This window comes from Artibeus jamaicensis, unplaced genomic scaffold (assembly GCF_021234435.1).
Source record: "Artibeus jamaicensis isolate MK-2021 breed Jamaican fruit bat unplaced genomic scaffold, CSHL_Jam_final scaffold_833, whole genome shotgun sequence".
Classification (NCBI taxonomy): Eukaryota; Metazoa; Chordata; class Mammalia; order Chiroptera; family Phyllostomidae; genus Artibeus; species Artibeus jamaicensis.
The window spans coordinates 15,756,153-15,828,022 of record NW_026522056.1 but is presented as its reverse complement, the minus strand read 5'-3'; the positions used below and the strand labels follow the sequence as shown (position 1 = coordinate 15,828,022).

At 44.3% G+C, this 71,870-nt stretch overlaps 1 protein-coding gene across 1 annotated transcript; it reads left to right on the top strand.

Annotated features, from left to right (window-relative positions):
* The first annotated feature begins 46,236 nt into the window (after positions 1–46,236).
* LONRF1 (LON peptidase N-terminal domain and ring finger 1) lies at positions 46,237–70,903 on the top strand. The gene is made up of 12 exons (XM_037128866.2): positions 46,237–47,111; positions 54,194–54,312; positions 55,254–55,376; positions 58,172–58,321; positions 58,849–59,089; positions 59,187–59,286; positions 60,593–60,707; positions 63,756–63,877; positions 65,940–66,098; positions 66,215–66,377; positions 67,762–67,914; positions 70,609–70,903. Exons 1-12 carry the CDS (start codon positions 46,394–46,396, stop codon positions 70,765–70,767), a joined length of 2,322 nt encoding a protein of 773 aa, XP_036984761.1. The 5' UTR covers positions 46,237–46,393; the 3' UTR covers positions 70,768–70,903.
* The last annotated feature ends 967 nt before the right edge of the window (positions 70,904–71,870 follow it).

The window sequence follows — 71,870 nt, the reverse complement described above, 5'->3', positions numbered from 1 at the left end:
AGAGGATCATCTGCTCGTGCCGTCTGAAAACACCTCTGTTTCAAAGGGTGTCCCTGTACTGACCAGGGTGATGATCTCCAGTGAGCTCCAATTATGCCTTTAGGTAGAAAAGTGGGAGGCAGGGAGAATTAGGTTCTGTCCTCATTGCCCGCCAAGCTACCACTGTCCCCCTCCATGTCTATTCATGGACCGGCGAGGGTCCTGGCACGCCTACCTTATTTCGGCCAGCCACAGAGGAAATGTCAGTATTCATTTCTAGGGCCATTATTACTTCTCAGTAAGATTTTGTACCGAGTGGTTTCACCATTTTTGAAGACTGGATGGTTTCGCCATTTTTGAAGAGGCATCCCTTGGCCCAGCCCCTCACCTGCACCGGCGGGGATCTCATTGTCCCCGACCCTGGAGGAGTGGCTCGCTTGCTCAGCAATGAGTCAGGCTTGCATTCAGCTCACTGTCAGCTGTGCGCTCGTGACTTTCAGCTGACTCCCTTTTTAAAACCCTAGTTCTTCAGCAGCGAGTCTCCTCTTCTGTCCAGGCTGTGGTGTGGCAAATTACCAGAGACTGGGGAGCTTACAAACAACCAGAACTTATTTCTCACAGTTCTGAAGGCTAGGAAGTCTAAGATCCAGGGACCGGCGTGGTCGTGTTCTGGCAAGAGCCCTGTTCTCGCTTCAGGGCGTCCCCTTCTCCCTGCGATCTCACATGGGCTAGGGAGCTTCGTGGGGTCTCTTTGGTAAGAACACTAATCCCACTCATGGGAGCCTCACCCTCATGACCTAGCACCCCCCAGAGACCCTACCTTCTAATGCCACCACCGGGCAGGGTGTGGGGGAACACTTCAACATGAGGCATTGGGGAGGACTCAAGCATTCAGATTATAGGGTGTGCTGTCGTGTCAGACTTTATTTCTTCTCTGGTGCTGTCATCTCTCCAGTGGCCGAATTTCCCTGTTGTTGTCTTCATTTTCTTCTCACTTACAGCAACCCTTCCACTGTCAATGCCACTGCCCACCCACTCGGGCTATTTGTGAAGATCTGACCCACTCATGGTTGGCCAGTTACTATTACTGGAGAAACGCTGGTTCTTCTCACTGATGCAGTAAAATATTACAGGTCAGCAAGCCTATTAGTATGCAGGCAGTTTGTTAGTAAGTGGGAGAGCAAAAAAAAAAGCAAGGGTGGCCAAAGGCCCAGGGGGCCAGCGCCCAGGTAGCCAGAGGCTGGATGGCCATAAAAGGGTGGCCAGCCCCCCACCCACTGGGCAGGGGCTGAGTCCCACCCCCCAACTACCATGTGGCAAGACAGCCATGAGCCAAGAGAAGAAGCCAAGGGCCAGAGTCCTTTGTTCTGAGGATGTACAGGATTGGTGCGGTGGGGGTGAAGAAGTTCCATTTTGATTGGTGGGTAAAGGTGGTGCCAACCTTCCACGGAGATGTGACCATCTAAACGTAGGTTTGGGTCGGGGTCTGTTTAGCCCAAATCCTTATCTCACTCTAGACTCATTTTGTTCATTTTGGACGTGACAGAAGGCAGGCAGTTCACCAAAGTTGTTTTATGGGCTTTTTTCTCTGGGCACTCTGACCCCTCCCCTTCTCCTTTCCAAGCCTTGGAATGAGCACCCAGTCTCAAGGTGTTCCTTTTCCCAGTCAGTGGAGATGATACACACAGACTTTCAAGGGCCCCCCTCCTCCTGTGCTATCATAGTTTACTTGTTGTTCGGGACCCCTGGCAACCTTATCAGATCAGGCTCAGGACAACTAGGTCACGGACAAGGCTTCCTTCCTTTGCTTTTGGCCTCCTGTACTAAGTTCTTTGTTAGTTTTCAATGGCGAGGTCCTGCCTTCATTTCCCCTTTGGCCACTCATTCCCAGGAGCTACCTAAGTGTTAAAAGGTGTTGCCTGGCAACCGGGGCTCTATAGTTGCTGGTCAGCACCAGTAGAATAGCCTCAGGATTCTTCCCATGCTTTCTCCTGCAACATCACCATGAGCTTTGACTTTGTGTATCAGCTGGTATTCTCTTCCGGACTAAGGCTTGTTTTGAGTTCCCTTTAATCTCACATTTCTGGGTACCCCTTGTTCTGACATAGCTGACCCTTGACCTTACTTGCTTGTTCAGAAATCTGGCTTTCTGTTGACACTGTGGCTCTAACTGGGAACCTATTCTCCTCTTTTCCCATGTTGGCTCATTTCAATGCCATCTACACTCTGGTTCAAGAAGATTGAAAATGACAATGGAAAAGAACACTTAAAATTTGTTAATTGGGGTTTTCTGTAGAACAGTGATGTTAATTGTATTGTGCTTTTCTGCCTTCTCTAAAATTAATATTACTTTTTATGAATTTACTTGAATACTATTTTATGTTTGGTTTTCATAACACATTTTCAAGCAGTTAATATGTTTGCATAATGACACTGATAGATAAAGCTTGAGAAATGATACATTATTCGCTTACCGCTGAGTTCTGTGTTGAATCCCGATTCCTTAGTTAGCTAATGGTCTATCATGAGAACTCAGGATCTGAACCGAGTCATGCCAGGTTCATCCATCCAGTGTTCATCTAGGAATAGGTGCCTCGAGCAGCGTGCCGTGGGAACACGCAGCTACTCTTTCTAACAAGCTTAGGAAGAGTCACTACCCCAGAGCCCTAGGAGCCATCTATGGCCCTATTAGTCATAAGTCCCCACGCCTTTTATGACTCCATTTGAGTTTCCTAAAAGAACCAATTCTATCATGGACATCAGCCACTCTCTTTGGCTGTGTCAAGTAGAAAACCAGATAAAGAGAATGATGTAGTGAGGGGAAACTTTATTATTGATGCTAACACAATGTGCTGAAGGTATGGTCTGATGTAGACAAACAAACATAGATAATTTTAAAGTGTTTTTTATATGTCTGGTATATTTAGTGTAATGTAGTAGAAAGTATCTAGAGTTCAAAGTCAGGCAGATATTGGTTTAAATTTCTGCACTATCCTTTACTATCTTCATGGCCTCTCTGAACCTGCTTCATTTGTTTAAAAAATCAATATCTATTTTGAAAGTCTGTTGTTAGAATTAAAATATTAATAAATGTACTCAGGATTGAGAAGGTATTTCATACAGTTGACCCTTGAACAACAAAGGGGTTATGAGTGCTGACCCCTTCCCACATGGTCAAAATGTTGTGTATACCTTTTGTCTCCCCAAAACCTTCTCTGCTAATAGCCTGTTATTGACCAAAAGCCTTACTGATAACATAAACATTTGATTAACACACATTTTGTGATATACGTATTGCCTACTATATTCTTAAAGTAAGCTATAGAAAAGAGAACATAATTAAGAAAATCATAAGGAAGGGAAAATACATTTATTGGGGGGAAAAAAAGCACATATAATTGGATCCAGGCAGTTCAAACTTGTGTTATTCAAGAGTCAACTGTATATCGGTATGGTAATAGTAGTAATACTAATTTGGTATATCTCACTTAGAAATACTCTCTCAATAAAGAAAATAAAGAAGGCAGAAATGAAAGAACTCGAGTATTGTTGGGTCTGGGCAATGCACAGCAGAGTTCTCAAAGAGAATGTGGCCCAGACCTGTGCTCTCGACTACAGTAGCCACTAGCTAGCCATGTGTGGTAACTTATATTTAAATTTTTTATTAAAAGTTCAGTTCCTCAGCTGCACTAGCCACAGTTTAAATGCTCAGTGGCTTGTGGCTACCATATTGTATAGAGCAGATTGAAGACTTCTTCATCATTGCAGAGAGCTCTGTCGTCAGTACTAGGGCAGACCCAGAGCCTCTCCGTGGCCTTCATTACCTGTGTCAGAAGCCACTGTTAGGGTTAGGCCGCCCTTCAGAGAGCTGGAAACTAGACGGTCCTGTCTGCAGTTCCCCTCCCCGCTGCGTCTGTTGGCTTCACAGTCTCTGCTCCCTTACCAAAGGCACACTTTCCCACTCTCACGCCACCTACCAGAGGACTGCCTCTCTTCAAGGCATCTGTTCGTTAAACCCAGTTCAGATCTTAATCTTCGGGAGTGTAATATATATTATTTTACAGGAATAAGCCAGTTTTCAAATTCAAAACAATGATCGAAATGTCTCTCGTGATAGAATTTCAGGAGGAAAATTGGGGGTGCGGGACAAACTTTACACTGTAAAAACCGTGGTGGCCCCCGAGTTTTCTATGTCCTCAGCTGGTTCTATTCTGTCTGCACTGACTGGTTAAATTAAACATGAAGTATCTCTTAGAGGGATCAAATTTTTAGGACAAACATGGCATTGTATTCAAGTTATACATTGAGAAATTTTAAAAATCAATTCCATATATGCTGTGTGCCCCATAATGCTAATGAGGCCCATAGACAGAGAGTATGAAATGGTTAAACAACAAAAGTATGAAGTTTTATTGCACAGTTTTTTTCTTTTACTATAAAAGAAATTTTCCCATTGTGTGGCAAGCATTTAACAAGGATGCTTGGAGGAAAGCCACCTCTTTAAACATAGCCGGTGAAGGCTGTATCTAAAACCAGCACTTTGAACACGTATAATACAAGAGGCTATTTTCTACCTTTAACATGTGAGACTGACAAACTCAGCACAAAACAACCCGAGACTAGGATCACACAGAAGTTATATAAAAGGAACAATAGAACCGGGAGGCTCAATGTAAGGTGCAAATTCTGACCGTACTAAAACAGAAACAACTGTTACTAGTCACATCAAAGAAGTCAGGAAGTGAAGACTTTTGGGGGAAAAAAAGAATATAAATCAATATTAGAATTCTCACTGTATATTAAATATTAATTAAATGTTTGACTAAACTCTATACTTAAGTGTATATAGTTTGTAGTATATAGTGTAAATCAGTCTTTTTCTATTAGTCATTTGTTGTTTTTTTCTGGAACCTCAGTTAAAATTTATCTATTCAGAGATGAATATCTTATATTCATCATTCCTGTTCATAGGTAGGTAGATATTTGGATTGGCTGAACTCAATTTATACTAGAATTTGAGATTTTGTGCTCGAAGTGACAGGTGAGAAAAAGGGCATCCTACCCTCATATGCCTTAACAGGGCTTGTTCCTGAAGTTAGCAGTCTAGAAAAGATAGACTCACCAAAAAAAATGTATTCCAATTTGCCATAAGGGAGGTAACTATCACTTTAAAGCAGCGGTCCCCAACCTATTTGGCACCAGGGACCTGTCTCGTGGAAGACAATTTTCCCACGGGGGTGGGTGGGGGACAGGAGTTGGACCTCAGGAGGTAGCGTGAAGGAGCGTTGCTGGCTTTACTCTCCCACATGTGTTCACCTCCTGCAGTGAGGCCAGTTCTTAAGAGACCAGTACTCATCTGAGGCCTCGGGGTCCGGGACCCCTGCTCTAAAGCAAATCTGTGTTTATGAAAAGCTAGTTTGTCAAGCTGCTAATCCACTAAAGGCCATTTCAGCAAAAATCAATTCACTGTGATCAACTGTTCCATTGCTGAGGATCCTTTAATTTTTTAATTTTAGCTTCTCCTCGGTGTCACAGCAATCACGGATTGCTTAGCATCATGGATTTCTAAGCCCTGCTCAGGTGATTGTGAATCTCAAGTGTGTTTCCAGTTTCAGATACAAGAACACTTCTGTCCTGTGGAATGGGAGACAGTGAGCCTTACTTCAGTGATACTTAATGTTCTTCGCTATTTTTGAGGACTTCTGTCCTCTCCCAGTTCTTCCCACTGCATTTGCTTCTGCCTCCCAAGGCAGAAGACATCTGGTTTAAGACACTCCTCTCAGCGTTCCCTTGGTCTGTTGGTTAGGTGATCATGCAATTAATTGGCTTTTAGCAACTGAATCATCCAGGGAAGCACCCACTAATTAAGTGGTCATTTAAGAAACTGAACCGAGTCAGCTTCAGATCTTTCTCCTCTCAAAGGTGATGAACTCCCGGGAGCCACCACCAAGGATAATTTAGATAAAAATCTATAACATGCTCTGACCTGAATGTTGTTTTTCTTTGCTGCTCAAATTAATGTTTCCTAATTTTTCAGTCATCCTTATATCAACTTCATGATTTTTTGAAATATCCTCATAGTCCCTATATTATTGTTTATTTAATATTTTTATTTCAACTGACTCACTTTTAATTAATTAATTTACTTCTTAAAAATGCCATACTATCTTACAGGGCATATATCCCTGTAAATTCACTCATTTGGACATGACCGTTTTTTGGGGGGTGTTTTTAAGAACACATACTGTCTTTAAGTGCAGATGAAAAAACATAACTATGTGCATAAAAATGTTCATCTCTGACCTACCTAAACTCATCTCGCATATCATTATAGAATATGATGGGGTTTAGGACAGGACACCCCAAATATGCCACATTGCATATTGATTATTTTGAGTTAAAGTTACTTGAAAAATAGCCAGTGCAAAAAGGACACTCCAACCCTCATTTCTTTTTTTTTAGAAGCAGGAAATAAATCTCCCATAAAGAGACATACCTATGCCCCAGAGAAGGAATTCAAGGCTGAGAAGACTGTGTAGTAAACAAAGTCTGTTTACATTCCTCACTAACGAGAAGTACGGAAGCCTAAGTTTCTTTGTCTTGAGGATTCCTCATGGATTAATGGGGGTTTCTTTTTGGCCTGAAAACTCTAAAAGCTGCCTGGTTTGCCCACTTCTTAGTACCATATCTATAAGACCTCCGTACACACAAAATTAATTATTTTCTCCTGCTAATCTGCCTAGTGTGACTTAAATTCTTCAACCAGCCAGAAGAACCTGGAAAGGTGGAAGGAAAATTTCTTCCCTTCCCAACACGTGAATACATCCTTTGGGAGAACAGTTTAAATAAAGGAATAAAGGACACGATAATGTAACATTCTGTTTAGCAGCTGCTTCATACATAGCAACATCCCACTGGACCAATAGTTCTCTCCATGGCTGTACCCTGGCTCCACCCCAGGCCTAGTGATGAAGCTTCTCCCAGGGGAGTGGGACATGGGCATGACATTTGATAAAAGCTTCTGGCTGATTCTTAGTGCAGACAGGGTTGAGAGCCATTGCTTTGGCCTTTATCATCCTGATTCATCCCCAGGATGATAAGGAAGAGTTTGTTCAACGCCACATTCCCTGCCACTAAAACAATAGCCAACAGATGCAGTCTTGAATTCATTAATAATCTAAAAAGGGTTCCAGCGAGCAGCTAGGACCACCACCTGGGCAGCAAAAAGATCATTTATAATTTTTCTGCATTCGAGTAAACCACTAAGACCAAGACCAACAACTATCCTAGAAGGCTGTGTCCTGAATGATAAGACTAAAAATTCCCTTGAATTTATCTTCTGTTTTTATTTTTTCTCCATGTTCCTTTTTTCCTACCCCTTGTTCTTGTGGTCCAAGCAGTATCTCCAAGACCTAATTCATCTCGGATTCTGATTTTCTCTTTGTCCTGGAGTGGAGTCACTCAACCCTGAATAAGAAAAACAAAATTCCCGAACCAGTTCACAGCACTTGCTAGCCTTCTGTGCTAGAGTTGTGCCCTACAAAGGGCCTGGTGAATAATAACAGCTTGTTTTAAAAATGACTTCAGTCATTGTACATGTTTCTACGAAAGATTAAAGGAGTAGCATGAATCATTTTAAGCGTTCTCTCCCTTTCCCTTCCAGGCTAAGCATACATGAACAAACACAATATGAGCTTTCACTGTGTTGGCAAGGATGTTTAGAAATGTGTGTGTGTGCGTGTGTTTACACAAGCGATTTAAAAATAACCCAAGTGAACTAAGTAAAGTAAGCATATGGCATGCTTACCAGGAATATTAGGAAGCACAGGCCCTTCAATATCTGAATTAGCTCTGGCATCATTTCAGGAAAGAACTGGCTCATATTTCTTGCATAAGACTTATTATGTAAGAGGCTGGATGTGGCGCCTGCTCTGTTTGAGCATGGGGAAAAGGGAAAGGATGCTACATTGTCGTTACTTACTGAGCTGTCTTGACTTCAATGGATTCTTTGCTTATAGAACTAAACCATCTTTAACTCTTAAAAAGAAGAAGCCTAGTTTCTCTAGTCTTTGTCACACATGCAGAAGTGGATGTAACCCAGGAGAACTGAGCTATGGTACAGACAGTAAGTAATTTAGAAACTGGGTAACTAAATATTTAAATAAGTTTACATAGCAACAATAACAGGAATAGCAGTTTCACGGTGAAACTTGAAACTCCAAAGCCATATTCCAAACACAACTATTGCATATCACTGAGAAAATAATTAGGTTTTCCCACATATCATAAATTAGCTCCTCAAAATTTTGAGCTTATAATTCATTGTCATAATCATTGTCCTCTGAAGAAGAGTTAGATCAAAACTGATTTCCAGATACTTCAACCAAAATGCAAGTGAAAGTCATAACTCAGATAGCCTTCTGCTCTGCTTGGTTCTCATTTCTAACAAGCATATGTTTTCTCACGGAGACGTGTGGTGTAGAAAAAAGAACGTGTCCGTCGAACCGGTTTAGGTACAAATGCAAGTATCATCACTTGCTCCATGACCCAGGAAAATTGCTTCATTGCTCTGAGATTATTAGCTCAATTGTAAAGGAAGAATAATCTACCTCTTAGAGTTGTTGGAGGGATTTAGATGAAAATTACCAACTTGCATTGAGTGCTTATGTAATATTTTAATTTATATGAAGAAATATGTACTTGGTCTTCTGTCCCATCCCTGGAGGATTTTAGGAACTCTTAAAATCCTTGGAATTTCCTAAGTGATATGAGGGGTAAATCACAAGTCCTTTCCACCACACCCGAATTTGCATTAACGAGGTGACTTTTGGAAAGTCCTGAAAGATGGGTGCTGTTTGCCAGGGGAATCAACCACCTGATTAATTGGTTGAAACTTTCAGCCCTATCCCTGACTTCCTGAGCAGAGGGAGGGCACTAGAGGTTGAATCCATCAACAATGGCCAATGACCTCATCAACCATCCAGCATCATAACGCTGCCATGCAAACCCAAAAGACCGGATTTGGACGCTTCCAGGCTGGTGAACAGTGGAGGTGCAGGGAGGGTGTGCACCCCCAGAGGGCATGGAAGCTCTGCACACCTGCCCAAGTATTGTATCTTGCCCTGTGCATCTCTCCCATCTGGCTGTTCCTGAGTTGTACCTTCTTATAATAAATGAGCAGCCTAGTGAGTGTATAGTTTTTCTGAGTTCTGTGAGCCACTCTGGCAAATTAATCAAACCCAAGGAGGGGGGAAGCGTGGAAACCTCTGGTTTATAGCCAGGTAGTTAGTCAGAGGCATAGGTGACCACCTGGACTTACGGTCAGTGTCTCGAGTGGTCAGGGAGCGGAGACAGCTTTGTAGGACTGCGTCCTTAACCTGTGGGATCTGACAGTAACTCCAGTAGAGAGGGGTCAGAACTAAACTGTAGGACCCTCCTGCTAATGAAGCAGAACTGAAGCAGAATGTGGGAAACCCGTCCCCCGCATTGGGCGACCAGCACACAGAAGTACAGGGTAAAAGCACAGGGCAGAGGAGGAACGCAGGAGTGTCTTTCCCAGGTTCCTGGGTAACTGGCGTGTTCTCAGTACTTTATCTAGAAAAAACATGGTATACTCCTCGTAGCAATCCTATGAACTAGGTATTATTATTATCCCTCCTTTCTTGATGAGCAAACAGAGACCCAAGTCACCCATCATGTAAGTGGGGTAACAGGACGGTGTGAAGTTGTGACCCCAGAACGTGCAAGTGGGTGACATGACAAATACGTTAGCGCTGAGCCGACCACAGGGTTCATATTAAGTTCTCCCGATTGCTAATCACACCTGCTTCTCCTCTTTCCAGGGAACAAATTTTGCAAAGAGGTGATACATGTGCTATGCATCTGTCGTGTCCCCACTGAGCCAAGATGTAGCATCTGCCACCCACTGTGAGATGCGCTTCTGAGTGATCCCAGCCAGGCCCCGACGCTGAGAGTCACCACAGGCCTCGTCGGGTCCTGTGACCCGCTTCCATTAGAAGGACAGCAGTGCCAGGGGGTGGATCGTCCATACACTGTATTTTGAAAAGCTTGAGGTAAAAGGAATTAAAAGCAGATTTACTGGCCCACTGAACACTGGAATAATTGAAATAAGCCTAAACTATCTGCATAGAGAAAACTTGGGCTCAGAGTGGTTATCATGGAAACGAAAGTCTGCACATGTGTTTGGCTTATGTGCGTGAAGACATCAAGTCATGGATGTTTTAGGATGAGCCATTGTCGGAACCATAAAACTTCTTTAGGAGCATTATGTAATGAGATGGATAACGTGCATAAACTCACCAGAGTGCCATGCCCCAAGCAAACGTGAGGTAATCTGGAATTGCTTTATTACATTCTGTCTCAGGAACTCATGGCTGGAACGGGGAATGTGCTTCTCCCCAAGTATTCCTGGATGCGAAGTAGGTTTAAAGCGAACAGCACTGATTTCAGTGTCTCACTCAGCATCAGAAATAAAAAGCTGTGGCCTTGGTCGGGTAGCTCAGTGGGTAGCATCATCCCAATATACCAAGGGTGTGTGGGTTCAATCCTTGGTCGGGGCACACATAAGAATCAACCAATGAATGCATAACTAAGTAGATCAACCAATCGATCCCTCTCTCTGTCTGTCTCTCTCTGTGTCTAACATCAATAAAAAATAAGTAAAAGTAAAGCAAAATGAAAAGCTGCTCAGTGTACCTGGTGTGATTGAGGCTCCTACTTGCTTCCCTCATGGCACTGGCTGCTCTCCCTGCATCTTCTTCTGGTGAGAATCATAGTTCGGGCTCTTAATGGTTCGTGAATCAGCTACTTTGGTGGAACTGACTCATCCTTATAAGTAGTTATCATGGCTATGTACCTTCCGTATAGACATTTGCCCAAGTATAGTGAACCATGTACAATTCAAAACTACTGGAGCCAAAACTGTTATAGCTCTGCTGGAAGATTAGCAAAGTAAATGTTACTCAGCCTCCCTGGGAAGTAGTTCTGCCACCGTTCATTTCTTTAGATCTCAGTGGCTTGAAAGTGACATTTATGATGTATCCACTGCTCAGTTCAGTCTGGGTATATGGAGTATTTTTATATTTATTTTAGTATTACCTCTCTTTCAGAATGCTCAAACACATCATTTGGTAATACGTGCTCTGACTTAACTAGGTCACACAAAACAGTCTTATATCCCAAGAGGCTGAAATCGTGTGTCCACATGTATGTAGTGGGATCCCTACTCACCCCTCGGTTCTCCCTGGTGCCCACTAGGCCACAGTGAACAGCTGAGGTGCAGCAGGAGGGACAGCAGCAGTGACAACCAGAATATTAAATATTAGTGAAGGCCACTTCCCATCATGTTTCTAGATGAAACAGACATAGAAGCCTTCCGGGGAACCTTGTCATCTACCCGTAGAGTGCTATGTACCCCACTTAGGACACCCCCACTTCCTCCAATCATAATTAAAGAGTTATAGATGCTGAAAGCCAAGCTCCTCCAGAGTCATCATTTCAAGATTGTTGTGTACAAAGCAAGGGTCCTTGAACGTTTTTCACGGAGCTGTTTTCTCCAGCCTCCCCAGCAAGCTGGCCCTGGAAGTTGCAATTTAATGCAAGATTGCTTTTCAGCCACTGCTCTCCAGCACTGCTCCGCAGTCTGGCTGCACCGGAATGTGGACCTGGCTCGGGCCATCTGGGAGTTCGTGGCGTGCCTGTGATGGATGGACCGAGGCTGGCCTGTAATAGCAATACGTTCAGTTTGCCAAATGCCATCACCTCCAGTCCCCAGGGAGCGAGCAGTAGGGTGTGTGGCCGCAAAAAACAGTGGCACTTGTAGGGCAGATCTGTTTTTAAACACAAGCATTGGCCATCTCGTGTCATGTGTGACATTGATCTGAGTAAGATATTTAGATAATTTAAAATCTGTTTTGCAACGAGAATAGAGACATTAAAAATCACTGTCATGTTTATGCAAAAAAAAATAATTTTGTTACAGTAAGAGCTTCTTATTGCATGGCTTTGAAAACAGTGGGGTGCCCTGGCTGGTGCGGCTCAGGGGATTGAGCTCTGGCCTGTGAACTGAAAAGTCACCAATTGGATTCCCAGTCAGGGCACATGCCTGGGTTGTAGGCCAGGTCCCCAGCTGGGGTGTGGGAGAGGCAACCGATCAATGTTTCTCTCCCTCTTTTTCTCCCTTCCTTCTCCTCTCTCTAAAAATAAATAAATAAATTTAAAAGAAAAAGGAAAGGAGTGGGCTTCTTTGAAGCTGGCTGTAAGGATTGGTTGATGTGAGGACTGTACCAGGTTGATGCTAGAATCCACCAGCCTCCTCTCTGACCCGAAACACTGTGGAGACGGTTGACAGCCTAAGAGCAGACCGGAAGGATGATCTGTGAACACAAGCACACGATCGGACGTGACTGTTTCTTCAGATGTGTCCTGAGACAGGCGTGTATCCATAGGAATAGAGAATAAGGAGAAATGCGATTTTCCTTGCCTGTGGATAAAGGTAACGCTAAGCGGTTCGATCCTACGTGCAGCTGGATGTTGCATTTCCGGTTTCAGGCCCTCAATCAGCCTGGTTCTCTGCGTCGTGACAAGTACCCCGCTAGGCCGCTTTTTCTTGTTTTGCAAACTCTTCTGCCTACTTGTCAGGCAAATCATCTTGCAGCTCTTTGGAATTAAGCTCTCTAGTTAAATTCAGCAGCCAGCAGAAAATCCCTTCCATTGTGCATAATTTGTGTTTGAGGAGACAGGCAAAGTAATGAACATACCGCAGTCTTTTAACAAGTCAGGGATGGATTTTTCCTGGTCAGGACTGAGTTTCTATACTCCCGTCAACCATGGGGAGACGCTAGTATTAGAGAGGCTTTTGTATGTCTTGGGGGTTTTCAAACACGCAAAGTTGAAAATACGAGAAAGTCTGTACACCTGAGTCATAAATTCAATATCAATATCATTAACATTTTACTATTTTTCTATGTATTTACACACACACACACACATTTTTTAGCATGCATTGATGATCCTTGCATAACTGATTACTGTTATTTCAATGGTGGTGGCTATATGGTGATATTTAGCCTATCATTTCTTTAACATACATGAGCTGGCATTCTCCTGAAAATAAAATCTTTCTTTCACTCAACATCTTGTAATGACTATAATTCCTCTCCAGAAGACTGTGTAAATGCTTAAGTTTTTCTCTTTAAAAATGTTCAGATTAAGCCATTGGCATAACGGTAACCTCCAATTGTAGTAATTCTTTCTCTCCGTTTTCTTGCTTCCTTCCTTCCCTCCTTCCTTCCTTCTGGTATAATTGTGGAGTCATGGACTATTTATTCACTGGGTTATAGTTACAGCTGTCTTCCTGAACTGATTCAGATAGCCCAAAATCTGGCCATGTGAAGGCCCTTCAAAGTGTGCCCTTTCTTATTCGTTTTACTTGTTATTTTGAAATAATTTCAAGCGTACAAAAATGTTGCAAGAATCACACAAAAAAGCTTTCTCAATTTGTCACTCAGCCATTAACATTTTACAACATTCTCTCTCTTTGCTGTCTCATTCTCGAGCCGCACAGGAGTGAATCACAGCCACGATGCCCCATTTACTACAAACACTTGAGTGTGCATTTTCCCGAAACAAGGAGGTCTGCTACGTAACCAAGGGCCAGAAATCAACGATGACACAATATTGCCATGACCTCCCCCCCCAACTGCTTCAGTCAGCACCTCACTCCCAAAGGAATGCAGTGCCCAGCTCTTGGGCGAAAGAAGGCCATTTGGAATGTTGTAATAGGAACCTAAAAATGAAGTCTCTGTGTCCGAGGTAGTGTTTGCACCCTAGTAACTGTCTCTAGAACTGGAACATTGTTTCACGAAATGCCCCGGGGAGGAAGATCAGTGAGAGAAATTAGCCATAAATCCAGTTCATTATTTTTTGTCTTTCTTCGGCAAAATACATTCTTTTTCTATATAAGGACATAAGTAACTACAGATAGTTACTCTGAAGAGCAAGAACTAAAAAGAAGACTCCCAGCATGTGTAAAGCCTTGCTGACCTTAAAATTGCTTTCGTGTACCGGTTGACCTTCAGAGGGGCAAACTGAGTGAGAACTCACAGGTGTTCAGATGTGATGACCAGGCTCCAGGTCTCGGTCTGCGCATGGCGCAGTTCACGTCCCACGACCACGGGAGTCTGGGTGTTACGGAGCTCAAGACTCTCAGGGGCTTCTAAAGATATGAATATTGTGAAAAAATATAAATATTGAGGCTTGCTTTTTCTCTCCTCCATATTAATAGCACTTTTATTATTTTGTTTTCTACCTACCACATGCTGCTTAAAAGTAATGTTTATTTTCCATGTAGTTTCTAAAAATAATATTTTTTAAAGACAAGACTCAGCCTACACTAGAAGGTAGTTTAATTGCTTATAAACATATTCTTGTAAAATTCTTAAATTATAACTGATGAATATAGGTGTGTGTGCATACACATATATTATACTTTTATGTAAAACTGTACAATGTGTGGAATATTATGGTGACTGCTTTCAAATTAAAATACTCCACTCATGGATAAAAAGTCACATGTGACATCCTAGGGCTATCGTACCTAAAACCCTTCACATCATTTGTTGTTTCTGTCATTGGTGTGGAACGGACATGCACACAGCGCTTAAGGTTTAGGGATTTGTGGGTTTTGTGGCCTTCTGCTTTTACTGGCTGTAGCGAGGTTATCCCAGAACCTTGGACATCCTTCCTACCTCTCTTTTCTTCATGTGTTTACCCAAAGATCATGAATAGAATGGCGTCCGCCTCAGTGTGCATTCAGGTGAGGTGAAGCTTCCAGGATGGATCAGCCCCAAGCCTCCAACGCCTCCACCTCCAATCAGGATGAAAGAAGCCAGCTGTCTCTTGGTGGCTTGCCCGCTGCACTGCTTTAAATGCGACTTTGATCTTAGCCCTCTCCTGGTCCGCAGGTCATTCATATTTTACGCCCTTTCCCCAACCTCAGGCCTGCCAGCTGTTTTCTCTTTATCTGAGGTGTAAGGTGAGCCAAACTATCTTTCGTTTTATAAATAGTTAAAAATATGTTTTAAATACATACACACACACACACAGCTGACAGTACCTTTAATACAGAGTACAAATATTTGCTCAGTCTATGTTTACGTACATATTGCCTTGCCGTATAACTTATTTGCACACTAGGACTGAGGAAGTCAGTTGAAGTCTCTGTTTAAAAATCCCTGTTAATTTTTTGTCCTGTAAATCCTATTCTTCATTGCTAGAGTGAAATGACAGCTCACATGTCATGAAACGCATTTCTTTTGATAGTAGACATTTGGATCACAACTGTTTGCAATCCTTCGTTAGGCTGAGACGAGGGTGACTCAGAAGCCACACGACCCTTGGAGTCACAGGGGAGGTCACTCCTCCCCCCGCCACCCACGTGCGGGAACTCGGCCCAGGCCCAGCTGGGCCTTGCACACACCACTACTAGCTTGGACTTCTCCACCTCCGGACGAACGGACCAATGGTTATTCTTATTGGTCCGTCCTTATTTAGGACAGCCTATCTCCAACAAGAATTTGAGGCAGCTTCAAAATAGATGAATAGCTATTGGCTGAGCAGATTTCGGAGCTTCACCCCACTAAGCGTAACAGTTGCTCAGCGCCAGGAGTCAGCTGAACACTGAGCGGGAAGCCTCATTCATTCAGGCTCACCCTGTACTTCCTGGGCGCTGGAGGCGCCGGTGCACGTCAGAAACTACTTACCGTAGATCGTGCCACCCCAGACCACTTGCAATTAGGGAAAGGGCGTTGAAAGCTTAAAAAAGGGGGGGGGGGCATTTATGTAACAAAATATACAGAGCTTGTCTTTTACTAAGAGCAGCTCCTTATTTACATAGAAAATATTTCAATTTGGTCCATCTGTAAAATCTTCCTATTAAAAAAAGTGAAATTTGCTGATTTTTTTCCAACCTGAAGAATTACCTTGCCAGGAAGAATTTTTTTCCTGAACATGTACACAAATAGGCAACGATTCCCCCAAATAAGACCTAGAACTTTGGGATAATATTTTATTTCTCAATTTGGAATCTTTTATTATAGGGATCTTGAGCTGTTTGGGGGTTTTCTCTGTTTCGTTGTGTTTGGGATTTTTCGGAAGGGCATATTGTAAAACACATGCCACATTTGGACGTCCCAGTCCAGTCCCCATTATTTCGTGCGTACACTCTTGCCATAGTCTTCCTTCCACCTGGTCTCCTTCCACACTCGTTGAACTGTGGTCTCTTCTCTACAAGGCGGCCAGTGTCGCCTCCAAAGATGGAAAACACACGATAGACTCCTCCCCTCACACCCTTCAAAGGTTTCCCATTTCCCTCGGGGTGGGGTGCTGTTATATCCCATGTTCCCCCCCTTCCCTGCTACTCTGATCCTGTCTCCCGCTCCTTCCCTTTGCTTCTCTGCTCCTATGCCTTCCACCTCCCTGCTGTACTTCCAACATACTGAGCCCACTCCGGCCTCAGGTTCTTTGGGCTTTGCTCTACGTGAAATATCGTTACCCTGGTGATCACTACAGTACCTGCCTCAAAACCCTCAAATCGCACCTTACCAAAGAGAAGCTCCTCTAACTGGGCACATTGTAGGAAATAGCACACCTGTTCTCTCTACCGACATTTGTCCTTGCCTTAATCTTCTTCTAATATCTTATTTGATGTGATTTGATGTGATACTATATGATATTCATTTGTTTACTATCTCCTCAGCTAGAATGTAAGCTCCGTAATGGCAGGGCTCTGTGTCTAACCTCTCACAGTCCCAGCCTCCAGGGTGTCCCTGGCCGAAAGCTCACTGTCGAATGAACAATTACCACCCACAAGCTGAGATATGAATTCCTTTTTTTCTTATTAAAGATTGTATTTATTTATTTTTAGACAGAGGAGAAGAGAGGGAGAAAAACATCAATGTGTAGTTGCCTCTTAAGTACCCTCCATCGGGGACCTGGTCTGCAACCCAGCCATGTGCCCTGACTTGGAATCGAACCGGTGACCCTTTGGTTCACAAGCCCACACCAGCCAGGTGAGATACGACTTTCATTTGCTTTTGACTAAAATTTCAAATGAATGCAATAGTACTGATAAACTTACACAGATCAAAAGTTCTGATTCAGATATGGGTGCATCATTACCATATTTTCCACCATTGTCCCCCATGGAGTCTTTTTAGACATATTTTTTTCCTGATCACCTGCCATGAAATTTTAATGCCATAGATATATTGCATATGTTTTATATATTATATACATCTCTTTCTTTGTGTGTGTATATATATATATATATATAAAACAAATATATTACATGAAAAGAATAAGATCTTTTGGCCCACTCCACAAGAATCAATATTTGTCCTTTTGAGAATGCATACTCAATATCTACATTGAGTAAAACTGGATAAACTGATTTATTATGCAGTATATATCAGTTAGTCTAGGGCATAAAATCTTCCTGAATATGGAGTCTAGAGGAGAAAAATAATGATTCTATTTGATTTTTTTTTAAGTTGGGAACCACGTGAATTACTGCTGACTCTCACTGTCATTTTGCTCTGAGAGTTATGTCTTCTCCAAGCCAGTTGCATAGCTTCTTCCACGCAGTTAACAAGCTATAAAAAAATACACAGGCTGCAGCCCGAGCCCCGCCTTTCGTTTGCTGGCTAGTTTCCTGGCTGTATTGCTTTCGACTAAATGCCTGATCTGTGTGCAACAGGAGTGCCTAGGGGCAGTGGGGGACAGGTTCTGGGGTTTAGCCAGGGACAGCTGCCAGCTGCCCATTGTCTTAGGGGAGGTCTCAGAGGAGGGTTTCTGTAGAATATTCATTACTTCTCCAGGTGTGCCTTTTTGGGGTCTTTAGTCATTGCTGTTGATTCTGCTGTCACTCACCCAGTTTTGCTGCTTTTCTGGGCCTGGAGCTGAAACACAACTGAGGCCTAGAAGTTATCTCCAGGGAAGAGAGACCAGGGGAGGACAGGTCACCCTGGAGGCAAGGTTCCTGTTTTCCCAGTTTTCCCTCCTGCCAGGTGCTGGGGCCTTTCGCCTGGTGACTCTCTGTAACCTGCTCAGCCACTGTGTTCAGCTCTGTCTCACTTTCCCTATGTTTTGACCATCCTGTATTATTGGGACCTGACACACCAGGAATGAGCCTTCCTGGGAACTGATTGTGATGTTTTCCAAAAAAGATTGCAATCAAAAAGGGAGAGATCTAGAAAAATAATATAAACAGAGCCCCTCCAAAATAAGGCCAGACCTGCCACCCTAGAGTAACTGCCTTGCACATGTTAAGCCTCAAAGCTTTGGAATGCTAAAACAAAGCAAACTTCGGATTGTGCCGAACGCAACATTGAGTCCCACAGAACTGTTTCTAAGGAAAAGCAGATAGCATGAAAATTAAAAAAATTGTTTACAATTAGCAGCACCCTGTTAGGTTATCTGCATCAATAAAGGGGCCTCCCTTTCACTGATGTCATTGTTCCCCTTCCCTTTCTCATAAACACCCCTTGACTTTGTCCCTTAATCAGAACAGTATTCCGGTTTCTGCCTTAACCAACGCCTTCCAAATAGCTATTCCTTCTCACCGCAAATACACGCTCGTTGCCTCTCACTTTGGTATCTTCATTTTTAGGTTATCAGTTTGAACTATCCTCAGGTCCTAAGACACAGTAACATGTTTCACAAACAGATGCTCGCTGACATGTTAAATTTCCTTCTAAGATGGACTCTCAGAGGAGATGTGCCTGTTCGATCATATAAACAAGTAGTTGGGAAGGTTTTACTCTAAGACAAGAAACTACCCAGGAGATGCCTGGTACCTGGGAGGAGTCGTTTATGTGCAATTCCTATGAGATACTTGCACAGGTACCAGATTATTAACTGACTTGAACACTTACTGTCAGACAAAGTCTGGGCGGTGTGTGCATGTGTGTCCACAAGGTTTAGAGCATTCTGCTGCGAGCTTTGAGGCTTGGAGAGGAAGACATGTACCCATCTTTTAAAGAAAGCACTTTCAATGTAATAAAAAAAGAGCCAGAGCAAATAAAAGGTATACAGCAGATATATAAGGATCCCTATTTATTTATAGAGTGGACATAATACTAATTAAAACAAGCGTTGAAGTAGTAACGGAGACCAGAGGAATCTGGTATAACCATGGGCAGGTTTAGTGGGAGACAGTGTCTTTTTTTTAAAGGTTTTATTACTTTATTTTTAGAGGAGAAGAGAGGGAGATGAACATCAATGTGGAAGAGAAATATCGATCATTTGCCTGTTGCATGCCTCCAGCTGGGGACCTGGCCCACAACCCAGGGATGTGCCCTGACCAGGAATTGAACTGGCGACCCTTTGGTTTGCAAGCTGTCACTCAATCCACTGAGCAAGCCACACCAGTCTGGGCAGAAGACAGTGTCTTTAAACACAGTGATTTAATGTCACTTCTCTGAACTAACACAATTAGCAAATCTGTGCTATTTTGTGGGTGAATCCTTTAGACCTAGTGTTAAGCTCTGTAAATGTCATTACAAATCATTATGTCTAAAACACTTCATAGCAATGAATTTTTACAAAAGACCTTTAAGAATGTGACTATGTATTTAGCCAGGTCAGTTGTTTAATCTTTGGAGGATTTTATAATACAATTTCTTAAATACAAAATTTCCAGTAAGTAATCAATGGAAATTAATGACAACCCAGAAGAAGCAGGAAAAGTAAATGAAGTGACCACACACGGCCAGGAGGAGTGTTCTGCGGGCCAGCAGTTTCTTCTGTGCTGGAGACCGTCAAGGCAGCCCCGCGCTGATGTGCCGAGCTCCGCAGCACTTCTCTGTTCCCATCAGTTAGCACAACATCCTTTGGCTACGGCTCCGGGCATTGATGTACCAACATGCTTGTACGAGGAAAAGGAAAAGAAACACACAACCAATGCAGTGCTGGCTACGGGTCAACACCCTTCCGAGCACGCACATTGGGCTTGTGCTTTCTATTCAACACAAAACACTCCTCCACTAAGTTCGTCGATAAGTTGCAAGCTGTTTGGAAAGTGGCATCAACACACGCAGGGTGGCTATGCACTTTTCTCATCCTCTTCAGTGGGACCGTCACTTCCAACCAAACGGATTCATCTGTGTTCTGATGAAACGCTAGTGGCATATGCTTCAGGGACACCTGGTTGATTTCTTTTTCTGTAAAAAAATTTCTGTGTTTGTACAAAAGCTAAGACCTATTTCTCAGTATTGCACATGGAGTTGATCGTGCAAAGTAGGCCCCTCTTCTAGTCCCTTCTCCCTGAAATACCCAGACACACTGTGATTGCTGTTCAGACCCTTGGCTCTTGGCTTGAATTTAGGCTCCACCTCTTACTAGCTGCACAACTTTGAATAAGTTACTTAATGCACTTCCTTATTAGTAAAATGTGGATAGTAGCACCTATCTCAAACTTGTATGAAGCGAATTAGAGAGCATACTGTTCTGGTCTGTGGCACATAGTAGCCAGTCAATGGTAGCTAGTTAGCTAAAGAACACCCAGTGGTATTCGATGATGTACTAACAGGGCTTTATGGTCCTCCAGGAAGCACTCTGAATGGATCATCTCACCGGCCAGCAGAGGTAGCCACCCAACCACGGTGCTGCCTTCAGGGGGTCAGAGGTCTCTTCCCTGAGTCATGCCGGGCCTCACTTCCCAGGTAATCCTTTATGTAACAGAATCTTAGGCAGCCTGCCTGGGCCTCCACTGCCTGCCACCTGGCACAGAGGGAGGAAATCCTTCCCTGGGAGACGCTGTGCACGGTTCCCGTGACCCTGTCTGACATGTGCGGTCGGTCAGGACAGCGATTGGGTAACACCTCCCCTCTCTTCCCTTCTTTCCCACTCACGTCTTCCTCCTGCAGCTGCGATGTCTGATGTCCTGCCCGAACCCTGGGAGCCCAGCTCTCAGTTTTGGTCAAGTAAACAGTAGGCGTTGATCACACTCCTGGTCCTCCTGCAGAAATATTTGCGGAAGGCCTCGTTCCTTGTATGTACCCAGTGTGCCTCCTGAGAAACGGCGACTCCCTCCTTCGCCCACTGACGACTCATCTCGGGGCTGGCTGTGCCTGGGACTGGCTGCGGCCATTGCGGACACCATGCAACTGCCCGTCCACTTACATTTCCGTCGCCAGTCTACCCCAAGGACAGGCTGTGCTAAAGAGAAAATACCCAAGGAGAGCATGTTTTCTGACTGCCTCGGTATTGATGAAAAAAAATACTTGATTTCTAATGTGTCCTAAAGTTACACAAGTGTATTTTAGTTAAACATACAGAAATTTATTTTATTTTAACAGTGAATCCATTTCAGTGAATAAAACATGTTATAATCACCTCGAATTCATCCCATTTGTGAGGGAAGGATCCCTGCTCTAGAGTTATGGGGACAGCACACTGGACACCTGACACTGGACGGCAGTTTGTCATGCACACTCACAACCCAGGGGAGGACGCAGCACATCTGCAGGGCCGCGGGGGCCTGGAGTGAACAGACAGAGGCCGTGGGAGGCAGACTGAAGTGAGGCCCGGTTGCCCGGGAGGACGTGATTGGCCTGGGGGAGTAATGCCCCTGGCTAGCAGGGGACTGAAACCCACCCCACCGCCTCAGGAAAAGAGGAACTGCCTCTGGCTTCCTTGATAAGGACCGTTGTTTGGCTGGGGACCTTACTCCCAGGTGCAGGGTGTGGAGGGAGAGTGGGACAGTCAGGGCCCTCCCAGTGTCACCACAGGTCAAGGCAGCCCAGAACTTGGGCCGTGATATTAGGCCTGCAGCAGACATGGCCGCATGGTGAACCCCTCGTTCTCCTGGTAAGATCCGAGCAGATGAATTTTCCAACAGTGGCTGTCATTTGCTAAAAGACTTTTTTGATTACCCCACAGACTGCCCAAGGCTGGGACACAGTGATACACGTTGGGACAAAAGTAGATTGGTTACGTGACAGGGGCCTGGCCCTGAGCAGGTCTGCCTGGGGCCAGCTGTAGTGTGTGGAAAGGATTTCACAATGTGAGTTCACCTGACTATGAGAGTACATTCATTGAAGCTGGGGACAGTGAAACAAGGACGGACTCAGCATGGAAGAAACAGCAGGAGAGCCTGGGTGGGACTGCCTGAGCTCACCAGGAGGTCAGAGGAAAGGGGGCTTTGGAGGCAGGTTTAGGGGATCAGCCTGGGACAAGCTGCCTGGCATTTAGGAGATGCATCCCTGTGGGGAAAGATGAAGGGACAGGGAATAGCACAGGCTGCTCTGCTGAGGGAGAGACCGTGGGTGCTGGCTCCTTTGTCTTGAGGTTTGTCTCTCTTTATTGCAGGCTTGAATCTTAGGGGAGGTCTCAGGGGAGGGTTCAGTAGAATATTCTTCAGTTCTTCAGATGTGCCCTTTCAGAGCAACAGTTCCTTCTGATTGGCCAGTGGCAGGGTCTTTAGTCCTTGTGGTTGGTTCTGGAGTCCCCCACCTGGTAATACTCTTTTCTGGGCCTGGAGCTGCAAAACACCTGAGGCCCTGATGTCATCTCCAGGGAGGGGAGACCAGGTGCGGGAAGGGCATCCTGGGGCAGGGGTCCCTCTTTCCCCAGTCTTCCCCCTGCAGGGGCGGCCGTCTGCGCCCGGCTGTCAATAACTCTGCCGTTGTGTTCGGCTACGTGTCTCAGCCTCCTCATTCCACTCCCCAAAACGGTCTCCTAGCTTCTCGCTACCCTGAGGTCTGTAGTTATGAGTACGGGAAACAGTGTTTATTATTGTAGGACTATTTCTTAATTATTGTATCAGTTTCCACACAAACAGCTATAAACCTACTTTTGCTCCGCCCTGTATTGTGAGAAAGAAGCAGTTAGTTGTTAACTATCTCAAGACAATAAAACAAAGACGTGTTATTTCCTTTCCTGACATGTGGATGCCGTTCTAGTCCTGCAAACACAAGAGGAAAACATGTTTTTCTCTTCGTGAGTGTAGATATCCTCTCAAAACAGCAGAATAATTTGTAATTTTCTTATGTGTTAGGTACCAGTGCTTCACCATCTCTTGAAACCGGAAAAAAAAAAAAAAACAGCGTCCATGCTGCTTGTCACATATGGAACACTATAAGCAGAGACAGAGATTAAACCTCTACGGGCACTTTACTCAGATGGCTGGCCATCTGAGAAGATGGTGGGTTCCTGTCCTAACAGACATTTTAAAATTCCATTTTGAAATGGCCCCTTTCATAAGGAGAACAAAGTGTAGGTCAGGGGGTTGGAGTTCAGGGAAAAGTTCACTGGATTTTAAAAACTGCAGTATTCTCCCCGTGGGTGGTGGTCAACTCAGTACAGTGGCTCAAATACCATCTTGCATGGCTCACAGTCGTCCTGAGTCACAAAGGTGGAACGGCTTATGGTCTCCTGGAGTCAAGGAAGGTCGTGCCTTCAGTTCCTGGAATCATAGCTTTCCCTCACATTGATTACTGAGCTTATTAGCTCTTACTTAAACTAAAATTTTCAACTGTTGAGTCCCCTATCACAACTTCTCCCTCCGAGGGTAGGTTTTATAGCGCGCACCCATACAACAGCATGCTAGGCAGCAGCTGAAAAGACTCAGGTAGGTCCGTAGGCAGCATTGTGAAAATAAGTCAGGGAATCTAAAGACTGAACTAACAGCAGATAAAACAGCGTCAGGCACAGACACTGTTATCCCAGTATCCGTCAATGAGTGAATGTCGGTAATAGGTATCATTAAAATGAACCAGTACCAGGTTCAAAAAGATGAGGACATTTCCGTGGAAGCCTGCAGGGCCTGCTGGCTGACACTCAAGGTCAGTGCTTAAACTGAACCTGTGCCAGTGTCCTTCTGGGTGCAGATCTTGAATCATCTCCATCAGCATCACTCAAGTTGGTCTCAATCTAAGAGATCCGGGTTTGGTTTGTCTAGGGCCAAGACTCGGTGTTCCAGAAATCCTCCCAGGCGAGCCTGAAATCTCCTGCTGTTTGAGAATCCCTGGGCTAAATAATGAAATATGTGCACTTTGAATGTTTGTGTCCCCCTGAAATTCATATGCTGGAATCCCAAGTTGATGGTTTTAGGTGTGGCCTTTAGGAGGTCATTAGGTCACGAGGTTGGAGCCCTCGCGGATGTGTTAGTGCCCTTATACAAGAGGGCCCGGAGAGCTTGCTTGCCCTTCTGCCGTGTGAGGGTCCGAGGAGAAGACAGCCATCCGTGAGGCAGCGGGCCCTCACCAGGCACAATCTTTCAGCACTGTGAACTTGGAGTTGCCAGCCTCCAGAACTGTGAGAAATACATGCTGTGTATAGCCACCTGGTTTACAGTCTGCCACCCAGTAGCAGCCCAGACAGATTGTGACAGGAGGTAAGAGACCCCTCTTCTGACCAGCATAGGCCCACTGAGTCACCATTTCATTCCTGGTGTGAGGGCAGGTGTTTTGAGTCTCCCTTTGCAAACTACCATACTCTTCTCACTCGCACATGTACGTGAATTTCATGATGAAAAGAAATGTGCCTTTGTCCTTTATGAGTTTTTTGTATTCTTAAAATGCATTTTATTCACTTAAATCTGAGGTACACTAAATGAAAACACCAAAGTCTTCATGTTTAACTCCCTTTTTTATGGGCTTCAAAATTGCTGTCACCTTGGTCTCCGATAAGGTCCCAATCTGCTGATGACATGAGGGCCTTGCCAGACGTCTCCTGATGTCTGCTGATGACATGAAGCTCTCTTCCACCACCTTGGACTTGGTACCCACCTCTCCACCACGTGCAGTCAGGCTGGACCTTCATGAAAAGCTGTTTACGCTGGAAGACCCTGCATTAGTCGTAGTTCAGCTCCCCCCAGTTTTTGAGATAACCTAGACTCCTTTGTGGTGGGGCTGAGGCTGGTGTTATCACTGGCGAGGGGTTGTGTCCCCTGGGCTGCTGGCACGCTCTCCTCTTCTTCACCCCGAGCGGTGGCAGGCTAAGGAGCAGAAGGATGGCGACCTTAGGCTTCACTTGTCCTCCCCAGTCCTGCGGTGTTGGGAATGACTTCTGGTGGGAATTCTGTCCTGTTCCCATCTCTCCCTCTGGACTTCAGCCTCGGGTTGGAACACTCTGTAGCTTCTGTCCTGTTCACTGTGTAGCCTTCACTCTGCAAGGCTGAGACAAGGGGTCCTGCTATGGCACCTGTAAATGTTTCCACAACAGGCTGGCTGGTCATCTCTGGTTCTTCAATCACCACACAAGTGCGCCCTCTGGGGAGGAGCCAGCAGCTCCTGCTGACATGCCGAAAGCACGCTCTTGAAGCAAGCACTTGCTCCGACTACTCAGAGACCCCTGGGGGACACTGCAAAAGTACCTGCCGTGGACATGCTGGCTCCACTTGCTGCTGGATGCACGAGGGCCACTCCTGCCGATGCTGTATGTACATGCCCAGTCTGTAGCCTTGGTCGCCTCCGTGCCCATGGCATCTGATGTTGTGCCTGTTATTAGCACTGCTGCCCCTTTGTCAGGCACTGCAGGTGTTGTGATTAGGAGAGTGTGCTTCCAGGAACACAGTTTGTGCACGAGGCATGTTGGGCTCCTTCCCCTTCAGCACAGTGAGAAGAGGCACCCCAAATGTCTCCGGACCACGAGAAGGCTTTCCATACTGACTTGGTGGCGATCCCCTTATCCTTAGTGCTCCACAGCAGCCAGGCTGTGCCTCCCACACAGGTGTGCCGGTTGTGTCTGCAGCTGGGGTGGCTTGGGTACAGCAGCCAGCTGCCACTGGTGGTCCTGGGGGGCAAACAAGATTCTCTGGGAGCAAAAGATCTCTTGCATCTGAAGAGGTCACAGCTATAGGTAAAAGCTTCTCCAGTGGCAAGTTTTAGGTGGGGCTGTTGTTTAGGTGGGCCTGTTGCAGTCGGCTGTCTTTGCAAATGTCAAGGGAAGCTGCCTGGTTACTTCCAAGGTCTTTGCTGGCTGTGGCCTCTTCCTGGGTGTCTCAGCCACATCTGGCACACTACTCACAGCGTGCAGCTGTTTAGGCCAGCAGCGAAGTATCAGGTATTGCGAGGCTGGAGCTGGTGGATACGAGGCTCAAGGTCACCATTTGTACATCATGCATATGCTCATGCACCAGTCACTTCTCTCTTACTGGTCTGGATCAAGTGTTCTGGGCGCATTCTTGAATATAACATACTGTTCCTGTACAGCAGTTTCCCACAGAGGTATTAAACATGCTTGCTGCACACTGCTTCCCACTGTGTATTAAGGTATTAAGATAACACGGAGTTGCTGCTCTGGTCTGCCTTCCATCAGCACCTCCCTCACTGCACCAGATAGGCCGCCTGCCTCCCCAGCCCCCCGATGGCAGTGGCTGAGCTGCAGTTTTTGCAGCCCCGTTTTTGTTCTTCAGGACCGTGGGAGGGACAGCTAGGAAGGGATCGGGTGCTGAGCACCCACCTCTCAGCCCTTTGGTGCCAGCTGGGGAGGAGTCTGGCGTGTGGGTCCGGACTGTGCCGACCCTACTGCACCAAGATCTGCCGACGCGCTCAATAGGGGTGTTCCTGGCCAGCCGGGGTGTCCACTGCCGCCTCCGCTTGAGCTCAGTTCAACTGCCTGCCTCTTCCTGGCCCTCCACCTAAACCACCCTGTGGACGCTTTTGACCCTCTACCTCCCATTCTGATCTTGCCCACTCCTCCGCCCTTTATCCTCACCCAGCCTCAGGGTAAAGGCATGATTCAACCTGCCTCTCCCAACACTGCGACCCTGCCTAGACACCCCTGTCCTCACCTTACCCCCTCAGAAGGGGGGAAGTAAGCACAGATACCACAGCCATGGGGAACGGCCCACCTCTGGCTTGGGAGTGTGACAACAGAGGGGGTTAATTACAAAATCAAAGATTTCGCATGTGGGCCCATCTGCTTGGTTTTCCACTAGAAAATCATCCAAAGGCAGGGATGTGTTTGTTCAGAAATGACAACCTCTGTGTGCTGAAAGGGACGGCAGAAATCAGGTATTACAATGCAATGCCCTCATCACACGCGGAGTTGGAGATACTTGGCCCTGGTGCGGGGGACCCAGGACCCTGCCCCTGGGGAAGACAGTTGGGGGCCTCGTGGTAAGCAACCTCACACCACCCCGGCAGTTGCAAACTTCTCCTGTGCATATCAGTGGCTCTGTTTGTTCAGATAGACACAAATTGTTTGTCCTTTAAACAATTTCAAAACATTCTTTGAAGCAAGATGCTTATGTAAACTGATATAGATGAAAGCTTCATCGAATCAGTTATTGCTGGCTATGTTTGAGCTATCTAGTTATACTTGGAGCCAGATTACTTAGCTAGAGCAAATTTTAGGGGGGAAAATAGAGTTGTTTGGTTACCGAAAATGCCTCTTCCGCTCCGAAAGGTTTGCCCTGAATTTGGAGGAGCATTTTCTATGGGACAGGCCTTCATTTCTTTAGGCCTGAGTTAATGTAACAAAGGAAAATGATATGGTGATACTGATGAGGAAACCCGGAGTTAAAAAATGTTAGCTTTACCTTAGGAGTTAGGAGGCTTAGTGAGTAATGCACGTTATCAGAAAGCTGTTGTTCCAGGAACTGGGACGCATGACTAGACTGAACAGAATGCGGGAGGACTGCAAGCAATCCAGATGCTATCTGAGCCTTCGTGCCTTGGGAGAGAATGTCCAGACATAGATAAAGAATCCCTGGTCAGCTGGAGATGAGACATTAAGACAGCTGTTTGGGTACATAACCCACTGCCGTCTTAGATTACCAGCATCTGAATAAAGTGCCCATGAAGATTCGATCCTCGTCTCTACTTACTGGTTCTAGTAGTGACGGGCCTGGGGAATAAACAAGATTTCCATGAGCAAAAAGATCTCTTGCATCAGAAGGGGACACCGCTGAAGGAAAGATCTTCTCCAGTGGCAAACGTTTCCAGATTCATATTCTGGCAACTCCAGTCGGGACAATCCAGCTTTGGACTCTCCAGTAAGTCTGGGTATTTGGCGGGGTGTCCCGTGGGCTGCCTAGACTGGGGGGTCCTGGGGTGTACATTTGGAGACTCCCTAGCAGCTACCAAGTGACTTGGGGAATCTCTTTCTCCAACTCTTGGGACTCCCTTCCGCTTTTCTCTTTTGATCGAATCACTAGACTTTCTGGTTCAGGATTACAGTCTTAGGTTAGGACTTAGATTGGTCATCCGGAATTAAGGTGCCTTCTGGTTTGTGTTTTATTGCAGAGGTCTGTCTGGTAGAATGGTGAGGCCATGCCTCCATTCCAGGAAACAGCCTTTCAGAATGAATTTTTTTAATTATATTTTATTGTTTATACTGTTACAGCAGTCAGAGTTTTTCTCTCTTTTCCTTTCTCTACCCAAGTCCCCCAACCACGCTCACTCAGGCAACCCCCACACTGTTTCCCAAGCCCACGGGTCCTGTATACTTGTTCTTTGGCTACTCTATTCCCTAAGCTGTGCTTTACATCCCCATGACTATTCTGCAGCTGCCTGTTTGTACTTCTCAGTCCCTTCACTTTTTTACTCATCTCCCTGGCCCCCTTCCCTCTGGCAACCATCAAAATGTTCCCTGTATCTATGATTCCATTTCTGTTCTGCTCCTTTGTTTATTTTGGTTTTTACCGACCATCAATAGAGATGTACTTATTGCCATTTTATCGTTCATATTTTTTATTTTCTTCTTCTTAAACAGGACTCTAGCTTTTCATATAATATGTGTCTAGTGGTGATGAACTCCTTTAGCTTTTTCTTGTTTGGGAACCACATTTTCCTGTCTTTTTTGATTCTAAATGACAGTTTGCTGGGTAGAGTAATCTTGCTTACAGGTCCTCGCTCTTCATCACTAAGTATTTCTTGCCATTCCCTTCTCGCCTGCAAAGTTTCTTTTGAGAAACAAGCTGACAGTCTCATGTGAGCTCCCTTGTAGGTAACTAACTGCTTTTCCCTTGCTTTTAAGATTCTCTCCTTGTCTTTAACCTTTGGCATTTTAATTATGGTGTGCCTTGGTGTGGGCCTCATTGGCTTCACCTTGTTTGGGACTCTGCACTTTCTGGACTTGCATGTCTATTTCCTTCACCACATTAGGGAAATTTTCTGTCATTATTTTTTCAAATACTTGTTCAATGACTTGCTCTCTCTTCTCCTTCCAGTGCCCCCATGATACAAATGTTGGTATGCTTGAAGGTGTCCTAGAGGCTCCTTACACTGTCCTCATTTTTTTTTTAATTCCTTTTGTCTTGCTATTCTGAATGGTTGTTTTTTGCTTCCTTATGTTCTTTATGATTTGATTCTCAGCTTCATCCACCCTACTGTTGATTCCCTGTAAATTATTCTCTATTTCAATTAGCGTATCCTTTGTTTCTGAATGGATTTTTTAATGCTGTAGAGATCCTCATTAAATTCCTTAGGCATCCTCATAACCAGTGTTTAGAACTTTTCATCTGATAGAGTGCTTATCTGTACTTTGTTTAGTTATTTTTGTGGAGTTTGGTCTGCTCTTTCATTTGGGCCATGTTTCTTTGTCTCCTCATTTTGGCAGCCTCCCTGTGTTTGTTTATATGTATTAGGTAGAGTTGCTATGTCTCCCAGGCTTGGTAGAGTGGCCTAACATATTAAGTGTCCTGTAGAGTCCAGTGGCAAAATCTCTCCTATACCCAATTAAGTATTCAAGGTGTACCCACTGTGTGGGCTCGGTACATCCTCTGATATAATAGCTGAGCCTTGATTGCTGTTGGTACGTCCAACGTCAGCCACTGTTTGTGTTCTGTCTGAGGTCAGTAGCATAAGATACAAAGTGATCTGACGATGGCTGCTACTTGTGCGGGCCTGGAGGTGTCTAGGCAAGGCCAAGCTGTAAGCCAAGGCCACTGCTGCCAGTGTTGGGCATGGGGCAAAGTAGTAAGAAGTATGGGGTTCACAAAGGCAGATGGTGCTTGTTTGAGAGAATATAGGAAAATCTGAAGCATGGGCCAAGACAAGACATTCATATGGAAATGGAATAGCCACTGTAAACTGCTTGGGTGTGCTCAGAAGTTGAGTGGGTCATGGCCTCAGAGTGAGGCAGAGTGAGACAAAGAGTGTGAACCGAGTTGATAGAGTCTCAGGTGTGGTACCTGCTTGCCGGCTTTGTGGCTCTGTGAGGGGTGGGATCAGAGAAAGAACAAATGGCCTCTACTAGCACTTCTGTCTGGGAGAAAGCTGCCCCCAGCTCTCACCCTGATGTCAGACAATTCATTTCCTCCCCATCTGTTTCTGATGCCTTTCAATCTGCTGCTTCAGTGCTGGAGCTCAGAGGGAGTGAGGCCAAGTAAGTGTGTGTGTGTGTTGGGGGGGGGGTGTTAAAAGAGACTGCCTGAATTCCAGCAGTTTCTGTCTTCCACAGCCTCAATCCCCACCAGTTTTATGGCCAGAGGTTATGGAGAATTAACTTCCTGGCACTGGAACCCTAGTCTGGGAGCTTACAATAGGGCTGGGGCTCCTCACTCCTAAGATACCCTTCTGATTTTTGTCCTCCACACAGGTGCAGAACTAGCCATTCTGTGTCTCTGCCCCTCCTACCAGTCTTGATGTGGTTTCTTCTTTAATTCTTTAGTTGTTTTCTTCTTTAATTCTCTACTTGTAGGACTTCCATTCTGCTTGATTTCTGATGGTTCTGAATGGTGGTTGATACATAGTTTAGTTGTAATTTTGGTATGGTTTTGCAAGGTGAGCCATGTTTACCTATCTCGACTAGAAGGTTGGGCTGAATTTTGGCTGATTGGTCTACTTATGCTTATGAACGTATCACTAAAAAGGAAATGATTTTTATCCTAATACTGCTTGGCTTATGTATCATCGGTACTTAGGAGAGTGCTGGGTGCTGAACACACCCTTAAATTATATACTATATTGCAATTAGAGTTGTTTTGTCAAAGATCAGGGAAATACCTTATGTATAAGCTTTTATGACTTTACATAATAAAAGTGAAGGATTAATATAAAATGTGGGGGCGACTTTCCTCCCAAGTCCCCCCAGCTGCCACGGATGAGATTAAATATGACTGAGACATAATCTGATCTGCTTGGGGAAGAAAAGTGGCTGATCCCTCAAAGGGGAAGGGCCCAGAGCCCCCTGCCTAAGGGGCTTTTATTGGGTTCTTTTGCACAAGAATACAGGTAAGGATCAGACAATAGATAGCATTCGAAGAACTGTGAGCGCTTATTCACAGTCAGAGTCAGATAACTAAAGAGCCATAAAACTTTGAGGAACAAACTTCTTGCTTGGACCCTTATCATTTAAATGACAGTGTTCTAAACAAAGCAGGTTTCACAGGATTTTTACATATTCTTTCTTATGCCTGATTTACCCTGATACCCACCCTTTCCAGCATAGGGTTGTACCTCCTTCCCCATCATAGGTATTCAGGCTTAAGGGGATTAGAGTCAGGAAGCGCTTCTCCCAGAGGTCAAGGGGACTCAGGCTATGTCAAGCCAGGGGGGGTGGGGCGAGAGTCCATTGCTCTTTGTTGCACCCCCCCCACCAGCCTGAGTGATGGCCTCCCAAGTGATCATGTCTAGCCCAGGTTGACCCTCTCTGAGGGATCGTACCCACCATGGACACTGACCAAGCTTTGGGGGTGGGGAGATGAAGCAAGGGTAGCATCTGCTGCCAGAGACAAGCTTTGTCTCCTGCGGCTCGCAGTCCAGAGGTCATCGCTCATCCTTAGCCACAGGGGGTCGAGATACAATTCCTAGAACCAGGCAGAGTCCAGGGAAGAGGGAATTTACCGGCGGAAGATAGCAGAAGCTCAGAAGAAAGGGGTCAGGAATATCAGGGATTTTGGTTGCTACAAGCCTGGTCAAGAGTGGCCATGACCATGGCCACCTCCAGCCCTGGGGGTGTCTTCCTCCTTACCCAGCTGAAGGAACCAGAGGAGGTGAACCTGAACTTGTCTCTCCATTCTGAACCAGTCAGAGAACCAAATTCAGCAGAGGACAAACTTCTACTGGGGTAGGACAATACCCTTTGCAAAGACTTCCAGTGGGAGTCGGGCCAGAGGGCCAGCCCGCTGGACGTTATTGGACATACACTCCGTCTTCTACATCATATCTGATAAACTGAAAAAATTCAAATCCTTATAGGAATGATCTCATGAAAATGACTTTGTTACATTAATTTTTGCCACCCACCACCCCAATTGGGCAGACATACAAGACTTACTGAATATTTTGCTTATAGGGGATGAGTGGAGGTTGGCATTGGATAAGGCAAGTGAAGAGGCTTGGAGGCTGCACCAAGAATATGCAGATGCTGCTCCCAACCCTGCTGAGGCAAAACCTTTAACCAAGCCCAATGGGAACCCCAATGAGAATGGTCTTTCTCTCTTAGAGCATTATAAGAGGTTCATCCTTGAGAGACAGAAGAAAGGAGTCCCTAAGCAGAAAAGTCTGAATATGGTACAGGCAGTACAACAAAAGCCCACAGAGAACCCCTCTGAATCTCTCGAAAGAATCTTCTGGGCCTATAGAGAATACACTAATTTGTATACATAAGCCCTTGAAAATATTAGAATGGTGAATATGACCTTGATTTCTGAAAGTGCACCTGACATCAGAAAGACACTTCAGAAATTAGAGGGAGGCATGAATCCTCCCCAATTAGTAGATCTTGCCCTCAAAGTTTATAATAAGAGAGAAGAGAAAAAATACAAAGTGACCACTCTTTTCTTGGAGCAGGTCTCAGAGCAATTCTGTTGCTGGGCAAGAGGCGCCCATCTAAAATACTTGCCACTGATCAATGTGCATGTTGCAAGGGAAAGGGGCCCTGGGAAAATGAGGGCCCCCAGTGGGCAAGTCAGAGTCTGAGAGCTCCAGAGTTATGCTAAGGAAAAGATATGGCTCCAGTGATGAATGAGAGGGCCCAGTGGTTCTGTTACTACAACAATCTATTCAAGTCACCCCCTCCTCCCAGAATCTTGGGTAAAACTAACAGTGAGGAACAAATTGCTGACTTTTTGCTTGATAATAAAGTCATATGGTCCATGGGCAATAGACCTCCAACTGAGTGCTTGCTGCATGCTGTAACTGTAACTGGAATTTCTGGAAGCCCTGAGAGTCAGTTTTTCTTGAAACCATTAGAATGTGCTTTTCTTGATACCATGAGAATGAGGGAGATACAGTTTTCACTCATAAATTTTTATGCCTTCCTGAGTGTCCTATTCATGTTCTGGGAAGGGACTGGCTGTCCAAACTTCATGCTCAGACCACTTTCTCTCCACAAGAACAACAATAGTACCACCTGCAGGTCTCTCCAGAGCACACCTGGCAGTTCCTTGTGAAACCATGGGAAGAAGAAGAAAAGCGACCCTGGCCAGAAGAAATTGAGACTCACGTAAACCCCACTGCATGGGCTGCTGGGAAGCCAAGGAGGGTTAAGTGAGCTTCCTCTGTTAAAGTTGACCTCAAACCAGGATTGGGTACTCCCGGCAAGAGGCAGTATATCCTTTGGGAAAAAAAGCCCTAGAAATAATATACCCCCAAATTCAGAAGCTTCAGGAAAATTGACTTATTTGACCCTGCTACTCCCCATACAATATGCCTATATTACCCGTTAAGAGACCCCATTCAAATGAGTATTAATTTATATAAGATTTAAGGGCCATAAATGACATTGTTCAGGACATTCACCCCACTGTCCTGAATCCTTATGCTTTGGTGAACAGTATACCTGGAGGCAGCCTCTGCTTTTTGGTATGGGACTTAAAAGATGCCTTCTTTCGCATTCTGGTTGATCAAAACCCTCAACCATTGTTTGCCTTTGAATGGTAGGACCCAGAATCTTGGGTCAAGACTCAGTACCACTGGACAGTCTTAACAAAGGATTCACGAACTCCCCCATGAACTTTGGGGAGGCCCTGAGCCAGGACTTAAAGGATTCAAAACTAGAAGGAGTAACTCTGTTATAATATGCAGATGACCCCTTAATTACTGGGACATGATTTTAGCAATGTTTAGTACTAGAGCTGCTTTGAAACATCTGGTATCTTGTGGCTATAACGTATCAGCATAGAAGGCCCAGATTTGCCAACAACCAGTGAGATTTTTCGGGTTTCTACTTTAACCTGACAAATGGAGTCTTACTGGAAATGGAAAAAGAAACCATAATTCAAAAATGAGCATTCCCAATACTAGGAGACAGTTAAGAGGATTTCTGGGAATGGTGGGCTATTGTCATGTTTGGATTTCAAGCTGTGGGCTCATTGCTAAACTACTGTGTGAAGCTCTGAAGGGACCAGAATATAGCCCTTTAGAGTGGACAAAGAAGGACACTCAGGCTCTTGTGTCCCTGAAGGAGCACCTGGTTTCTGCACCGGCCTTGGGGCTTCTGAACCTACTAAAGCCCTCCTTTCCTTTTTGGTTGTTGTTTTTTGCCCATTTAACTATATGTCGTGAAAGGCAGGGTATTGCCCTAGGAGTCCTCACCCAAATGCCTAGTAACACTCCACAACCCACTGCATACGTGTCAAAGAAACCAGATCCACTGTCCAGAGGCAGCCACCCTGCCTGAGAACCATGGTAGCCACCCGTGAGCCCTTGCAGGAAGGTGTAAAGTTTTCCTTTGGAAAGCTTATCACCATTTATGCATCCCACCAAGTGTGGAGCCTGCTAGAGCCAAAAACAAAAACAAAAAAATAAAACAAAAACGGTGGCTTGCTACTGGAAGAATGGGCAGGTGCCAAGCAATTCTTCTTGACAATCCCAACGTTTCCCTCAAAGCTATAAGTAGGTTAAATCCTGCCTCCCTTCTCCTGGAGCCTGACTCATTCATGCTAATGCATGGTTGTGCTGAAAGAATTGACGAAGTGTCTTCTAGCAGAATTGATTTACTAGACCGTCCTCTAGAAGAGGGAGACCGGACTCTACAATGCAGACGGAAGCAGTTATAGGGACAAAGGAAACGGAAAGACTGGATATGCCGTTGTGACTCTTGAAGGAGCAGTAGAGGCCAAGGCCTCACTCCCAGGAGCCTCTGCTCAAAAAGCTGGACTGATTGTGTTGACGAGGGCACTGGAATCGTCACACGAAAAGAGAGGGAATGTGCATATCGACTCAAGGTAAGCTTTCCTAATTTTGCATGTACATGGTTTGATCTGGAAGGAAAAAAGACTATTAGCCTCCTGAACAAAGGACATTAAGCATGCAGCAGAAATTTAAAAATTTTAGAAGTCGTCCAGGTACCTTACAGGTGGCATATGCACTGCCCAGGCATCAGAAAGAAGACACTGAAGTGACTAAAAGTAACAATCTGGCTGATCCAGCAGCTAATGAGGCTGCCAAAGGGACATTTGTAGTGGTTTTGTTACCCGTTCTAGTCTCATCACCATTTGACCCTGGGCATTCAACTGCAGACTTAGAGAAAGCTAAGAGCTAGGGTTTTGATGAAGAAGGTCCCAACAGTTGATGGAGAAAAAATAAGAAAGGAGTTATACTTCTTCTTTAACATTTTGTAGAGCCATCATGAAGCATTTGCCTGGGGCCACTCACTGTGAAAGGGATTTGTTAACCATATGTATTAAACCATGGCTCACAGGTCTCGGAATTTCTAAAGCCATATGGCTTGGAGACCTCCGGCTTCTGGGAAGGCAAAGAAGATTGTCAGAATGCACTGGGATGTGGAGGACCTAAGCTACCACCTGTGTGGGAACAAAGAAGATATGTGTCACTTCCTGAGTACCTGACCCAAGAGGTTGTTTATTTTCAGAAGCAACTGAGGCATAGCCGCTGGTATCTTGCTGGAAACTGGCTGTGTCCTCACTGCCCCTCCCCTTTCCCTGGAGCTTTTCCCAGAAACAAGGCCCATAAATCTCCTAGACTTTCTGTGGCTGAATCAGCCATCCCTGACCGGAGGACATTGTCTTGCAAACACCTATACGCTGGGCAGTTGGAACAGATCAGGGGGGTGACTCGCCCTCCCCAGGGGTTGCTACATTCCCTTAAAAACCCTTCTACCTTTTTTCTTGCAGCTGTAGTTGGTTGAGATGGACACAGCCCTCCTTACTGCAGTGTCTCACCTTGAATAAAAGCCCTTAATTGGACTTTCTGGCTCCTGGTCCTTTTTTAGCTACCTTGGCTACCTGACAAAGATGAATGACATCTTGAAGAAAATTCTAGCCAAAACTGTGTGAAGAAACTCATCTCCTTTGGGGACAAGTTTTACCTATTGCCCTGCTCAGGATAAGGGTGGCTCCTTGAAGTGGGATTCAACTGAAGGGATTCGATTATGAAATTGTGTGTGGGCAAGCATCTCAGGCTATGATTGGGGTGGGAGATATATATATATATATAGATCAAGAAGTAAAGGTAAAGAACTATGTACAATGTTTAAGTAAAACCTTAGCTGTAATGAATGGTCTTGCTTACATTTGAGATCTCTCCCTCACAGGTTTGCTACATTCATTTGAGCCTGGAGATAAGGTGCTTCTCAAGACCTGGAAGACAGGATCCCCAGAAAGCCGACTAGAAGAAAAGTGGATCGGACCTTGGGACATACTACTCACCACCCCAGTTGCGGTGAAGTTGGCAGGAATAAAATCTGAAATTCATACCGGAACCCAAGTAAAGAAAACACCACAAGAACAATGGACCACCAAACCCCAAGAAGACCTGGAAGTCATCTTTTGAAAACAATGACATACCTTGTTTTCATCACTTTTTCTTTAGCCCCATGTCATGGAGAGCTTACTCCTTTCCAACAAAATGAAAATATTTGGGTGTACTTAGCAAAAAATGTTCTAAACATCTCTGACTTGTGTCTTGCAGAAGGAACCTACGCTGAGCAAACTTTCACCTCCTATGTTGGAGGTGTTTGTGTTCCCCTGGAAAGCCTTCGAAATTACACTTTGTTCAAGTTTATCAATAAGACCATGACCTACACTGATATCTATAATTTTGGACCTCTGGCAAATATAAAGGACATGGAAATGTTTTCCATAAAAGTCACTAAAGTAGCCCCAGCTGAAGAGTGTGTAACCTTTGTCAACTGTACTACAAACTGTTTTGTGCTTTTGGCAGATGAGCAGATGAACTGCAACACCACCACCAACGTATCTCATGCCTATGCTCATGTGAAGTTGCCTGCAGGATGGTTTCTAATATGTGGAAGGACCGTTTACTCCTATGTTCCAGCAAATAGTTCCGGCGGGCCATGCTCTCTAGGAAGACTGACTGTGCTCCTGCCTCAGAAGCTCCACCCCATCTGGGATCCACAGGCATTCTCGCTTACACTTAATTGTAACGATGATCGGCACCATTTTAGCCCCACGGAATATATATTTTTGACTACATTTGTAATGTCAGCCATGGTTACCTCTTCGAATATAGAAATAAGTAGATTAGCCTGCACTTTGGTAAAAGCTTTGAGTGCCACCTCTCAAGCCATTCATGCCACCAGTCAAGAACTAGGACAAGCTGGAGAAATGGCATTAGAAAATCGTGCTGTTCTGGACTATATCCTTTTAAGACATAATCACAGATGTGAAGGATTCAAAGGACTCTGCTGTTTCAACCTGACTGATGACTCACAGCTCACAGAGCAACCAGAAGAGAGCTTCTTCGGTATTGATTTGTCTGCTCTAACCTCCTGGCTGCCTAGTATTAGTGGTCTTAGAGAGGCATTTGTTGTTTTTATTCTTTTTATCTTTTTCACTATCATAGCTTGTTGTTACATACAATGTGCCACCCTATGTAACTCTGCAATTAAGTGTACAAAAAATGCTCAACAGCAAAATGAATATGTCCAGATGAACCCAATCTCAAAACCAATCTCGTACAAATAAGATAGTTAAAAACTAACCGTGGGGGGTGATGGGGGAACTTGAGTTAGTGTTTTTTAGCTTTAACTTGTAGTTAATAGGCTTAGTGATTAGTACATGTGGAAAGCTGTTGTTCTAGGAACTGGAATGCATGACTGGACCTACCCTGACTCCAGAAGGACTCAAGCAACCAAAACAGTATATGAGCCATTGTGCTCCATGGAGACAACGTCCAAACATGAATAAGAAATTGCTGATTGGCTTGAGATGAAATTTAAGATGGTTTTTAGGGTCTATAACCTGCCATCTTCTATATTGCCAATATCTGAATAAAGTATCCATCAAGATTCAATCCTTGTCTCTACTTACTGGTTCTGGTAGTGACAGGCAGCATGAACGCTGACTTTTCCCATTTCAGTACCTGGATTAATAAATCATCTATGGCCAATGGCACTTCTAGCAAAGCCACCTTGCTAATACATGTATGTGTGGGGAGCTCTGGTTCCCTCCACACCACGTAAGAAGTGTTGTCACTGAAGAAAGGAGTCAGAGTCTCAGGCCATGAATTTTCACAAAGACCAAAGTAGGAATGAGAGTTAGTTTCCAGAATTCTGGAGATGCATATGAGCTAGTCAGCTGGGAGTGAGAAGGGGCATCATGAACTGACACATGTATTCGAATATATTCCCAGGCTTCACATTTACTTTGAGCTCTAATCAAGTCATTTCTGACTACAAGGCATTTTATTCAAAGTTTTTAAGTGTTTGCAATTTGGTTGATGAGAATAATTAAGTAGAGATATAAGACTATGTGGATTATCTTACTGGGTTAGATACTTGAACCATCCAACTCCATGTTCTCTTATTGCCAGAAATATCAAAGGCTGGGTCATGGGAAAGTGTTATTGTTTTCCTTGACTAAGTTCAGTAGAGTTTGACTTTCCTTAGTAGTATTTTAATGTATCCATAATCTTTAAATGTGTTCAAAATATTTTGTTAATTTTTGTGACAACTAGCATTCCCATGCTGGCTGAAGAGTCCTTTGCATTGTTTACTTAACTTATTTCACTTAAGTTAGGAAGAATGTCCCTTTGTCTAGCCATTTCAGTATTGAAGAAGGGATCCCTCTCTCTCCGGTCCAAGTCTTTAAACCATCCTGGCCTAAAGTGTGCACTCACTGGGTACTGAATGAAGATGATCTGTAGTGAATATCACCCTGATATGTTCTATATTTTCTTCCTCCTACTTTTCCTCTTAACTTTCTCAACCACTAACCTGGTTGTTTTCCTATCATTATGCCCTTGTCCTGATTCCACAATCTATACAATTTTATCTCTTGGTTATATGAACTCTTCCACCATCTGCAGTCATTGTCTTTCCTTTTTGGCACTGAACTTGTGGACCATCTTGGGACATGGATCGTCTGGCTCAACCTAGTTACAGGTATCTCCCTACCTAACATACTTGGTCTCTTTTATCAGCTCAAAGACCCTCCCCACCCCACTGACTTACTCCAGTCTTTCAAATGAAATTATTACAAGTATTCGCTTTATCCACATCACTCATTATTTTATAAATTGCAATCTTGAATCCTTATGATTTAACTAATAAGTCAGATTCTTAAAAATGACACAGGATCTGAAAATGAACCCAACAATTGCATTGCTTTATCCTCCAAATCTGGTACAGCCCAACAAAGTGTATAATCTTGGGTTGTACAAATGAAACAAAAGAGAGGGGGACAGTGGTGGGGCTTCCACTATATGTGATGGGCATGGGGAGTTTACCAGATGGCCAGTGCATACATGAACTTTCCAAAAGAGTAAACCCACTCAGTGTTGTTCCCTAGAACTAGTGATTCATTTTCAAGCAAGCTGATACACAATTTTACTTCTACTTATTTTTCTTAAATGCAATTATTAGATCATGTTGTAGGAAGCCACCTTAGAGATTTTATTCCACATCCTTCATTCCATAGACTTGGCTCTCCCTTCTATGGGAGAGCTCTCCCTTCTAGCTGTGGCCCAGTGGCCATAACCATCACAAGCAGAAAGTGAGCATCGAAGCACATGTTTCATGTGTAGCACCAGAGCCCCTTTCTCACTCTTTCATTCAACAATTTTTTAAATTGAGAACCTCTTATGTGTTCTAGGCACTAAATATCCAATAGTGAATTAAGTAGTCTATTACATAAATAAAGTTCCCCTTGTAGAATTTATATTCTTTGGGAGAAAAACAATAAATAAGGTAAAACATACAGTATATTAGGGGTCGATGCTAAAAATAACAGGAAAGAGAGAGAGGGAGAACAGGTAAGTCACCCCATAGAGGGTGTCATTTGCCCAAAAGTCAAAAGGAAGAGAGGAAGGTGGCCTTAAAGATATCTGTCACGGAGCATCTCAGGCCAGGAGAACAGAAAGGGCCAAGGACTTGATGCGGCAGGTGTGCCCGGAGAGCAGTGTGTGTGGGGGGGACCAGCAGGAGCTGAGATCAGAAAGGCTGGAGGCTGAGCTAGATCAAGTAGTGACTTCTGGGACAAGGTCAGCACCATGGGTTTGTCTCTGCTGTGTTTCAAGGAACATCTTGTTCATGTTTTAAGGTGATTACTCTGGTTGCTTTGCTGATACCAGAATGAAGGGTTGTAATGACAAAAACAGAGCCCAGTTAGAAGGTGGTTGCAGTAATCGAAGTGAGAGTTGCTTGGACCAGGGTGGTGGCAAGGGAGAATGGAGATGGGATGAGATTCTGGACATATTATGATGGTAGAGCCGAAAGGATTTCTGGCCTAGCACATGTGGGGTGTGAGAGAAACAGGAGTTGAGAATGTCTCTAACATTTTTTGACCCATATAGTCATCCCATCAAATCTTCTCAGATCTTCAAAGACTTTCCGATATTCTCAGTTTAGCAAGCATTTCTAACTGGCAATTGTAATATAGAGTCTATCCAAATTACTGCTTTATAAATTTCAAATTATAAGAGCTATATTTGCTATGGTGGACTGTTATATTTGTTTTCTTAATTTATATATACAGATGTGTGTGTATATATATATATATATGGCTGACTATAACTTTATATCTGTTACCAATTGCAGAATTACTTCTCTTAACCTAAAGAATGTCAAAACTAGTTGTGTTATTTTACGAGGAGAGATGCTGGAGGCTTGGGCCAGGGGGCAACAGAAGGTTTGAGGATGGAGAATACAGTGAGAAGGGGTCAGACTCTGGATGCATCCTGAAGGCAAAGCCTGGAGGATGTGCTGGTGGCCCAGATGGGAAGTGTGAGAGAAAGAGAGCAGAAATGAAGAAAATACATTGGCCTAGTATGTTAACAAGAATATATTTTTGCCACTAACAAGGATAAAGAATATTAGGTGATACCATTAACTTGCATGTGACTCATTCAACAATGATTCTGCTGTGTCTTCTCGGCACCCCAGGTGCTAGAGACACATCAGTGAACAAGATGGACAGCGGCCCCGGCTGTCTTAGAGGGCAGAGAATGTGAAATACACACACACACACACACACACACATACACACCCGTAATGTCAGATGACAATAAGGGCCAAGAGTGGGGGCACAGGAGGGAGAAAACACCAGGGGGTGCATATGTAGTTCGTTCTTTAACTAATATATAGGATTTACTCACATGTCTATCTTTTTTTCTGTTAAAGATTTTATTTTTTTTAGAGGGGAAGGGAGGGAGAAACAGGGATGTGTGATTGCCTCTCATGCATCCCCTACTGGGGACCTGGCCTGCAACCCAGGCATGTGCCCCGATTGGAAGTAGAACCAGCAGCCCTTTGGTTTGCAGGCTGGCGCTCAGTCCACTGAGTCACACCAGCCAGGGCCTATTCTTTTTTTAGCAGATTGATACTGAGAAATACATTTATTTTATCAATTTGGCTGCCAACGAAATACAATATGAGTTACATACTTAATGTTTCTAGATTCTTCAGAGTGTTAGAAATGAAGGATTCAGCATGGTGCCCCTGCTGAGGCTAGTGCTCCTTGAGCACTTCAACAGCTCCCTGCAGGAGTGACTGGGAATGTTTTAATAATAAGTAGTAAACCATACTTGGTTAGACAGTAGTCATTGCAGGCAATTGGGTTTAGACGTCTACTAAGCATGACCTCTATTTAACCTACTCAGGTTGTCCTCATTGGGACTTTTCACTTAGAACACCATTATAGCAATCATATACTGTATTTTTAGCATCTTATATAAACTTCCCCACAAATGCCCAAGTTATATAATCTCCCCCCCCCCACCCTTTTCCTCTAGCTTCTCACATATTTACAGCAGGGGCAAGGAGGTGTGTTGCAGGGGTGGACGGGTGATGGGGAATCCCTTACTGGTGACAGAAAACATTCATCTTCCACAGGTGGGTGCCCCCTCCTCTGGACGAGGCTGGGTGTGCACCAACAAACTGTGCTTCCCGATGCCTTCCTCTTGCAGTCCCAGCGTTCACCTTTTGCTGTTACATTCTCGTCAGGTGTCATGTTGCTGTTCCTCAGCCCGGAGACTCTCTGCCTCCTCCCATTGTGTTCAAACAACCCCCTAGCGCTGGGGTTCAGGGCTGAAGCACCTGAGGGTTCTAGTTCCCTTTTACAGATGACAAATGTGTTCAGGGAAGCCAGGTGGTTTCCTGACAGGTGTAGAGGTATACACACTGTAAATTCTCTGCGTTCTGTCACCGGTAGGGCTTCTTTAATTAACCCAGCATCTTCTCCCATCTGTGTTCTCATGTATATAACATGAGAGGTGCGAGTGGAGGTCTCTGAAGCCCCTTCCATCTGTGCATTATGTATAGATATGCTACTGAGTATGTCCTGATTACATTACACTTAAGAGCTCACTGTTTTCAATGCAGATTAGCATTTTACCAACTAAAATGGATCAGAAAGAGGACATAATTTTGCTTGACTCTTAAAGCTTAAATTTACTCTTTTTAAATGATAAGAATGTGAAGAAACAAGTAGTAATTCACCCACAGCAAAAAAAAAAAAGTCCAAATACACATCTTCAGCTGGCTGGTGTTCAAGGAAAGCACTGTGCTACGTTACTCTTCCACTCTTTCGTGGGAGTTTACCTAGCTCAGGAAAAGCCTCCTAGCGTGGCGTGGAGGGCGGCAGGGCTACGCAGGCAAGGATGGTGATAAGCATTTTCCAAATTAGGAAACAGATATGCTTTTCTTCTTACTCTCTTACATAACTGATCTATTTTAGAAGACACTAAAAACTGAAGTGAAATACAAATCTCATGATTTTACTACTGTTAGAAAAGACACAAGCAAGGAAGGTTTGAAGGAAAACAGAGGAGAGTCCTTTACTCCTGTCTTCCTCCTGCCCTGGGGGCTGTTTCTCGGGCTTCTCCCTTCTCCAGGACAGCCTGCTGGGTGAGTCAGAGACCAAAGGCCGAATTTTAGAAAAGGAACCAAGAAAGGTACTCCTTCCTCCCTCCTCTGAATTTAAGAAGCGGTGACATCTGAGTGTACACCCTCTTTGGGTGGCACAGAGTGACAGGAGAGTGAGCAGTCCCGGGGCCAGTGATTGTTTTGCCCCAGACTTCCGGATTCAGAGGGAAACTGTGCAGCACAGAAAGGCCACAGAGGCAGTACAGCCTCTTACATAAATTAGTTACATAAATGAGAACCAGTTATGTAAATGTACAAACCAGCAAACATGAATTATGACCATTCACAAACACCAGGGAGATCACGGCAAGGTTCCTCCTACAGGCTCATTTCTTCCCCCCTGTGCTCATAATTGTACCAATTTCCCACCAGAATCGGAGGTGGTTGCCACCTTGATTCAGGAAAGAAACTCCAAAGGACAAAAGATACTTCCCATTATTTTTTGAACTCTATATTGGGAAGTCCATAATAAATCCATCCTGATCTAAACCATGTTTGATAAGAAATACATGTGTGTTCATCGGTTTATATTTCGGGTGTAATTTATCATGAACACACTGCGTATTTACTATTGCACACTATGCAACACACACGTCACTGTCGCTGTGCGTCAGGATACTTGTTGCACCGCTGATGATGCCAAGTCCCAAATGAGCGTGCAGTCAGCTCACTGAAGTCATTCTTCTGCTTATTGAAGGAAGACAGTCATTTGGGAGGTAGAAGTAGATTCAAGCTTATGTACATGAATTAATGTCAATATTCCCCTCCTCAAATGATTAGGAATTGAGCCTTGGGTCTTAGCTGTAATGTGATTCAGGTCTGATGTGAATGATCAATTTGTTTGCATCTGAACCCTGTTGGTACAAGAGCCTCAGCTTTTCCTCATTGAGCTTTTCCCTTGCTCTTATTGGGAAAATATGCCTACATCTTCTCTGAAGTTACACAATTTGCTCCTTGTGTAGTAAAAACACATACAACTCAAAGCAATTTTGAGCCCAACCACCTGTTCTGAATAAAGAGAGATGTTAAATGTTGGCTGGTTTCAGTTGTAACATTTCATCTTCAGGTTAGCATTTCATTTGAGCAGTTAATTTCAAAAATCTCATGTAAAATATTTCTAAGATATAATATAGGAACATTATAGTGGAACCAGAGTTATCTTAAAACCTCTGTAAAATATTAGCTGTGTGATTTTGAGCAAATAACTTTCCCTCTCTGGGCCATTATTTCTAACCATTTGAAAAAGAAAACTTCTGTCACGTCCAGCAATAACAATCTAGTGCCCTATAATCAAGTCTATAAATATTTCAACCTAGAGCTTTAAACTTGCTGCCATCAAGTTTAAAGACAATTTTTTTTTTTCTGTAGGCAAAACTGCAGCCCCTGCTTGGGTTGTAGTGATACCGTGGTGGCCTTGTGAAAAGCATTCATCTTGGTGTTCTTGTTTTAAAACCCTCAGATATAGGCCTTCACTGGCTGCGGGGCAGTGAATGAGTTGTAGAGAGTACGGAGGAAACCTTGGGAACTTGTGGGCTTCCTCCCTGGAAGTGGGGGTGAGTTTTCAATAAAAAAGGCAGCAGTAACTTGGCATCACATAAAACTGCCTGGCCCTCCTAGTCACCTCAAGAACTGGCTGGGGTACCTTGAGACAGGCAGCTAGGAAAATTCCTTGGTGAGTGGAATAGGGAAACTGAGACACGTAGCTGAGCACAATGGTTAAGCAGTTTTCAGCCAGGTGCAGTTGGTCACCAGGGCGAAAGGCCCCAAGTACCTGGCAGGAGGCAAAACTGGGAAAACAAGGACCTCTTCCCCCAGAATAACCTTTCCTCCCAGGCTTCTCTTTCCTAGAGATAACATCTAGGCCTCAGTTGTGTTGCAGCTCCAGGCCCAGAAAAGCAGTAAAACCAGGTGGGGGACTCCAGAACCAACTGCAAGGACTAAAAACCCCCTTCCCTGCCACTGACCAATCAGTGGAGACCATGACCCTGAAAGGCACACCTGGAAAACTGGTGACCGTTCTACTGAAACTTTCCCCTGAGACCTCCCTTAAGATTCCTGACTGTAAGAAAGAATAACCTGGAGACAAAGGAGCCAGCGCACATGGTCCTCAGCAGAGCAGCCTGTGCCATTTCCTGTCCCTTCGTTTTTCCCCCCAGAGATGCATCTCCTAAATGCAAGGCAGCTTGTCCCAGGCTAATTCCCTGAGCCTGTTCCCAAAGCCCCTTTTCCTCTGACTTCCCAGTGAGCTCAGGCAGCCCATCCTAGGCTCTCTTGCTGTTTCTTCTATGCTGAGTCCGTCCTTGTTTCATTGTCTCCAGTTTTAATGGACGTACCCTCAGTCAGCTGGACTCAAGTTGTGAAATCCTTCCCACACGAAGTCAAGAACCCACCTACTACAGCTGGCCCCAGGCAGACCTGCTCAGGGGCAGGCCCTGTCCCGTAACGTTATTTATAAAGTTGACAGATTCTAGACTTCGGGAGTCACAAAGTCATTAGACTGCCTTTTATGCCTTCCTAGGCCCTCTACCTCTGCACGTCCATCTATAACTTGGGCATAAACTAATGAAAATGCAGTCTTGCACCTGACAATTGGGACACTACACAGGGAGGCCCCACGGGCCAGGAAGAGGGAGCAGGTTACCCACCCCGGTGGGTGGGTACATCAGGGGAGGGATTGCGATTTGGGGCTCAGCCCCACGAAGACCTCTCGGAGGTCCAGGAAGCACGCTTTTGAAGAAGAGCTTTAGCAGGTGGGAGGGGAGCAGGGTGGGGAAGCACCGGGGGATGGAGATCTGGGCTTCTGGAGCTTTGTTCAGTTACAAGCCACGCCCTTCTTTCCGGAGAAGCCAATTAGATCCCCGCTGGGGGATCATCTGACATCGCGTCCCTCGCCGGGAGGGGTTTCGGAAGGGGCGGGGCCAGCCCGTCAGCCCCAGGGGGACCCGGGCGGTGCGGGGGAGTCCCGGAGCACTAGCAGAACCCGGCCCCACCCCGAGCCCGCAGGCCCCGCCCCCGGGGCTTCCCGGGCGCGCGCAGCCCCGCCGTGTCCGCGCGCCACGCCCCCCTGCTCTCGGGCCGCGTGCGGAGCCGCGCGCCCCGGAGGCTCCCGGACGGTGGCGGCGGTTGGTGGCGGCGGCGGAGCAGTCCTCCACGGGCCATGTCTTTTCCGGCCGTGGCGAGGAGCTCCTTGAGAGGGAGTCGGGAGATGGCCCCCAGGCCGCGGAGCCGGGGCCGATTCTGGGAAGTGGACGGCGGCAGCGGAGACCGGCTGGAGCGCGCTGCCGCGGAGTCGGAGCGCTGGGAGCTGCTGCTCCGCCGCGGCGAGCTGCTGGCCCTGGGCGGTCACCTGAAGGGAGCGCTGGAGGCGTACGCGGCGGCGCTGCGCCGCGGGGCCCCGGTCAGGCCCGAGTGCCTGGGCACCCTGGTGGACTGCCTGGTGCTCAACTACCGGCTCCGCCACGGGCTGGGCTGGAGCGCGGCGCGGGCAGCGGGCGCGGACCCCGGCGCCAGCGGGCTGCTCAGCTGCCTAGGCTGCCGGGGCTTCCTGAGCGAGCCGGTGACCGTGCCCTGTGGCCACAGCTACTGCCGCCGCTGCCTGAGAAGAGAGCTCCGCGCCCGCTGCCGCCTCTGCCGGGACCGACTGCCACCCGCTGCCGCTGCCACTGATGCTGAGGGCACCACCCCGCGGCCGCCGCCTCTGGCTGCCGCCATCGCCGCTTCGGGCTTCAGAACCAGTGTCGTCCTCAACCACCTGGCCGAGAAGTGGTTCCCGGGCCAGCTGGAGCGCGCCCGGGCGGCGGGCCGGCTCGGGGAGCTGCTGCACGAGGGACGCTACCGGGAGGCCCTGGCCGCCGCCTGCGAGGCGCTTCGAGCAGGTAACCGGGCGGGGATGCGGCGCGGGCTCGGCCGAGCCCACCCTCCCGTCCCCGACGGGCTGGCTACCCTGAGCTCGTCTGCGCCCCCGGGAGGCGCCTCTGCTTCCCGGAGGCCGCCTGCCTCCCGGGTACCGGGTCTCGGGGTCCTCGAGGGTGTGGGAGGGGGCGGCGCCCCGGGGTGCTTCGGTCACAATGGGGATGGCCCTCCGAGCTGACTGTGACGCGGCGTGGGGAGGGGCGCACGGGCGCGGGGTTCCCTCGGCCGCGGCCTGGCGGTTGGGCGTGCTCGTCGCGAGCACCACGGGGCCCGAGCCAGGCCGCCCGGGATGGGTGGGAGTAGGACGAGCCCGGGCGGCCCCTCTCTTCCTGCCGCGCTCTTTCCGGTCATTGGCTGCGTCCGCCACGGGGAAAGGACAGTCGGGCCGCGGAGACGATCCCCAGCTGAGCGAGACTTGGCGGGCAGCGTTTACCTTGGTCTCCCACAAAAGTCACCGGGGCAATTGGAAGCCGCGGGAGGGCAGAATTGCATAAGCTGGAGGGGGGGTGGCGTTGTGTAACGGGTGACGTCCGGTGGGCGTGGCGGGAGCTCGGCGCCCGCACCCAGCACCCCGGCCCCGCCGGCCACTGCGCTCCAGGCGGGTGTCCGAGCTGCCCAGGGGTGTTTAAGTCTGAACCTGGAAACTCCTGCAGGAGTGGTTCCTTTTGAGGGCTTCAACCTACCTATTTCATATCATACTTACCATTATGTATTTACTTTTGAATACACCTAGTTCATGGTCAAGATAAAGAGGTAGTCTCTTGGAATCCTTTGCCACGCTTCCCTTTGCTTTTTCCATTCCTGATCAAGGAAATGGAAATGGCCTTTAGGTCTTTTGTCTCCTCCTTCTCCATAGCAGTTGAGGCCTCCTAACCTAGGTTAGTACTTTTTTAAAGGTGGTTTTAGGCAATGGAAGAGGGGTGTCGCCTGACTTATCCATGTAAAATGTGGAGTTCTCTAAATCAGTGATTCTTTACCAGGGAGATTTTGCCCCTCTCCCCCAAGGGTCCATTATCTGGAGCAGTGTTGGGAGACTTTTTGGTTATCACCCCTTATGGGATTAGTGCTGGTACATTAGCTAGAGATGCTGCTAAACACCCTACAACGCACAGGACTGCCTCCCACACAATTGTCAAGCCCCAAATGTCAAGAATGTTACTGTTAAACCTTGTGTTAAATAAATAGACCTATTTCAAGCTTACCATCTATTTCCTTGCAGGAAATAATACTTGGGGGAATAAGCACCAAGAAAGTAGACATCTAAAATATAAACTGATGTTAAAAAATTAGGTAAACTTATAAACTATGTAACTGAAAGTATTTTGTTATGGCTCTTTTCCCTGAAGTTATTTAATGCCTTTAGATTTAAAAGTACAAGCCTGCTACGTTTCCGTACACTTTGACGATTTTTTTTTTTTTTTTATGGAGAGTAGGCAGTTATAAAATAGAATGGAATGCCAAGTCCAGAACAAAAGAGAACTATTTGGTATACAGAATTCTGATGCAGACCACCCCACCTCCAGGCCACCGTCCTGGTTTTTAAAAGAGGCACAGCTAGGGCAGTGAAATGACTTGTCCTCAAAGTAGCTGGTTGTAGAGGCGGCAACACTGTCCTCCAGTTCTCCTAGGTGTTGGACCGGGGTTCATCCCGCCGTTACAGCTCATCCAGTGGAAATGTTTAACATAAATCTGTAAGAAGGGGTTTTTTTTTGTCATTAGTATAAAATAAAGAATGCGACTTATTGACAGCCTATTCAGTATTGTGATTTCATGATTTGACCTCTTAAATTAGGCGTTTCATAAGAATTCAGGTCCTAATCCATGGAAGAACAGTTAAGCAACATTTACTAATTAAGGTCTAGCTTTGTGTTCTGTGACCAGTAATCCTTTAATTAAGGAAGATTGTGGTCCTTAGATTGATGGTATTATTTTTAACAGAGAAAGACTCTGAAAGATCTACTCTCTCTTTTCAATTTGCATAGACAGCACCTGGGAATTTTTCCCATTCAAATACTCAGTTCTGCTTTTGCATGACTAGAACCCAGGTCTCCTGACTTTCACCTCATTAGCCTGCCCTTCCCTCATTTTTAGGTCTTTCAAAAATTATTAATTACATACTTAAAATATGTCTGAATGATACTAATGAGGATAACATTTTTTCATCCTTTGATTTTTTTAGTTGTAAAATACAGGTATTGCATAACAGTTTATGGACATAAGCAAAAATATTTAGTAAGTTATAAATCTATTTTTACAGTTAGCCTTTAACTCTTCTGTGAGTTGGCTAGTTAGATAGGGATTTGGAATGTATTTATATAATTGTACACTTGTAGTTAATAATAATATGGTCATCGTTGGCAATGAAAAAAGAGCTTCACTGATTTCATGTAATTCTTAAAATGAAACAAGTAAATACTATTAACTAGGAAAAAATCTAGTCTGTAGTTAGCCCACGCACATTCAAATTTATCTCTGTCAACAAGAAAGAAAAGCTTGAAAACCTTTGCCAAAATCAGAAATTTCCCATTGAGATTACATAAGTTTCTGTTGAATTGAAGTATATTTAGATAACACTTAATCCATTGATCTTTTGATAATAACTCTCAGATGTTTCATAACTTTCTGTCTTTTCAGTATTCAAGGATGTTATGTAAAAGTCTTGTCTGCATTGAATCTTTATACTTGAGTCTGTTGAAATGATCCCACTTTGCTATGCTGTCTTCTTTTAGTGTTAGTGAGTTTTTACACACTTGCCTCCTCCCTTTGTATGCCCGTCTTTCCCCAAAGGAGGGAACAGAACAGAATAACAGCAATTTATAGTTTGGATGTTTTTTTTTTAATAAAGGTCATACATGGGAGAACATTTTATTTAAAATACTTGGAGGAGGAAAATTTTGTGTTTAATGTATTTTGTCTTTATACAGTCCTTGACTATTATTGCCAAATATTTTAAAACTCTTTACAGCATCTGATCTTCACAAAGAGTCCTGTGGAGCACTGTTGTCCTCAGAAGGAAGTTAAGGCACCTCAAGCTAGAGATGCAGTGTGGCCTAGTGGGTAAAGCTGTGCATGCTGGGAGCTGTCGGCCTGGGTTTGAATGCCAGTGCAGCTCTCCACGGACTCTCTGACCTTGGGCCTGTGGTCTAACCTCCCTGTTTTGATCCCTTATCTGAAAAGAGAGAGTAGAATCTACTTCGTAGATAGGTCCAAATAATAATGACCACTTAGGTCTGTTGTGAGAATGGAGTCAAAACCTGTAAAGCACTTTGAATGGTGCCTGACAGAGTAAATGCCTGTTAAATATTAATTTAAATACAGCACTTATTTTATAAATGTAAACATTGTGCCACGACTACAAGACGGTTTAGCTGAAATTGAAATCTGAATCTTGTGATGTCAAGTCCTGTCCTTTTCTCTCTGCCACGTTAATAATGCGACCAGAGTGAGGGTCAAATCCTGACTCTGGCTTGTGTATGTTAATTAGTGGTAACATTGTAGCCTGCATCAGTGAAATACAGATGCTGCAAGGCTTTGGGCATACAAAGATTAGTCAAGTTATGGGTAAATACTGAATACATTTAAGGGAAATGTAAAAGGTTTTTAATAATCACCGTGGTTAGTGTGAAAAGATTTGAGTTCAGTCGGTAAACTTATGCATGTTATACTTTACAAAGAACTTGAAACATTGTATCAAGATCTAACTTCATTTTTCTATCAACTTTTGAAATGTTTTGTATTGTAACAGTATTATTTATTGAGCACTTGTGTGCCAGGCAGGGTCCTAACCGTTTACGTGTATTATCCCATTTAGTCCCCACGACAGCCTTACGGCTGACAGCCTTACGACAGCCCCACGGGCCACCAGCATTTTATAGGCCAGGAGATGGGTTCAGAGAGCCAGGTGACCTTCCAGAGTGGACCTGCACCCAGGTCTTCAGAATCCAGCGGTTATGGTCTTCATTATTACGCCAAACTATTCTTCTTGGACTTTATTAATCAATCACTAATACCTCGTCATAATTTAACTGGGATAACCAAGTGCTCCACGCTGAACTTGAAAAGTAAAAGAAGCAAAGAAATTCAGTGTTTTGGTTAGTCACTGAAATTTATGAAATAGCTCCACATATGAATCAAAGAAAACAACATTCAGGAGAATGAGAAAAAGGATGTGAATAGTGAATTTTTATACTTAACACATACCCACTGAAGAAATGCATGTATGCTGGGGTTTATTTGTTTGTTTTGTATTTTTCTAGGAAACGAAAGCACAGCTTGTAGAAGTGTAAAAGTTTTTAATAAAAGAAGGATTAGAATGTATTGAAAACTGTACATATAACTTTCTATACAGTCATTCAGCTTTATAAAAAAACAGGAAATGAACAGATATGCAAAGCCATATAGATAGATGTTCATACTACTTTTTATATTAGCAAAAATTGGAAGTAAAAATTGCACAGTAGGGAATTTTTTAAGTTGTGTATATAATACAATACTTTGCAATTATTACAAATCAAGGGGACTTAATTACATTGACAAAAAAGCAGGTTATAAACATATATGTGGTATATTTTATAAAATTATATTTTAAAAGTACAGGTTCTATGCTAATACTTGTTATTTCTTTGTGGTGGGAAAAATAATTTTAATTCTCAATTGTCTATATTTTTCAAATTTTATAAGTAAATAATAACTTTTATAATTGTAAAAGTTTCTTGAAAATGAACTAAGGACGGAACCTACTAATAATCACACATATTCCTCAGGATTGGGAAAAGACGAAGGATCACTTAGGAAGCCAGGCCTTGGGGGTACAAAAACAGGAAATAGTGGAGGAAGCACAAAAATAGATTTTAAAGTTAATGCTGTGCACACACAGTGAAGAGACAGGCCTATGGAACGTGGTAGTGCTGCGGGGTGCGCTGTCCGGAGCATCTTTTACGCACGCGCTTAGTCTGTGCTTTGGCGATTCTGATGGCCCTGATGAGTGCGTTTGGCTCTTGTTAGAATAAGAAGAGGTGGCTCTGATCTCTTTAAAAAGGATTGAGAGTTTGAACTCACCTGACTTTTTTCCCTAATAGTCATTCAATATAATTATTGCACTAATGTTTGAAGTTCTCAATGAAAACATTAACTGTGAATGACTGGGGAGCAAATGCTTTCAAATCTGACCCTCTTGTCAGGTCTTCGGGAGTCTTGACGGCCTGCGTGTGTCGTGTTGAGCGGAGCGGGGACACAGGTCAGAGCGGAGCAGTTGCACAGACTGACAGCGTGTCCTCAGACGGGCCTTCTCCCTCCCTCCCGTGGGTGCGGTCCCTTGTAATGAGGCTGTGTGAGTGGTGAGGGCTGATGAAAGCGTGTGAAATTCAGTAGTTCTCAGTGTGCACTGCGTCAAGGATGAGGCGATGGGGACTCGCTGTGCAAGAACAAAGAGGCAAGTTTTTAAAAAGCCCAGGAAGGGGGCCAGGAGTGGAACGGGCTACTTGTGGTGACAGTGAAGCCCCCTCCCTGGTGGTGCCCACGCTCACGCCTGCTAAGGGATGCACCCCAGCGGCCCTGGGCCCAGCCCTTTTTTCACAGCTCGGGGTTGCTGATTGCACCCACTACTCACTCGGACTATTTTGGCACCTGCTGCGCTCCCCTTTCTGAACTTCAGTTGTGCTTGTCAAATCAGGATCACATGATGCTGTTTCACAAAAAAATAAAAGTTTCTAATTAGATAACAAGCTCCTCAGAGGCAGGGGTAAAGTACAATCTTTTGAACACCTACAGGGGCTAGGTGCTAGAACTTTCCATTCTTGATTGGCTGGTCATATCACATTTTGGTTTCTGTGTTGTCGTTTTTCATAGAGAATGATTTTCAATTATATTGCTTTGAGAAACAAAAGACAAAATATTCTAGACGTGTCTTTCATTTAGGAAGTAAGAAATATTTTCATGAACTACTAATTTCATTCTTCTTTAGAGTTTTTCATCAGTATAAATTTGAGGGAACGGAATCATTCCAGTTCTCAAGCACCAGCAATTGAAAAAGGCTTGTTTACTATAGTTTTTCAGTCCAGAGTTATCTGTAGAAAGGCAACCTTTTAAAAACTGGAGTAAATCATGGAGCAGATGAGTTTTATAATCGCTTTTTTAAAAATGAGGTGTTGTAAGTGTCTGTATGTCCTCTCACAATGAATGCTTTATTTTATATGCATACCTGTTTGAAAGCGTCAAAGATGAATTGCTTTAAAAGAAGAGTGAGGTTTATCTGTATGTGCTGAAGATTATTTTTTTTTCGTAGACTTCCATTTTAGAATCTATATGCTTGTGGTAATAGATGGTGGTGTGGAGTGAACCGGCTCAGTGTCTGAAACAGTGATGGTCATCGGATACTAATGTGGTTTCTCACGTAGAGAGGGAGATGCTAGAGCAATTAAAAACAAAGTTTTTTTCCTCAGGAATGTTTGACATTAACCTGTTTTGGAATGGCTTCATGCCATTCTTGCTAATGGCAAGGATTAGGATTTTGATGTTTTTAGAGAGCTGACTCTCAATCAACCTGCTTCCTCCTGAATCAGGACCACTATGTACTCCCTGAGCCTGGCTTGTCCATCTTCCCCACTGTGAAAATTCCCTGTGCAGTACTGACACGTGTGTTGTTTATAAGGAAGGGGTCGGAAACGAGGCTGTGAAAAAATTTAAACTTGACCATAAAAAGGCAAATTTAAACATCTAGGACATGTATTTTAAATTGTGTAGAGTGCCCTATTTTAAGAAAACATTTATTTTCTTAAAGGTAATTATTCACATTATGAAGATATTCCCAGTGTTCTTATGAACCATAATTCCGCTAAAATAGTCTACTTATGAGTTCATGTAACTTCTAGATAAAATTCAACTTGTAAGTAGGTTGAACCTATACTGTGTTTGGTTCATAACATTTAGTTTGGTGGTTATTGACTGGAATCAAAGTAGGTTAATTGTTAAATCTAGTGTGATGTATTTTGTGGGTTATACAATAATCTTTTAAAAACAATCAATCTTTATAAAATACTTATTTCAGAGCCTGGCAACTTGACACTAAAAATTTACAGAGCTGAATCATATGCTGGTCTCCAAGAGTTTAAAGCAGCCATAGAAGATTTGAATGCAGTTCTCTTTCAACTGCCAAATTGGCCTGAGGTAAAATTACTGTTTTACATTTTGCATACATTTAAAAAATTTCAGCTGTAAGGAACATGCACTTAGTTATGGTTATAAGTTTTAACAGAATGGTTGGGTTGACTCAGAGTCCTCAAAATATAAGTTCAGGAAGTTATAAGAAATCTTTGTTTCCTAACTAAAGAACAACCTGAATTCAAGGCATAGGAAAAAAAAAAAAAGACTTTAGTGTACAAAATTTCCTCAAAGAGATATAACCAGCCACATGGTGAAGATGGATACAAACCAGCCATGGACGCAGGGAGTCAGTAATGGAAAGGGAAGAGGTCCTGTAGCTGGAGAACTAAGGGAGGCGTTATCCTGGCAACAGATCACTGGGTGATGATTTCACACAGGAGATGGGGCAGAGGGCGTTGCCTTGCCACGTAGTTTGAAAAAGACTTGTGGCGTGTACGGAATCAGTTTACCAATTTTCCTGTTTAGCAACTTGCCAAGGTAATCAGTCCATGTCCCATATGTGTTTTATAAACTGGAGGTTACTCTTTGTTGTGACTTCTTCCTCCATTCATAACTGTGCCTTCGAAGACAGTATATTAAAGATAGTCCAAAAATTAATAAATTACTTACAGAAGTTGTGTGGAATTCCATGCTAGCATGCCTGGTTAGTACAAGGCACATACATATTCAGAAATGAGAGGGAAGTGATCTGTATGAACAACTTAGGAGCCCTCTGGGCCTGTCACCGGAATGTGGGAATCGGGAGCCTGGTCCAGAGTCACTGTCTCGGTCAGTGCCTCTCAGGGCAGCATGTGAATACTCCTGTGAGATGCTGTGAGCTCCGAAGAGTCATTCAGAGTTTCAAAATGAGCATTTCCAAGAAGACTTTTTTTTTCTTTACTTGATAATAATTTTTTTTAAAACAATTCTGTCAACAAAGTCATGTGTGTGTGCTTTTATTGCAGGTCTACTTCAGGAAAGGAAAAGTGCTGCATGATGCTGGCTTCTTAGGCGATGCCTTACAGCTCTTTCTGCAGTGCTTGGCCCTCGATGAAGACTTTGCGCCTGCGAAGCTAGAAGTGGAAAAGGTACTCAGTTTACCAACGTTAATAGTTTAAGGCAGGGCTAAAACCCAGTTATTCTGAAAAATGCCAACTAGAAAACTGGAATAAGAACATAAGGAATCCATAAGTCAGATTTCGTAGCAATTCGACAGGTGGCTTTCAGGTTCATATACTTAGTGTTTTGAGGTCTTAGTGAAATCGAAATATTCCATTCACAAATATGTAAATGTATTATAGCTTAGTTAAATTTAGATGTTCCCTAATAGTCTGTGTTATCTGAGCCAGACTAATTATCCTTAATTAAACATAGTTGTCATGATGTTTCTGCTCAGGAATTTTTATTGGCCTGGTTTTGCCTTTCATTTATCAGGTCTGAACTTTGCTTACTTTTTATGGGTGCCAGGAGTAGCACCCCAGTAAAGTTGTTTTCCTGATTGTCCTTTCTTTTTTTAAAACATTTTTCTCAGTAGTCAATATTCCACTTTCTCAACTTTGTTTGGTAGTGTGTTAGTAGGTGTCAGTTAAAAGAAAAAAGGGAGGGGCTTTCTGATCAAATGACTTTGGGGAACGTTAGGTTAAGCCAAGTTAAACAGGTTTCTCCAACGCTCCACACAGGTTTTGCTCTGCAGGCGTGAGGGAAGTGTTCAGTTTTTGTCAGACTTACAGAGCATCAGATGAGACTAGAGTCTTTGAAACTGTTTGGGGGAAATCCTTACCCTAACACGACTTCAATGCCCGGTCAGGATTCTCTCTTCAGCGTCCTAAGAACATGCTGCGTCATTTAATCACCTTTGTCATGTTTCTTAGACTGGCTTTTTGTCCAGATCATCTTGGGTGTGTGGTAAACACAAAGATTCCTGGGCCCACCATAGACGTTTGTAGTTAAAATCTCAGGACCTGGGACATAGTTTAAGAAGCACCTTGACAGACTCTTATATACCCTGAAATACGAGAACTTTAAAATTTTTCTCGTATCCCAAATGTCTATGAAGCAGGCAAATATTGGTATATCCTAGGAAGGCTGTTGGTGTATACATTTGTGCCCTGATTTAACAAGAATTCATAAATTGTCATGTGTTTTTTCAACTGTTCTGTATTAGTGTTACCTTCCTGGTGAGACTGCAGACCTTTTAAGGGCTTATAATTTTGCATTTTCTGTGCTGTTGGATATCCTCATATATCTGTAAATATTTGTTTTTTGGTTGATACAGTCAGGTGAATGCAAAATACCTGATACTTTGAAATATTTCTTTTTCCCAAATATGCATCTTGTAAATTGTGGTATAACTTACATGTAATGAAATGCATGGATTTTATAATTCAGCGGGTTTTGAGAACTTATAAACCCATGTAATGACAGCCCATCAAGATATAGAATATCTTCATCACCCTAGAACCTGGTCAGGATGCCCTCATCTCCTTTCCAGTAAATTCTCTGTCTCTCTGCTTCTAGCGGCGACTACTGTTGGGGCTGCTATCGCCCTGGAGTAGTTGTGCCTGTTCTGGAACTTAATATACATCCAGTCATACAGCCTGTGCTCTTTTGTGTCTGGCTTTTTCTCCAGTATAATATTTTTGAGATACATCCAGTGATTAAAAAGCTTCTGTTGTTCACTAAGTACCCCATTGTATGAACACACCACAATTTGTGGTGTTCACCTTTAGCAGTGACTTTAATTCAGATTATTTCCAGTCGCCACTGTAGACATTGTTGTGTAAGTCATTTCGTGGCCACACATTTTTGTATCTCTTTGGTATATACCGAGGAGCAGAGTGGCCGGGTTCCAGGGTGGGCGTGTGTTTAACCTATTTTTTCAAATCAAGGGAAATGTGAAAATATACACAGATGTTTAAATGTTTGTTCATTAAATGAAGCATTGCTTGAGTGCCTACCAGATATGCACATTTACATTGTATGTATTTTCTTTTATTTACATTGTAATGATCAGGAATAATTCAAATTTTTGTGTATTTGAGAGATAGTACAGCTGAAAAATCAAACCTCTAAATTTAGACTTTAAGAAATGTTCTATACATATAAATACAATTAATTTGGCAATCCCCCCCCAAAAAAACAAAACAAAACCCCGAATCCTTCTCATTTCCTCTAGCCTGGTTCTTCCCCTGTCTTGACCTACCCTGTTTCTCTGAGAGTTTTAGGGGTATTCCTGGTAGAAGTGCCCAGAAGTTTTGATATCACAGCTTCCTCCCAGGTTAACCCCCAGCTGTTACAGGGCAGCTGCTGCCTGGTGCTCCCAGCCAGGAGCTGCCGTGGTGACTGCCGGAGTAGGTTAGTTGTTCAGTGAGAAGCTACATTCCGAAGCTAGATGCATGGAATTTTAGAGTTCTGTAGTTAGAGGTCCAAGTGCTTCAGTTCCCATAAACACTCTGAAGTCCAGCCTTAAAATAGACATTGGAGGTGAACCATGAACTATTTTGACAGGTGGGACTCACTGATCTTCAGAGGTAATTGTTTTCCCCTCCTCTAAGATCTCCCCTTTGACCATCGTGGCATTAAAAAGTCAGCCTTTATCTTGGACGCCTTCACAGGCTTCCAGTTGAACCATGCCTGTGCCTGCTTCCGAATCATTTCTCTGAGACGGCTCGACCCCACTGAGGCACACTTTGCCTTTGGGGGACTTCCACGTCCCCCAAAGGGGGGCCTGTTTTATTACTTAATCTCTTCCTCCTCTGCTTGTTGAAAATTATGTCTGCTACGAGTTTTCTAAAAATTCTGAAATAATTAGATAATTTTTATTAAGTTGTCCTTAACCAAATACTTTATGTTTTCCATTACTTTTATAATATTTCTCTTACAGATTTTATTTGATTTATTATCACCTGAAAACTTAAAAGAAGGCCTGAAGGATTCTTCCTGGAGTTCATTGCCGTGCACTAAAAACAAACCTTTGGGTTTTCCATCAGTGATGGAAGAGGCGCACTCTGCCAGTGAGCGCAGCCCAGAGCAGGTGAGGGGTGAGGAAAGGTCAGCACGGGGTTAGTGTGTGTGTTTCCTTACACGTTAGGATCTTCACCGCCCTGATTTCAGTTCTGCAACCTGTTCAGATATTGTTAAGCTATTTAATAATTGTCTCAATAGGATTTTTTGTCTACAACCTTATGTTTTATACTAAAAACTTTGATGTGGAGACTTGTTCATGAATCACCATGTTAAGTCGCCTGAATGTTAGAAAACTTTTAGTCTACTGGAAAATGGGGAATATTGTGTTTATTTTAGTTTCCTCAAGAGAGGAACAGCTATATTAGTATAATTGCTTAAACCTCATTGTAATAGAAGTTAGCTGGATGTCTAGGGCTGTGTAAGTACTGGCAAAATCATGTACTTGCCAGGGTTTTAGAATTGAAGGTTGGTGCTGTTTAATGAAGACTAAGTGGACATTACAAGACGTGGAAAATTTGTTTCAGTTCGGTTCTTGGCGAGAGCACTAAAGGACAGGAAATAAGTGCAGATACCCTTGTTACTGTATTTTTGTAGAACGAAGAAATAGCAGAGGTGCCATCGGAGCCTGTCCGGGGAAGTTTAAACCGCGCTCGCTCAGCACAGGCTATAAATTCCGCAGAAAGGCCCTCCCGGGAAGACGGCTTGAAAAGAGTGTCCTCGGAACCTTTCCTCTCCGTTCAAGCAAAAGGTGCTCTCCTGAAAAGAAAGTTGTCTCTTTTGGAGCAGGATGTGATTGTCGATGAAGATGGAAGAAATAAGCTTAAAAAGCAAGGAGGTAAAACTTTCACTACAGTCATAGGGAGCATATCTACTTACTTAGAATAACTTTTAAACTTTTTCCTAAAGACAGCCCCGTTTCCCTGTTTGAACAGAACCTCCCAGTGAAGTCTGTACGATTTCATTAGCCGGCGGCGGCGACGTCCCGGGCGAACTGGTAGATGCCTCCGACTTTGAGTGTTCTCTGTGCATGAGGTGAGCGTGCAACGTTTTATAAAAGACAAACTTTTTATAGTAAGGTAAATAAAAGGCAGGGTAGATAAAGGTGACCTCCTCTGTGATAACAGACCATGTAAATGAACAGAATATTGTATTAAATATCAAAAGATAGGAATTTTACTCCTAGGTTGACCTTTCACACCTTGGACAAGTAACTGATATACGAACCTTGGTTTTCCTTACTAGAAAGTGGGTCAGTATTTGTACACTCTGTCACAGTGTTCTAGGAAATCAAGTGACTTAAATATAGAAAGTATCTCCCAAGTTGTAAAGTGCTATAAAAGCTATACTTATTAGTATAATTCAGAAACATCCATGCTTTTAGATTTGGGTAAGAATTCTAATTATGTATTGTATGTATCTGGCTCTTTATATATTTTAACCATAAAATCCTTTTAAAGTAGATTGGCTAGGGATTTTCACTGTGTAGAATGCTTAGAGTCCTAAACGACTGATAGTGTGGAAAGAACATTTTCCCCTTACACGTACTGAATGGAGTCACAGGACCAGTGTACAGAGAGTCGGGAGACCTGGCACTGGCCCCGGCCCCGCAAGGCTGGGGGTCACTCCCACATCCCCAGACAAGTCTCCCAACTCTGAGTCTAGGTTTCCTCATTTATGAGGTAAAGGGTGAGACTCGACCATTTCTGAAGTACCCACATGTCTAATGATACTTCTAGGAAATTCAGAGGTGTTTCAGGAAATAATGTTTTATGATTATTTATCTCTAGCTTTCCTGTATTATTTGTGTATTGCATTTGTCATTAGGCTTAATATTTCTTTAGGATCTAACTGTAATATTTATTGGATTACTCCTTTTAATGAATTTTATATAGTAAAGTTTTTGTAAGCTTATTAAAGAAACCAATTTTAAAGAGATGAGAAAATAAGAATCTATGAAAGCTATTTAATAGTTATTAATGATACATTTCACATTATTTATTTTGCACGAAGTCTTTGAAATCTTGTGTGTATTTTGCATTTCCTGCACACCTGAGTCTGGAGCAGCCCCATTCAGGTGGTTATGCGGCGTGTGGCCAGCAGTCCTTGTACGAGATAGTACAGCCCCAAGTGCTTGTCAGGGCACCTCCACTGATAGATCATTTGAGATGTTCTTCAGGAGAGTGTGGTTGCGGCACCGCTGGCGCTTTGCTCTTCTGCCCATCAGACCCTCCTCCCTCCTCTCAGTGGAGATTCGTGTTATGGTTCTGTTATTAGTGTGTGTAGTTTTTCCGATAGGTAGTTGAATGTGAAAACTAACATGTATTTTGGTGGGTTTCAGGTTGTTTTTCGAGCCAGTAACAACCCCTTGCGGACACTCGTTCTGTAAGAGCTGCCTGGAGCGTTGTTTAGATCATGCGCCGTATTGTCCCCTCTGCAAAGAAAGCTTAAAAGAGGTGAGCATTTTATCTGTTTATTGATCTCAGCTTTGGCAACGTGGTGTGATTTCTGTGCAGCCGTAGGAATAGTGATTATCATGTTCGGAACGAATTACCTTATATATGCTGAGTGACCGTCAAGGAGAGCATTTCATGACCTTACGTGAGTGCTGGAGAAAGTGAGGTTAGAGAGGATGGGGAGCAGGGAGGTCCTGGAGACCGAGGCCCCTGCACTGAATTTCTGTTTAATAAAGTGGGTCTGGTCAAGTACCTGGTCCGGAGTAGGTTCAATTTTAATGAGACAGTATTAGGGAAACCCAACTGCCCTGCCTTATTCCACAGTAACAGACCAAATACATTTCTGGCCTAGTTCTGGCCCCTTACATGTGGAACAGCTCTGTCCAGTAGACTTTCTGCATTGATGGAAATGCTCTTTCTGTGCTGTCCACTGTGGTAGCCAGTAGCCACATGTGGATACTGCATCCTTGAAATGTGGTTGATGTGACTGAGGGGTTGTATTTGCGGAGGCATGGGTGACCAGTGGCTGCCACGTCGGACAGGGCAGTGGTAGACCGGCCAGGAGTGGGAGGCACAGCTCCCCGCACTCCTTCTCCTGGGGTCAGTGGTCAGCGCTGACGACCTCTGTTGGGAAAGTGGCTAGAGCTCCATGGGCACCTCCTGCAGCAGGTGGGAGATCACACCCCCAGTCGTCCTGCGCTCCAGATGCACTGGGGCCATCGGTCAGGGAGAGGGAGCCCGTCTCTGGTGGCTGACAGGACTGTTTACAGAAAAAGTGTCTTCCAAATCTGGACAAAGAAGTGATAAAAACCATTCTGTTATTGAACATTCATAGCTGCTTCCCACATACAAAGCACAACTCTGTGTGAGTATTGTAATATTGTATGTGTGTTGTTATCTTTGACCTGTGTCTTATATAACAAGCTGATAGGAAACCATGAAACCATACACAGTGTTCACAGTGTCAGGAAACGAGATGAACTTACTCTTAAGGAGTTTGTCAAGTACATGTTCAACTAATGTGCTTCAGTGTTTTTAGGTGAAGTATTCTAAATATGCTACTTTTCCTGTGTTTTTAGAGTTTTTAGATTGATTAACAATTAGATACATTGCTTTAAATTTAGAGATAGCTCACCTTAAAAAGAGATGTTTGAAGTTCGAAAGAAAATAAGCCTATTATTTTAAAATAACAAATACACTGTTTTAAAATAACTTTATTTTGTGTCCAGACCATGAGAACAGCTCATGTAATATAATCTGTACAATCTAAATATGTATTTAAAAAAATTAAAATTGGTATGCTCTACAGTTTTATGTTTTTCCTACTTGTGATTTTAATTTGCTCATTTTCTAATTTGAATATATTTTAGAGGTAGAATTTCTATAGCAGTATATTAATCTAATGATTTAATGTTTTTCTATTGTTGGTTATGTAAATTGTTTTGTTTTCTCTATTTTATATACCGCGTTGTATGTCTTGGAATATTTCCTTAGGATAAATTCCTGAGAGATAAATTACTCGCTTAAAGCTTTTATGTTTATAGGATGCTTAAAACCAGTTGCCAAATTACTTAGGTCCCCAGCAGTGTGCAAGTTCAGATTCTTATCACTAATTTAAGAGAGGTCATATTTCCCCAAATTTAATGCATGCATATTAAATTTTAAAACATCTTTATTAATTTAATAGAAAAGTAATAAAATTGCTTTTTTGATGCCTGTAATTTGATTAGTTTTATTACATACTTGTGAGTTGTCTGTGTGCATGTCACCTGCTCAAGAGGGCCTCTCGCCAGTGGGGCTCCGTGTGGGCCCTGACCAGCAGCGTCTGCGGCACCTGGGAGCTTGTTAGAAATACCAGACCCCACTCCAGAGCCGTTAAGTCAGGAACCCTGGGGTGGGGCACAGGAACCTGCATTTTAACAAGCCCTAATTCACACTAATGTTTGAAAACCGCTGCAGTTACCCATCTCCCAACCTCGCTTATTCCTACTTCATTTTTCATTGGATGACAAAACTTATTTATGCTGGCTCCACAGATTAAAGGATGGCTTCTGTTTATCTTCTCTGGTCATTGTCTCCCAAGAGTTTTTCCTCTTATTAAATACATTTGTGTGGGACATTTTCTTTGTCCAAAGTTCTGTGCGTACACTCTAACCTGGTCCCTGCCCCAGTGCAGTTCTTGGTTCAGTTCCAGAGAGACGCTGTACCTCTGCCCACGTGGTACGGTGCAGGGTGTGGCTGGGAGCTGACTTCTATGTGGTACCAGCAGTGAAACATGGGGTTCTTGGGGGACAGAAAAATAGTTAAGGAAGACTGTAAGAAAAACGTAAAATGGAGCCAGACCTTAAAAGATTGGTGGGCTTTTCATAGGCAAGAGAGAAAGAGATGGCATTTAGCAGTTGGAATCATGACAGAAAGACCCGCGGGGGCGGCCACTGTTCCGAGTATGGAGGGAGTGATGAAGTGTGCCACGTGATGCAGGGTCCAGAGGGTCGAATGGGAAAAACCACCTCTTAATATTAGGACCACCATCTGAGTGACGGCGGAGCGACAGGGGAGGGGAGTCCAAGAAAAAACAGGTTGTGTGGAGACTCTGCCCCTGACACAGAGAACAAAGCGGGAGGCCGAGTTTTGTTTTTTTAAATAAGACATGCGTCACTTTCTTTATTCCTTATATTTCTCAATTAAAATGCCAGTTGCAGGTGCCTATGAGCCCTCGGGTTGGAATTGGCCTTCGGCGTGGAGGGTGGCAGGGGCGAGGCTGCCAGCTGCTGACACCGGGCTCGTGGGGGAAGCAGGACCCAGGCCTCACGAAGGGGTGGTGGGGGGAGCTGGGCTCGTGCTGCGGCCGCCTCTTTAAGGTCCTGGGCAGAGCCTCAGCCAGCTTTGCTGGGTCCTCGGCAGTCCACTGCAAGGTCCCCCGCCGAGAATTCATAATTGACCGTGAGACTCTGTGCTGAAGGCTTTACTGTATCAGCCGAACCACTTTGCCTGTTTTATCCTGTAGGAAAAAAAGTATTGGAATGTTAACATAATATTGTCTTTTAGTACCTAGCAGATAGGAGGTACTGTGTCACACAGCTGTTGGAAGAATTAATAGTGAAGTACCTGCCTGATGAGCTGTCTGAGAGGAAAAAAGTGTATGATGAAGAAACTGCTGAACTCTCACAGTAAGTTTTTTCTCGTAAAAACACAAAGTATGAACCTTTTAAAATAGGAGAGGCCTTCCTGTGGCGAGCTGGATCCTGTCTTTAGTTCAACCCTATAGTCAGAGGAGTGAGTATTTTAGACAAATATTGGTCATTTTCCCCGTCCCAAACTTCCAGATGTTCTGGGAATTACTGACTCAGTAATTCTCAGTTGTTTGCACTGAAGCAGTATTTTGGGTGGAGGAGGGGCTCCTTACAGTGACTTTCAGGGCGGAATCCAGAATGAAGAGGAGAAGCCGGTGACTAGTTGCTGGGGACAGCAGCCCTCAGGCCTCAAGGCAGGGTGGGAGGAAGGTGGAGGATAAATGGTCTGGATTGGCAGGGGTTTGGCCAGTTAGAGGTTTGGAAGGTGGGACCTTGAGACCTGAGACTGAAATTGGAAAGGGGGCCAGGACTTAGGGGCCAAATTCTAACTTAATGAGGATGATGCTGAGTTAGTGACAGTGAAGTGTTACTAACAGGTAGCTTGGTAGCTTTGGGATTTAGTAGAACAGACCTTATTAAGAGCACTTCCTGGCTGATTTGGGCTGGGGAGGTTGGACTTGGTTTTCTTCCTCTGTATACCTTTCTCTCTTGTACTTTTCTTCTTCCATATCTTAACCTCTTTGACCAGTCACTTGAGTTCCTTTAAATTTCTTTCATAGGTTTTTAATTTCTTAACTCTTTTCCTTTCATTTTCCTCTAAGTAGACACACTAAAGAATAAAACTGCCATCTTTGTATAATCTTTTTATTGAGCAATCTGGTTTCCATTATTTTTTAAATTATATAAATTGAAGATTTTATATTTCTCACTTTCTAAGAAAAATTTTATTGTGCTTGTAGGCTCTTCTTTTTCAGTAAGTGTCACCAAATGTTTTCATTGGGCCGGTGGCCTTCTACAGAAGAAAGAAAGACTTGATCTTTTTTTAACAGAAATCAATATTGATTTGTCTTCTCACAGAACTGATGTTTCATTGTGTGTTTTTTTTAAAGATTGTATTTATTTATTTTTAGAGAGAGGGGAAGGGAGGGAGAAAGAAAGGGAGTGAAACATCAGTGCGTGGTCACCTCTCACACGCCCCCTACTGGAGACCTGGCCCTCAAGCCAGGCATGTGCCCTGACTGGGAATTGAACCAGTGACCCTTTGATTCACAGGCCAGTGCTCAATCCACTGAGCAACACCAGCCAGGGCTTGTTGTGTGATTTTGTGATAAAAAATATGATATGCAGATTATGAAGCTTTTTGATCAATGCTGCAAAAATTATTTTATTGGTACTCCCTTTTTGCTTCTAAGTTCTGGCTACTATATCCAATACTATATCGAACATTCTTTTGGTACTTGTGTGGGGGGGAGTGAGCCTGTTGGTGCAAATGGTTATGAACATTTAAGAAAGTTTTTGATGTTTTTAGCCAAATTCCTTTTCAACATGTTGACTGCACTGTTTCAGTCTGCCCCTGCCCTGACAGCTTCCCCACACTGGGCGTGGGCCCTTTGTGGGCGTTGCCTTTGTCCTCCTTCCCTTCTGTCTGTCTGGCAAGGAGAAACGCGTCACTTTAATATCTGGGAAAGTGTTATGAATTACTTACTCTGAATAGTGAATTTGAAAATATTTTTAATGGTTTCCTTTTTGTCTTTTGTGAGAGCTCATCCTTTCTTGTTATCTAAAAGTAACTAAGAGTGTCTTACAGATAAAAGAGACTAACTCTGTCATGTTACGGATACTTTAGACAGATCTAATAGGAAACAGTAATTATGGTCAATGGCTTTTAGGTTCATAAAGGTACTTGGTGCTCTGATACCCTGGTGTCTTGAGCTCAGATTGACTTGTATACATAAGAGGGTCAGAAACAAATTTCTTAGTCTAATATTGTATCGTTGTGGGTGTAATGAAGGCGATGCCAGTTCTTGTTCCTGGCAAGGATGAAAGTCACCTTATTTAGGGCTAATTTGTTTCTGTTTTATAGTAACTTATTACTGGTGCAAGCTTCACTCACTCTGGCTGTATGTTATGAGGTATAATAAACTTCTTTCTTCTTCAGCTTGACCAAGAATGTCCCAATATTTGTTTGCACTATGGCCTACCCCACTGTGCCTTGCCCTCTTCATGTATTTGAGCCAAGATACAGACTGATGATTCGGAGAAGCATACAGACCGGAACCAAACAGTTTGGGATGTGTGTCAGTGATACACAAAATAGGTATGCTTTCTGTGTCCTTACATGTTTGTATTTATATTGGAACTCTCCTTGACTATTTTGAGAACTCGTGTGCTTGTTGCTTGAACTTTGATATTAACCAGAGTTTTTTCTTTTAGTTTTGCAGATTATGGTTGTATGTTACAAATTAGAAATGTGCATTTCTTACCCGATGGAAGGTCTGTGGTGGATACAGTCGGAGGAAAGCGGTTTCGGGTTTTAAAAAGAGGAATGAAAGATGGATATTGCACTGCAGACATTGAATATCTGGAAGATGTTAAGGTACCGCAGAGTGCTCCTTCCCGGCACACTCCGGTGTCCGCTGTCCTGCGTGTGGTACTGGTGTCCGGGCGCTTTCCTAAACGGTTCCCCCTCCTGTGAGAGGCCCTCAGCAGTACTACGCAGATTAGTTCCCAGCGGACCTTTTTCCTGTCTTGCTCTCAATCACTGTGAGCTCCGAGAGAACGTGGGAGATCAGAACCTAGATCCTCTCCATTTCTCCAGGCACAGCCGCCAGCACGGTGCCTCGACTCTGTGTGTGTGTGTGTGTGTGTGTGTGTGTGTGTGTTTGCGTGGCAGGCACTTAACAAGAGCAGTTGGCTGAATTTTGACTGTTTTTAAGTGTGAATAGTTCAGTGGCATTTGGTGCATTTTCATTGTTGTGCAAAAGTAGATGCCTTTTAAAATCTTGTGTTTCATTTCGAATCTTCAAAAGTGAAAAGTAATTTCTCATCTCTTATGTGCTATAGATTCACCTTTCATATTTCAGAATGTTTTTAGAGTCCCTTTATTGTTTTTCTGTCGAGTCATCCTTGCGACGGCAAAGGCTGAGTCAAGGCTTAGTATTTGTTCAGCTGCGTTAATGTGCATGGAATAGCACACTCCCTGGCAGGTAGCGAGTGGGATAGAAACGTGCGTTAAAGAAATCACTAGGGGATGGACGGGTTAATGTTACGCCCTCCCACCTGTGTTCTGTGGTGCCACTCTGGACCTCAGGCTGGAAGGCGGGGGTGCGTTTAATTTCACTTTCGCAGCTCCGGGATCCAGTGGTCTGAAGGGTGTGTGGAGTGACTGCAGCTTTGGGTCTTTACTGCAGAATTTCATCGTCCCACAGTTTATTCTCTATTTTTCGATATTCTGACTTACATGCCAAGTTATTTGGTACTTTTTCTTTTTTGTTGTTTGATCCATTTCCTTGGTAAAAGATATAATTGTGCTGGTCTTCCATCCTGTTACACTTTTTGCACGTCGCCTGTGCTTTAAACCTCCTCCCTACGATCTTTCCTCTTATTGTAGCAACTGCTTTTAAAAAGCCATCGATTCATAGAGACAGAAGGAAGCGCAACTTAGAGTAAACCTCGGTCCGGGAACCCACTCTCAGTCTGACCCCTCCCCCGACCGGGGCTGCTGGTGGGGTTCTGCAGACTGCTCTGTCGCTCACAGGGCTGCGGGGTGGTCCGGCCTCGCTGTCGTTCTTTGGGGGGGCCTGTTGGTGTTCTGTGAGGCAGAAGTAGATGGTACGTGCTGCATAAGCGTAACGCTCTCCCATCTAGAACTGAAATAGGCATTCTTTGTTTTTGTTTTTTTTCCTCATTTCAGTAGGGTTGGTGGTATATTAGACAAGGAAGAGTAGACACAGGCGTCTTACTGACTGTTGTGTTTCTAGGTGGAGAATGAAGACGAGATAGAGAATCTCAGACAGCTTCATGATTTGGTGTACTCTCAAGCCTGCAGCTGGTTTCAGAATTTAAGAGACAGATTTCGAAGCCAAATTCTTCAGCACTTTGGATCGATGCCCAGGAGAGAGGAAAACCTTCAGGTATGATGGCTTTGATGTTGTTTCCAAAAGTCTCACTTTCTCTTATAGACCCAAATGAGAACATTTTTAAGTTTCTTTTTCGTCGCCCTTCCCACACGGTGTTTCCTTTGTCCCGTCTTCAGAATCCGAGCGCATCTCTGGGCGGGGGTGTGTCCTGCGTGTCAGGTAGCAGCAAGGCCGCGGGTGGAGGCAGCCCTGGCTGAGGGCACCCTTTTCCGGAAGGAGAAATAACAAGTTGAAAGTGGGACATGGTGCCACTTAGCAAATTGTGACTTTGAGACAAGTGTGCCTTTGAGCCAGTCAACTGCTCTTCTTTGGCAGTTGAGAGATATATCATTTTCTATACTCTAAAAAAATCCTTTTCTCACTTTGACTTCCAACTTTCAGCCTAGCGATTATTTTCATTTTTGTCTCTTCATGTTTAATATGCGTCACTCCTCAGGCAACCAATGGTCTAAGGGTCTAGCTCGGGTACTTAGGGTTTATATGTGAGCTTAATCTAATTAATATGAAGCGAGCACTTTGTAGACAAGCAGATCTGTCAGCAGGCGCTGTAAGAAGCATAAAAGAAGTGTCCCTGTCCTGGAAAATCTGAGTTTAGACTCATCAAAGCACTAACTTTTAGGTGTAAGCATTTTGAATTGAATTGACTGAAGATGTTTGTGATCGGAAGGTAGTAGATTTCATACAGTAATGGCTGTGAATAAATATGAAGATGGAGAGAGAAGCCCACCGTGGCGCACACTGGCTCTCATTCCTGTTCCCAAAGGCTGGTTGAAGTCTGTCAGAATCCCGGCCGAACTCTTCACCTGAACTTGAAGTGTCAGCCTCAGACCATCTCCTGATGGAGTGCTGTGGCTAGCGTATTTTTTTTAAATCCTGTCTACCTGGATCTTATTAAACTTGATAGAAACTGGTTTTTGTCTTTAAGATTTTATTTATTTATCTTTAGAGGATAAGGGAAGGAGAGAGGGAGAGAAATATCAATGTATGGTGCCTCTTGTGCGTCCCCTGCCGGGAACTGGCCTGCAACCCAGGCATGTGCCCTGGCTGGGAATCGGACCTCCATCCTTTGGTTTGCAGGCCTGCACTCAATCCACTGAGCCACATCTTTTGATAAGCACCAAATTGAATAAGGAAATTTTATTTTTATTTTTTTTATCTTAATTGTTCAAGTACAGTTTTCTGTCTTTTACCCCCATTGAATAAGGAAATTTTAAATGTTAGCAAACCAGCTTGTAGGAAACTTCAGTGTTATGTCCGCGTTGCCTTTACCCCCCTCACCTCTCTCCCACCCTGTCGTCTCCTGCCCCTCTGCCTCCTGTGAGTTTGTGCAAGTCGGGCTTCGGCTGGGGACACAGGAGGGCAGGGTTTTCCGTGGGGTGACAGTCAGGGAGTCTGCCGCCACAGCAGGGTGTGCCGCTGCCCAGGAGCACACAGGGAGGCTGCTGTCACCCTTAAGGGCCCCAGGGGAGTCCCCGCAGTGTCCCATCTGCAGCAGTGGGCGGAGCAGGTGGTTTTGACGAGTCCCCTGAAAGCTCCCGCAGATCTCACACCTGCCCTCACTTGGCAGCGGTCTCCAGAGAATAACGGCTCCCTGTCTTCCACTGTACGTGCCGCGGGAGCGCCTCTCGTTGGCCGAGTCCGACCTGGAGCCCTGTGGAAAGGGGCTTCTAGGAAACACAGTTTTCTCACGTTTCCGACGTGCAGCAGCGGTGGTCGTGGCACTGAGCTGAGCGCGGGCCGTGCACAAAGGGGGCTTGAAAGTCCTTGTGTATAAACTTCTGGTCCTTTCTAGTCCTTTCAGTAGTCAGCCCTCGCAACATCCGAGGCACTTCTTTGCTGGACATATGTTTATGTCGCAAAAGAAACAAGAAGCTAAGACCTTTTCCTTATATCTTAACTGGGATTTCACAAGTCTTTGAAAAAATTTTAAAATACCAACTAACTTTAAGAAATGTTTTAAATATCTGTTTTAAGAAAGTAGTTCTTTCCCTGGTCCATGTGGTGTAGTGGATTGAGCACTGGCCTGCAAACCAAGTGGTCGCCAGTTCGATTCCCAGTCAGGGCACATGCCTGGGTTGTGAGCCAGGTCCCCAGTAGGGGACACATGAGAGGCAACCACACATTCATGTTTCTCTCCCTCCCTTCGCCTCTGTCTAAGAATAAATAAATACAATCTTTTTTTTTTTTTAAGAAAGAAAGCAGTTCTCAAGTGGGGACAATTTCACCCCAATGGCACAATTTGGCAACATCTGGAGACATTTTCGATTGTCACAGGTAGGGAGGTGCTAGCTCTTGACAGAAGGGAGAGGTACTGCTAAACAGGCCACAGTGTGTAGAGCAGGTCTCAACAGATGCTGGTGGTTGAGAGGTCGAGAAAACCCTACTTGCAGGCAGTTTGGTGCAGAGAAAAGTGTGTCGGCTGTCGAGTCGGGTCTAGATTTGAATCTTGGCTCTGCCGCACGTAAGCAGAGAGGTCACGGACAATTCATATTAACTTTCTGAGCTTCAATTTCCTAATTTTATATGAGCATAGCAATAGCCTTTTTTACATTATTGTTAAAAGAATTTGAGATAGGACCTGATAGGGGCAAGTGCTCAATAAAGACTAACTTAGTGGTTTCTTTCTTACTGTTCGTCATTACATAAATATTTGCTTTATTAATTTTTTTAAATGTCACTTGGTTTTAGGCGACTCCTAACGGACCTGCTTGGTGTTGGTGGCTTCTCGCAGTTCTCCCCGTGGACCCGCGATACCAGCTGTCGGTGTTATCAATGAAGTCTCTGAAAGAGCGGCTGACAAAGATACAGCATATACTGACCTATTTTTCCAGAGACCAGTCCAAGTGACTGACTGCGCAGGTCTCCCTTCGACGTCACCCTGACCTGGCCGCGTCGACGGCCGGGTTGTCCGCTGCCTTTGCACACCCAGTGCTGGTCTGAGAAATGTTAACAAAATTCTTGTGGTTTTTTTTTTTTCCTTCAACCTCCAGAATCATGTGGTTCTGCAAATGAATACCCTCAACTAGGATTTAGACCACTAAGAACTTGCACAGAGAAACACACAGCAATGTGTGTTCAACCTCCACATGGTGACGAAGTTGCACTATGTACCATATTCTGAAATGAAATGAGAACTCTGTGTGTGTGTGTGTGTGTGTGTGTGCGTGTGTGTGTGTGTGAGCGCAAGTGTGTGGGTCGTATGTGTGCATTTTCTCTGGCTTTAAGATTTTAAAAGAAAAAAAAAAGCCATAGAGAGCAGAACTTGCCGAGGGTCACTTCCTGCCCGAGTTTACAGCAACAGTGATACAAGTTTTGGCAGATAGACTTTGCCTCCGATTCTCCGTCCTGATGCTTATATTTGCACACGTGTGTAAACTGTGGTATTGAGTGTCGTTCTGTTGGGAATCCTGCTCTTGCTGAACTGTCTCGACCATTGACTATGACGCTTTCTTATTTATGTAAATACTTGCGGCCCAGTGGCCGCCAGGCCCTGGGGGCAGGTCCCAGAGCCAGTTTTCAGGAACAGTTGCAAACCTGACACGGTACTGTGCACCTACTCATAAAACACTTAAAACTGTGAAACTATGGTTTACATTTAACTGTACATAGAGGTAAATGGAGAACTCAACTCAGTACCAGTTTAGTTTGTACATTTTAGGAGCTTTCCACATCAACTGCCCATCTATGTAATTTATAGTTTGACATGATGTGTTTGTTTAAAAAAATTACATAGTTTAAACCCATTAAGGATCTGAGGGAAGAGAAGCTTAATGTAGAACTAAGCTTTTAAAGTATGTTTTATTTCTTAATTCTGGTCTCGGTGCAAATGTTAGTTATGCCTTATTCACCATAATTAGATCGCCATGCCGCGACATGGTTTATATTCATGCTGCCCTAGATACTTTTGTAATTATTTGTTGCAGACTTATAACTCTCCCTATTAACTTTCT

Excerpts from the sequence above, each read along its gene's own strand:
- LONRF1 (XM_037128866.2), top strand. The coding sequence starts at position 46,394 with ATGTCTTTTCCGGCCGTGGCGAGGAGCTCCTTGAGAGGGAGTCGGGAG. Across the intron at positions 55,377-58,171 it reads CGAAGCTAGAAGTGGAAAAG|ATTTTATTTGATTTATTATC; the intron begins GTACTCAGTTTA and ends TTTCTCTTACAG. Across the intron at positions 63,878-65,939 it reads GAAACTGCTGAACTCTCACA|CTTGACCAAGAATGTCCCAA; the intron begins GTAAGTTTTTTC and ends TTTCTTCTTCAG.